The following is a 72089-nucleotide window of genomic DNA, read 5'->3' on the forward strand; positions in this document are numbered from 1 at the left end:
TTACAAAGTACTGTTTTTTTTCTGACTGTAAAGTCAATTTACATCTTATTGGAGGTGTCCCTGCTTTGTTTTGAATGAATACACAGCTTAAAATAAAAAGATAAAGGTCTCAGAAGAAATGATCTCAAATATATTGCAAAAGATAAAGGTCTGAACTTATCCAGTTTCAACTACACTATGTATATTTTTAAAGTCATACCTTCATTCTTCCAACATGAAAAAAGCTAAACAAAGTGAAAATCACCCGATGAGAAAATCAAGGCCAAAGGGTAAACTGCCACCATGAAGTCTGGAGAAAAAGGTGAATACCCAGAATCACAGCTAAGACAGTCTTGACTGCAGCAAAAGCTACTAGAGCCACAGACTTAGGGAACACTTAAATGGTAGTTCGACAAATTTCTGGAGGTTGGACACTGGGAAATTCCTATGGCCCAGTCATAGGTGGGTCCTCACACTTTTATGGACTTTACCTCCAGGAATCTAACCAGACTCTCAAAGAGCCAAAAACAAAAAAACAAAAAACAAACAAACAAAAAAAACCCTTCTATTTTTAGCAAGAGAAGGGGAAAGGTAACCCTTTATGCCTAGGGCATCATCCATAGCAAAGAGCTACTCTGTAGGGAGAAAAAATAATTGTAAGACCCATATCTTCCTGGAAGCATGCTCTAGCCTTCTTCTCTCACCTAGGAGGTGGGAAAAAAAAGGCTAAGAAACGTTTTGAAAGTAATAGTCCAGGTACTTAAATCCATTAAAAGTCCAAGATGTACTCAGAAGATTATACAACACTAAACAAACCTTTCCAACACATCAGTAAGACTCTAAAATCACAACAGTGGGTTACAATTTAAAAAGTTTCAAGAAACAGAACCTAGTGAGGAATAATTCCTTAGGAAAACCCAAAGACAATAAAGTGGGGAAAGAGGGCATTAACGAAATCTGACATTGCTAGTACCCGCAGCTACGGCAAACAGAAGTACGGTCTAGTTCCCAGCCATATTAACATTAAATCTCATACTAAAGACCTATTTACCTCAACTTCTATTACCTTATATATCATGTCCTGACCTCAGCAAAAAAAAAAAAAAAAAAAAAAAAAAAAAAAAAAAAAAACATAGTGTGTACTAGCAGCAAATTAAAAATGTAGTCTAAAAAGGCAAAGCCAGCAAAATTGGACTTAGATATGACAGAGATTTTTGAAATATCAGAGATTAAAGTAATGATGATTAACATGGTAAGGGCTAATATGAAAAGTAAACAACATACAAAAACAGAGAAGGTAAGCAGTGAAATAATTAAGAAAAAAAATTTAAATGCTAGAAATCAAGAACACTGTAACAGAAGTAATGTGTTTGTCCAGGTACCTGGGTGGCTCAGTCGGTTAAGGGTCCAACTTTGGCTCAGATCAGGATCTCCCGGTTTGAGTTCAAGACCGGCGTCAGGCTCAGAACCTGGAGCCTACTTCAGATTTCTTCTCCCTCTCTCTCTGTCCATCCCCCACTCACACTCTGTCTCTTGCTCTCTCTCAAAAATAAATAAACTTTAAATTTTTTTAAATAAATAAAAAAGAAATTAAAAAAAAGAAATAATGTATTTGATAGGCTCATCAGAAGACTAGACGCAGCATAAGAATCACTAAACTTAATAGAAATTTCCCAAACTGAAATGCACAGAAAAAGAAAGGGGAAAAAGAACAAAGTCCAACAACTACGGGATAATTACAAAAAAGTGTAACATACTTGCATTAGAATACCAGAGGAACCTAAACCCAAAGCACCATACACATTTAATGTAATCTCTATCAAAATACACCAGCATTTTTCAGAGCTAGAACAATCCTAAAATTTGTATGGAACCAAAGAAGACCCCAAAGAGCCAAAGCAATCCTGAAAAAGAAAAGCAAAGCCGGAGCATCACAATGCTGGACTTCAAGCTACATTACAAAGCTGTAGTCATGAAGACAGTATGGTACTGGCACAAAAATTAGACACATAGGTCAATGGAACAGAAGAGAAAACCCAGAAATGACCCCACAACTATATGTTCAACTATTCTTCAACAAAGCAGAAAAGAATATCAAATGGAAAAAGACAATCTCTTCAACAAATGGTGTTGTAAAAATTGGACAGCAACATGCAGAAGAATGAAATGAAACTGGACCACTTATACCATACACAAAATAAATTCAAAATGGATTCAAGATCTAAATGTGAGACAAGAAAGCATCAAAATCCTAGAGGAGAACAAAGGCAGCAACCTCTTTGACCTCGGCCACAGGAACTTCTTACTAGACACATCTCTGGAGGCAAGGGAAGCAAAAACAAAAATGAACTTTTGGGACTTCATCAAGGTAAAAAGCTTCTGCACAGCAAAGCAAACAATCAAAAAAGAAACTGAAAGGCTATGGAATGGGAGAAGATATTTGCAAATGACATATCTGATAAAGGGTTAGTATCCAAAATCTATAAAGAACTTATCAAACTCGACACCACCAAAACAAATAATCCAGTGAAGAAATGGGCAGAAGACATGAATACACATTTTTCCAAAGAAGACATCCAGATGGCTAACAGAAGGTGCCACACATCACTCATCATCAAGGAACTACAAATCAAAGCTATGATGAAATACTACCATACACCTGTCAGAATGGCTAAATGAACAACACAGGAAAAAACAGGTGTAGCAAGGATGGGGAAAAAGGGAAACCCTCTCACACTGCTGGTGGGAATGCAAACTGGTGTAGCCAATCTGGAAAATGGTATGGAAGCTCCTCAAAAAGTTAAAAATAGAACCACCTTACAAGCCAGAAATTGCACTAAGTATTTACCCAAAGGAGACAAAAATACTGATTCAAAGGGCAGCATTATCAACAACAGCCAAATTATGGAAAAAGCCCCAATGTCCATCTACTGATGAAGGAATAAAGAAGTACACACACGCACGCACACACACACACACACACACACACGAATACATAATGGAATATTACTCAGCCACCAAGAATGTAATCTTGTCATTTGCAACAAAATGGGCAGAGCTAGAGTGTATTATACTAAGTGAAATAAGTCAGAGAAAGACAAATACCATATGATTTCACTCATAAGTAGAATTTAAGAAATAAAATAGATGAGCATAAGGGAAGGGGAAAAAAAGACAGGGAGGCAAACCATAAGAGACTCTTAACTATAGAAAAACAGGATTGCTGGAAGGCAGGTGGGCCAGGGATGGGCTAAATGGGTGATGGGTATTGAGGAGGGCATTTGTTGTGATGAGCGCTGGGTGTTATATCTAAGTGATGAATCACTAAATTCTACTCCTAAAACCAATATTATATCACATGCTAACCATCTAGAATTTAAGTAAAAACTTGTAAAATAAAAAGGAAATACTTATACATTTGTGAATATACATGAGTTAATATACACAAGTATATTTCTTTGATCCGTTACCTGAGAGGGACTGAAAGAAACAACACCCAGTAGCAAATTTACTGCCTAGCTCCCAGATCTTGGTTTCTAGTACAATTCTCCAATAAAAGGATAAAGGGGTCTTTGGAGAAATGGCTGATTCTAACGCCTTGCAGGGAATATACAATATAAGCCTGGAACATCCTGAAATGCCAGAAGTTAATTAAGTGCTTAAACACACACACACACACACACACACACACACTGATGAGAGTATGTCAAAGGGCACAGGAACCAAGCACAAGAATTCCCAAAGGCCTAAACTGGAAAAATATGAACAACAAAATAATGAAACTAGTATTGGCTTAAAATTTAAAGTATAAAATACCCATGAGCCTATACTGATATAAATAAATGATTGATAAATTAGCAAATGGGGAAGTAGAGACAAATATCCTATGCAAAGGAATTCCAAAGAAATTAAATAGATACCCCCACCCTCATAGAAGAGAAGCATAACTTGTCACTCTTTTTAAATGTACTGCACATATGACTCCCTTCCAAAGAAAATTTCAGGGATTACATTAAGGCAGAAACTTTACAGTGGAGAAACCTGACAAACTCTAGTTAAACCAGGCAATCAACATCAACACCAACAGTCAGAAATCATGTTGATGGTAGGTACTCTTGGTATGATGTGATGAAAATGGCATTTCATCTCTATGATATTCCTCTTGAAAAACCCATAGCCCCAGTCTGAAGAAAGCATCAGGAAAATTTTAACAGAAAAACAGACACCTACAATATATCTGACTTGTACTCATTAAATTGTCAGGATCATCAAAAACAAGGAAACAAGGAATGTCTAAGAATCTCTTACAGCCAAGAGCTTAAGGAGACAAGACAATCACATGTAGTGTGGTATCTGGTATGGGACCCTGGAGGAGATAAGGGACATTAGGTAAAAATGAAAGAAACATCAATATTTGAGGAAGGAGTATATATATGAGACATTTTTACTCAATTTTCCTGTGATATACAACTCTTATAAAATTAAACTCTATTAACAAAACTAAAAGAGAAAAATATGAAAGAAATGATCACCAGTTTGGAAAAAAATCTGTTTAGTGTAGAATTCTATGGAAGACTGAGGGGTTAACAACTCAAAGAGCAGGGCACCTGGGTGGCTCAGTCAGTTAAGCATCTGACTTCAGCTCAGGTCATTATATCACGGTTTGTGGGTTGGAGCCCCAGGTCGAGCTCTGTGTTGACAACGTGGAGCCTAGAGCCTGCTTCGGATTCTGTATCTCCCTCTCTCTGTCCTTCCCCCCCCCACACACACACACACTCTGTCTGTCTTTCTCTCTCTAAAAAATAAATAACATTTAAAAAATTTTTTTTAAAACTCAGAGATCTATTATTTGACATAGCCAGAGAATGGGGGGTTCTGGATGGTCACATATGTTATATATACATGAAGTATCTATTTGTACTTTAAGTACTGGGGCACTTGGGTGGCTCCATCAGCTGAACATCTGACTCTTGATTTCAGCTATGGTCAGGATCCCCATGTCATGGAATTGAGCCCTGTGTCAGACTCCGTGCTGAGCATACAGCCTGCTTGGGATTCCCCCTCTCCCTCTCTCCCCTTCTCCTGTACCCTAGTCATGCCCCCCCTCTCTAAATTAAAAAAAAAAAGATATGAAGAAGAGCCATCATAGTTGCCACTATTATGTATAGTCTCTGTTATTCACAGCTAAACTCTACTGATTCCAGATACTGGATACCCTCTTGTAAAGTCCACCAATGCTGATGCTGAAAATTGGGTGTATCATCTGCTAAGCTTTCCAGTATAGACTCTGTGCAGAATCTGCCTCTTTCGGTCACCAGTTTCTGAATCAGATACTTGTGACTGGTAGAACCTACGTCATGTGATGATGCTTTAGCCACAGAGGAGGTTGAGAGATTTTTTTTTTTTTTTTTTTTGCTTTCGTAATGTGGAGCTGGGAATTGAATAAGGGGGGATTTTCCAAACACAGGAAGAACACTTGAAGATTTTCAAAAGCTATAAAAAGTGTTTGTTACAGTGATTACTATGAGGAAAATCCCTCACTGAACAAGAATAACCACCAGATGTCTTGAGTTTACTATTTAAAATACATTTTTATATTAATTTTGTAAAGCTTAGAACTGATCATTCAAGATGTTCTTTTCATAGTACATAGTGACGGGAATCACATCATCTGCCAAAAAGGCAGCCATAATATTGTGTTTTCTTTGTAATGTGAATTGATGTGAAATGACTTATTATAACAAGATGAATTGATAATCGTATTTTTGCCTCACCACACTGAAAGTGCTTAGCCTTCTGATTAAAAGAGGTCCTTAGTACACTTCCTCTACCCCAGACACCTAGTAACCCTATAACCTAACAACCCAGTCTAACACAAATCTATCCCTGTAGCCCTAGAAGAGAAAATTACTGGACAAAAAGCAAAGTAAGAAAGAAGTACATATTGTGCATTATTCTATATAGTACACGGATAATAATTAGAACACAGGTGATATAGGTAAAAGGGAATGCTCTGTTCATCTATTCTGTTTCTCTTTCTTTCACACACACACACACACACACACACACACACACTGCTTGACACTTTTAAGGGTCTGAGCTTGAAAAATGATATTGTATGATGTTGTATCTTCTTGCAGTCTAAGAAGTCACACCTGAGTCCTGGGGACAAAGGGCTTATCTGTTTCCCTTGGGCTCTTCCAGAAAGACAAAGTGGCCACTTCTACACAGGCTTCTTCCATTGTTTGGATTTCAACCAAGGCTTGGAACATGTCTGGCCTTAACCTAAGTTATTTCCATAAAAGGCAATGAAGAAATCCAGAAAATCAATTAAGTCCAGCTCCTCTCTACTTCTGTAGGACTTCAGTAACTGAAAATCCTGGGTTTTCTTGTTAGTAAAATTAGAAAGCCTTTTCCTCATAGGATCGCCATGTGAATTAAATGAGGTAATAGATGTAAAGAGCACAGTCCAGAATACAGTACTTTATGCTGTTGTTTCCAACTTGCTCTCCTCTCCCTCCTTGAGCCTCTTTTTTCTTGATCAAAACAAAGTGTCTGTTTCTAAAAGTTTTGTTTCTTTGTGCTTCATCAGTAAACACTATCTCTTAGAGGCTCACTGCTTTGAGTACTTTGGGATAATTTTTAAATACCATGAAGAGCTAAAGAACTTTTCTGTTATTGTTCTTTATCCTTAGTATGTTTGTTATTTTACAGACTAATAATTTTTCAAATGTGTGTAAAATGAATTCAGTTTCTCTACAATATGTCAATAGAACAGCTAATTCATATGGCCAGTGCTGAGAATCTATGGTCTGAGTCCTTGTAATTTATAGTAACAGTGACTCTGAAATATATGACAAGCACTTTACTAAGAGTTTTAGGAAATTATACTGACATATGCTAATCCTCTTAATAATCTAAATATTTGCTATTATCATCATCATGACTTTCTCAGTTATGCAATTTAAAACTTTAATGTAATGTGACCTCCCCAAGAATAATAATTAGAACAGGCATTCCAACCTACATATATCTGGAATCAAAGTCCAGCACACTATACAGACTCAATAATAAAGTCACAAAAGCTAAGCCTAAAGCTGTCTGTGCTTTCTGTGCAACTTTTCTCAAGAATGTACAACAATAACCCTGAGAATTCCAGAATCAATCTAAAAAGTAATGTCTCCCGTCTTCCCGAGTGGCTGCTTTCACAACATATAGCTAATGGTGCCCATTATAGCAGCAGAGACAGAGACAGCCAACAGTAAATCTCTTTTACAGCTGGCTCTGGTTTAGGAAGATTTACTTTTATAACAGCTGTGAAGACTTCTACCTTATCAACCTCTACTCCTTTAATACCTTTCTCCCAAACCTTTTTTTTACAGGCTCTCCTAGTAATGATAGGTCCTAAGGGTCAGAACTAAAAATACCTTCTCTGTAACTCTAAAAGTGTTTGATATTGACAAATTACTTTTATTGTCTTAGCTCAGTTTTGGAATACCCTTGATTTTACTTTGAAAAGTTTTTACAGTGTGGATTATGGCATGTGAAATTAGAATGATTTTTAACTTTGCTTGTGACAGTAAATCTCTCATTTCCTTTTTGGTTCTATTGTTTATATCAATGCAGATCTCTTTCCTTGTAGAGTCTAAATTCATGGGTCATATGTCATCTAAATCTCTTAATCTGGTTAAAGATTAATTCTAATTCCACAACTTGAGCTGGATCATATTCTTTTCCCTTCGCTAAGTGTCCCTTCATTGAGAGATAAAAGTCTATAAAAAAACACTCTGCAGGGATAAAAAGAGGCTCCTCAAAGTGGTGAGAGGACTTAAGGGTTTCAATTTCTTACACATCCAACTAGAGCTTACTGCAGCATAGAAGGAAGATAAGGAGGTGACAGAAAACCAGAAGAGAGGTCATGCTTTTTACTGCCTATAAAAGTATGTGTGCTATAGGTTTGGGACATGCCCTATTGGTCTAGTGTCCTGAAAATATAACTGCAACATCCTTCTCAGTGGACCAGTTGGGCAAAGACCTTATTTTTACTAACAATAGCCAGAATATAAAATAGCCTTATTTTGACTAGCAAGAGCCTAATCATGTTCACAGTAAGCAAGGGTTTAGCACACCAATGATTACCAGATATACAGGACTGAGCACCACAGAAAAAATAAACCATCAAGCCTATCCAAATATATGGCTTGAAGCCCACCACCCACATACATTTTGACCCATAGCAGCAGTAATAAATGAGAAAGGATATATTATAATCAATTGCTTTGTATCTATGGCCTATAGTCTTTAACTTACAGAATTTTAAGTCCTAGTCTACTACTTTATTCTAAGTATTTTAGTACTAAAGAACAAATTTCTTATTACAAAGTACTATTTTCTTGGAAGAGTATAATCCAAAGGAAGAAGATGATCCCAAGGATACCTTACCAAGACTTAAAGCATTAAAAACATGTGTCTAATTATTCGCCAGTATGCATTTATTTTCCACTCTCTTAAGAGGATAAAAACTTGTTTTTATTTTTTTTATCAACATTATAGAAGAAGAGATTAGAACAACCCAACAGAATGCAATTGGGGATTCTGAACAATGCTTAATGACAGCATTTATGCATTATGATGTTATTATGACCAAGATAAAATAATACCATAACCTCAAAATTTTTAATATTAAAAAAATAAATGCACATTAAAATACAGTAAATATAACATTTAAGTAGTAATATTATTCCAGCAGCCCATTTAATAATATAATTCGGGCACCTGGGTGGCTCAGTCGGTTGAGCGTCTGACTCTTGATTTCGGCTCAGCTCATGACATCATGGTTCTTGAGATTTGGCCCCATGTCAGGCTCTGTGTTGACAGCCTGGACCTTTCTTCAGCTTCTCTCTCTCTCTCCCTCTTTGTCTCTGCCCGTCCCCTACCTGCAAGCATGTACATGCTCTCTCTCTCTCTCTCATAATAAGTAAATAAACATTAAAAATGTGCTTTAAAAAATACTCAATTTAGAAATAGGTTGTAGGTGCTAAATGTAAGTTTGAAATGTTCTGGCTTTTTATTTTATTTATGTATTTATTTATTTATGAGAATGAGTGATGGAGCACAAGCGGGTTTGGGACAGAGGGGCAGTGAGAGAGAAAATCTTAAGCAGGCTCCACATCCAGTATGGACCCAGACACTAGACTGATCTCAGGACTGTGATATCATGACCTGAGTAGAAAACAAGAGTTGGACTCTCAACTGACTGAACTACCCAGGCACCCTGTATTGGCTTTTTTTTAATTTAAATAAATGACTTTGTGTTACGCTTTTTTTCAAAGTTCCCAACTGTAAAAGTTAATATAAATGTTTAACAATTTGGCCTGACACTTACATTAGTGGATTAGTTCTTGTTTATAAATCACTTTGAAGACCTAATTTGTTTAGTACTTCAGTTTATAATTATATATATAAGCCTGGAGGTTAGTGCCCATAAGAAATCTTCCATTCTCTTAATTCTAGAAACTACAGAGCACAGAGAAAATGAAAAGACACCATGTTTCAGGCAAATTTTGGGGGGAAATGACATTTACTGTTAACAACCTTTCTCAAAAGACCTCAGACTGCCCGGAGTTTACTTGGAAACAAACCACACACATATGTCTCTGAATGTACTACCCATTGTATCAAACGTCCTTCTAATACCGTATCTGTGCCAGTCAACCACTGTTTCCACAGCTTAGGATTCTCACATCATCCACATTCTTTACTTAGCAAACTCTGGTAAGTCCCTATTACTTCTACATATTCCTCTGAGCTTCGTTCACTGAGTTAAGCATTCTCTTCTCTACACTACCTCAATACTTTCTACCGAACCATTGTAAGATACTTCAGTATTTGTCAATTCAGTCTACCTTACTGTAACATCTGTTGTATTAGAACATGGATTTGGATGCTGAGACAGCATGGTCTGTGACTGGAAAAAAAAAAACACATCAGTTTTCTGTGAACCAAGCCAACCTAAGCATTTTACAGTCATTACTTCATTGAACCCCCACAACAAATATATGATGTTCATGATACGAATTGCACTTAAGAGATGAGGGAACAGCCTAAGCAAGGTGAAGCAAACTGTCTAACTTTACACAGTGTGAAACAGGGCTGATTTGGTACATCTATTTGCAGAGCCTGTACACCTCACCCTGTGGTGTCCGAGAAAACATTTGACTACTGGTTCCTGCCACCTCTGAGAAGAAGGAAAAAAGGAGAAGAGGGGGGAAAACCCTCTTCTGTATCATTTGCTTATTGTCACCATGTTTCCGCTACCACCAATTTTAAGATACCGGTAAGTTGTCATTGTACATGGCTTTCAGAAGACACAGTTGGCCACCATGAGCCAGTACAAGCTGGCTTTGGCACATCGTTATCAGAGCAGTATGTTCTTTGCTTCTAATTTGTATTTTCACTCTGCCTCAAGCTTTGTACTATGTCTACTATCAAATAGGTGCTCAAAAATCCGTGTTAATAAATAAATCCACTTACACTTATAAATTCGCTGGGACGTGGCTAATACACACAAACCTTGGTAAAATAACTTCCTGATGTTTGACATTTTTAATCTCTGAAAAGGGGTCGCTGATAGTTAATCATTTAGTGGAATCAACAAATAGAATTTTAAAATAAAATAGAGCAATATAGTCTAAGCAGTGATTAGTTTTTAAAATGGAAAACTTTTTCCTTTTAGTTCTTGCATCCTGACAAAACTAAATGGAGACTTTCATAATTAATCAGATAGTTCAATAAATGCTGACTAACAAGGTTCATATATTAGTTCAAACTTTCCTGTTCTTCTCATCTTTCTTCATATTATGGAAATTTAGCCAATATATCCAAATACAGTAAATCCATCAAATCTCCGTATTACTTTCATCATAATTAAAATGCTTTCCATAATACCTAAGTCATTTAAATAAATCTAAATGTCTAAAAGAGTGAGTGAGTTATAAAGACCAAGCCCCCACTTCTAAGAACAAATACATTTTTAAATTTTTTTTTCAACGTTTATTTATTTTTGGGACAGAGAGAGACAGAACATGAACGGGGGAAGGGGCAGAGAGAGAGGGAGACACAGAATCAGAAACAGGCTCCAGGCTCTGAGCCATCAGCCCAGAGCCTGACGCGGGGCTCGAACTCACGGACCGCGAGATCGTGACCTAGCTGAAGTCGGACGCTTAACCGACTGCACCACCCAGGCGCCCCAGAACAAATACATTTTTAGCAGCAATGTAGTTTCTATAATTACAAGTAAAAGCATCTGGAAATTACAGGAAATTTTATTTAAACTTGTGACATTTTTAGAAACTGTGTTTTCTATTCAGGTGTTTCAACATTTAGTTTATCCAAAACTAAGCCAAACAATAGTTTTTCGTTAAACTTAAAAATGTCATCATACTTTTCTGTTCCACTACCGTATATAAAATTAATTGTAGCTTGTGAATGTGAAGAACTACATATTTTCTTTTGTATTTTCTTTTCAAAAATTGGATGATGAGCTTTGAGACATATACTAAATGGAAAATGTTCAAGAAAAGCACTCTAAACATGAGAGGATTTTCAATGTCAAAGTAATTATTTTCTGAAGTTAAAATGATTAACGTTTTCAGCGCCTTTGTCTTTTATTCTTTATTTTCTGTGTATGTTCATTCGTTGGTGTAAAACTTTTATTTTGATCCTTTGAAGGCATTCCTCAACACTCATTAGTACAAGATCCTCAAGTGTTAGTGAGTAATAAAAGCAAACCCCAAAATACACCTTTGTCCTAATCCAAGGGAATACTCTAGTAGCACAAGAAAATTAGTTGTCTTTATTGAATCCTATGGGCTTTGATCTGACTGCACTATTAAGCGGAGTCACAATTTATGGTGTGATCAGGACACTGACATAAGGAAACAACCACAAGTAAAATGATGGATAAAATGACCTGGTAAATCTATTCCTCGACTAAACTGTAGGATCCCATGGAATGACACTATAATTACATGGAAAGTAATTGTCATATATTTGCCAAGAAATTACATGGTTGACAGTACTCTTTGAAAATTGTTCTGCATTTCTAGTGCCAACAGCTATGTTAGCAGAAAATGAAATTAGAAACAACCACAGGAGGTGTTTTCTTCTCATTTAGAAAACTATTTCATTTAGGAAGTAAAATTTAATTTACAAGTAAATATTATAAAACTAAAAATAAAATGGAATGACTTAGAAACGTTCCTAAAAGTTATTGTTATTTGGTATAATGTTGGCTTTATGGGGGAAAAAAAAGTCATTTACTACATGTCAAGCTAATTATATATTCTACTTTGCAAGTGCCAGTACTATAAAACCATCTTTCCCAGGTTATTCCTTACAAACAAATGAATGTGTTAGATTCCAAGAGGCCCAGATAGAAAAAAACTATGTTTTTTAAAGTCTGTAACATCTTTCCCAAAATAACATAAAACACTTCTTTTAAGAATTAGGAGTTAATACCTTAAGATAAGAACAGGTTTTAATCCAGAACTATTTTCAAATTAGCAAATGAGTGGTTTTATGTTCTCCCATGTTGTGGCATAAATGAGGACCTCTTAGAAACCAAAAGCACCAACTAAAACTAAGACAGTTTGCAAGTAATCATTTTCCCCCAAAATGCCATAACTGTTAGTTGGCAAAAATCTTGAGTTATTAGTTATACAAACCCAATGTAAATAAGGCACACTTAAAACCAATTTCTTACTACAGATATCTGGTCCCTTAAACTTTAGCACTACTTTAAATTCTCACCTACATGGCAAAATTCAAAACAAAGAGATATTTAAACATGCTCTCAACAATTTACTTCAGGTTATTTAATGAATTATATTCTCTAGCCAGGGCATTTAATTAATAAGTTATATACTACCCCCATATAAACATATTTCCTTTGTTGGTTAAGTCAAAATATATGGCAAGCAAGTGAAGTATTTAGTGTCAAAGAAATAAAGTTTCCTTCTCACTTTTGACTTTACATTTCACTCAAGACATTAATTTTATTGCCAAAAGTAAGATAAAATGTTCTCTATTATGCTGCAAATAAAGCAGTGTACAAAGTATTATTTTTAGGGACAGTTGGGTGGCTCACTTGGTTAGTTGTCTGACTCTTGATTTTGGCTCAGGTCATGATTTCATGGTCGTGAGATCAAGCCTCACATTGGACTCAGCTTTGGGCATGGAGCAAGCTTAAGATTCTCTCTCTCCTTCTCTCTCTGGCCCACCTTCTTGTGTATTAAATAAATAAATAAATAAATAAATAAATAAATAAATAAATAAATAAAACAGTGTATAATTTATAGTAGCTAGCATTTTTTTTAAAGAAAAGAGATATAAAGAGGATTATGTGTAGAAACATTTACCTCCATGTACATAACACATAAAAAGGTTTATATAAGAAATTAGAAATGCTGATTATGAGGAAGGATTACTGAATAATTGAGACACAGGAGTGAGGAAGAGCTTTAAATTTCATGAAGTTTTTTTTTTTTACAACTTTTTTTAAAGTTTATTTATTTTGAGATAGAGAGCGAGGATGGGAGGAACAGAGAGAGAGGGAGAGGGAGGGAGAGAGGGAGAGGGAGGGAGAGAGGAAGGGGGAAGGGGCGAGAGACAGAGACAGACAGAGAGAAAATATGAAGCAGACTACATACTGTCAGCACAGAACCCAGTTTGGGGCTTGAACTCACAAACCATGAGTCATGACCTGAGCCAAAATCAAGAGTCAAACGCTTAGCTGACTGAGCCACCCAGGTATCCCTACAACTTTTAAATTTTATACCATGCCCATAAATTATTTACTTCAAAATAAATTTTAAAAAGGAATCAAATATATGCGGCTTTCTCTTTAGTGAAGGGACTGCAGAAATGAGATCAAACTCTGAAATCAGAAGACTATAGGACTAAGGTGCCTGGGTGGCTCAGTCAGTTAAGCATCCCACTCTTGATTTTGCCTCAGGTCATGATCTCGCAGTTACTGAGTTTGAGCCCCACATAGGGCTTTGTGCGGAAGGTAGAAGCAAACTGCTTGGATTCTTTCTGTCCTCTCTCTCTGCCCCTCCCCCTGCTCATTCTCTCTCTGTCAAAATAGATGAAATTTATTTAAATTTTTTAAATGAAGTTTATTGTCAAATTGGTTTCCATACAACACCCAGTGCTCATCCCAACAGGTGCCCTCCTCAATGCTCATCACCCACTTTCCACTCCCCCATCAACCCTGAGTTTGTTCTCAGTTTTTAAGAGTCTCTTATGGTTTGCCTCCTTCCCCCTCTGTAACTTTTTTTATTCCCCTTTCCCCTCCCCACTGGTCTTCTGTTGAGTTTCTCAGAATCCACATACGAGTGAAAACATATGGTATCTTTCTCTGCCTGACTTATTTCACTTAGCATAACACTCTCCAGTTCCATCCATGTCGCTACAAATGGCCAAATTTCATTCTTTCTCATTGCCAAGTAGTATTCCGTTGTATATATAAACCACATCTTCTTTACCTATTTGTCAGTTGATGGACATTTAGGCTCTTTCCATAATTTGGCTATTGTTGAAAGTACTGCTATAAACAAGCAGGGGTACAAGTGCCCCTATGCATCAGCACTCCTATATCCCTTGGGTAAATTCCTAGCAGTGCTATTGCTGGGTCATAGGGTAGATCTATTTTTAATTTTTTTTAATTTTTTTAATGTTTATTTATTATTGAGAGAGTGAGACAGAGCATGGGCATAGGAGAGGCAGACAGAGGAGGAGACACAGAATTTCAAGCAGGCTCCAGGCTCTGAGCTGTCAGCACAGACCCCGACACAGGGTTCGAACCCACCAACTGGGAGATGGTGACCTGCGAGATCGTGAGAAGTCGGACGCCCAACTGACTGAGCCACCCAGGCGCCCCTTAAAGTTTTGAGGAACCTCCACACTGTTTTCCAGAGCAGCTGCACCAGTTTGCATTCCCACCAACAGTGCAAGAGGGTTCCCGTTTCTCCACATCCTCACCAACATCTATAGTCTCCTGTTTGTTCATTTTAGCTACTCTGACCAGCATGAGGTGGTATCTCAGTGTGGTTTTGATTTGTATTTCCCTGATGAGGAGTGACATTGAGCATTTTTTCATGTGTCTGTTGGCCATATGGATGTCTTTAGAAAAGTGTCTATTCATGTCTTCTGCCCATTTCATCACTGGATTATTTGTTTTTGGGGTGTGGAGTTTGGTGAGCTCTTTGTAGATTTTGGATACTATCCCTTTATCCCATATGTCATTTGCAAATATCTTTTCTCATTCCATCGGTTGCCTTTTAGTTTTGTTGATTGTTTCCTTTGCAGAGCAGAAGCTTTTTACCTTGATGAGGTCCCAATAGTTTTTGATTCTAATTTCCTTGCCTATGGAAATGTGTCAAGTAAGAAATTGCTGCGGCTCAGGTCGGAGAGGTTTTTTCCTGCTTTCTCCTCTAGGGTTTTGATGGTTTCCTGTCTCACATTTTGGTCCTTCATCCATTTTGAGTTTATCTTTGTGAATGGTGTGAGAAAGTGGTCTAGTTTCATTCTTCTATGTGTTGCTATCCAGTTCTCCCAGGACCATTTGTTAAAGAGATTGTCTTTTTTTCCATCGGATATTCTTTCCTGATTTGTACAAGATTAGTTAGCCATACATTTGTGGGTCCAATTCTGGAGTCTCCATTCTATTCCATTGGTCTATGTGTCTGTTTTTGTGCCAATACCATGCTGTCTTGATGATTACAGCTTTGTAGTAGAGGCTAAAGTCTGGGATTGTGATGCCTCCTGCTTTGGTCTTCTTCTTCAATGTTACTCTGGCTTTTCGGGGTCTTTTGTGGTTCCATACAAATTTTAGGATTGCTTGTTCTAGCTTCAAGAAGAATGCTGGTGCAATTTCGATTGGGATTGCATTGAATGTGTAGATTGCTTTGGCAAAATAAACTTTTTTTTTAATTTTAAAAAGATGACTGTAGGACTATTAAAAAGAAAAAAAAATCCTTCTTTGGATTATAAGGAAAATTGGCACTTCCCATTTTGCAGAGTATAATAAAAACAACAACAAATTTTCTAAGGGTGCATAAGCAATTTTAAAATCAAGTCCTTGAAAGAGAAAGTGTCATCTAAGTCCAGAACCACACAGAATAAAGATGAACTTGGAATATCAACAAAGAGGATGGGTAGCAAATGTTTAACTTAGGAAAAAAAAGAGATTGGGTTCACGACAACCATATAAGAAGATTCTGAGCTCACACCCTCCCATGGATACAAGAAGTATACAACTTCATATGGAATAATTTCCTCTGAAAAAGCCTCGAAAATTGAATGAACACAGTCTCCACAACAAAGGAAGAAAAGGAGAACATCACGACAGGTAAGAGAGGCAGTGACACTATCTCACCAAAATTCTCAACCCCAGGCATGGTAATCCACCATCAAGAGGGAATCTAAAAATAGAGAACTTTCCTCTGAGACATGAGGGGTTTGTGATCTACATCAGAAACTCTTCAGATACTACACAAGAGAGATGAGCCCCTAAACACTGGGCTTTAAAAACCAACAGGAATTATATCCAACAACCATGGAAATGTAATGAATGGAGAATCTGTTCAAGGTCTGACAAAAAAAAGCTCACTTATCCAGGAACCCAGTGAAAAACAAAAACAAGGAAACACCAGTTTGAAAGTACTTAGATCATATATGGAAGAGACTCACTTACTAATCTTAAAGCATCTACTGGGGAGACAGCAAACTGCTTGGATTTTCTCTGAGTGACAGAGACCCTGGCAGGTGCCATATTTGCAACTTCATTTTACCTTACTAAGATTGGTCTGGCAAGCACCATATTTAAACTATTCCTCTAAATTGCCTAAAGCATGTGGGCATACCAGCTGAGAAACTCCCGCACACATGCAGGGCAACAAACCCTTGTAACTGAGATTGGCAACAGTCCAGCCCACTTCCATGCACCAGCACAGCAATGTGTCACAGCTGGGCTGGGTATCAGTCTTGCCTACCCCCACACTGTATCACACCACAGCCAGTCTGGTGCAACCCCACTCAGTGCAGCTGCATGGTGCAGGAGCACCAACCCCAGTCCTGCCTACCACTGTGTCACAGACATGCCCCACCATAGTAGCCCACACAGAAGATGTCTCTTGATCATCTAGCTTTGGTGGTCAGATGGATGGGATTGGATTTCTGGGCTCCATGTGACATCTACATTGGTCTCTTCAAGACTGAGAGAACTTAGTTCGTTTGCCTAATACATAGAAACAGAGGGCCAGGCAAAATGAGGAGACAGAGGAATGTGTTCCAAATAGAAAAACAAAATATCAGAAAAAGACATTAATGAAATGGAAATAATCAATCTACTTGATAAAAAATTCAAAGTAATGGTCATAAAGATGCTCACCAAACTTGAAAGAAGATGCACATGAGAGATCCTCAACAAAGAGATAGAAAAAACATGGAAGATTCAAACAGCAGTTACAGAGCTGAAGAAAACAATAACTGAACAAAAAAATACACTATAGGGATTCAACAGCAGACTAGATGAAGCTATAGATTGGATCAGCAAGCTGGAAGACAAAGAAATAGAACTCACCTAGACAACGCAACAGAAAGAAAAGAAAATTTAAAACAACCACAACAAACAACAACTTGAAGGACCTTTGGGAAAACATCAAGCAGAACAGATTTGCATAATACGGGTCCCAGTAGGAGAAGAGAGAAAAAGTCCAGGAAAAGTACTTAAAGAAATATTAGCTGAAAACATCCCTAATGTGGAGAAGGAAACAGACATATAGAGTTAGGAATCCCAGAGAGTTCCAAAAAGATGAACCCAAAGAGATCCACACCAAAACACAAGATGATTAAGGTAGTAAAAGTTAAAAGTAGCAAGAGAAAAGCAACATAACACATACAAGGGAAAACCCATAAGGCTATGGGCAAATTTCTTAGCAGAAATTTTCCAACCCAGAAGAGAGTGGCATGACATATTCAAATTACTGAAAGGAAAAACTTCCAACCAAGAATTCTCTATACTACAAGGTTATCAGTTAGAATTGAAAAAGAGACTAAGAGTTTTCCAGATAAGTAAAAGCTAAAGGAGCTCTTCACCACTAAACTGTCCTACAAGAAATGTTAAAGGGACTTCTCTAAACTGAAAAGAAATGGCATTGATAACAGGAAAACATACACAAGTAAAAATTTCATTGGAAATGAAAAATAGTAAAGTAGTTGATCAGTAACTAATAAAGTAAGTATGAAGTTAAAAGACAAAGAAAGAAGAATTAACACAAACTACAATAATTAGGTAAGGGAAGCATAAAATAACAAGGTGAATATGTGACATCAAAACATAAAACACAGTAAGGGGAGAAAGAAAGTGAAGTTTTGTAATACGTACAAAATTAAGTTGCTATCACTCAAAATGTACTGGCATATACACAGGAAATTTTCTATGAACCCCACACTAATTACAAAGCAAAAGCTTACAGTAAAAACACACAAAAAATTAGAAAGGAATATAAACAGCACTATGGAAAACCATCAAACCAGAAGAGAAAGAGAGAGGAACTATGGAAACAACTGGAAAACAATTATCAAAATACCAGTGAGTACTTAATTCTCAAAAGTTACTTTAGATGAAAATGGACTAAATTCTCTAGTCAAAAGACAGAGTAGATAAATGGATTTAAAAAAATAACAAAAACAAAAACAAGACCCATCTATATGCATCCTACAAAGACTCACTTTAGAATTAAGGACACAGAGGGGCCCCTGAGTGTCTCCATTTGTTGAGCATCTAACTTCAGCTCAGGTCATGATCTCATGGTTCCTGAGTTCGAGCCTCACTTTGGGCTTGCCGCTATCAGCACAGAGCCCACTTCATATCGTCTTTCCCCCCACCCCTCTGTTCCTCCCCAACTTGTGCCCTCTCTCTCAAAAATAAATTGAAAAAAAAACATTTAAAAAATAAAAATTAAATTTGAGAAGGACACAGACTCAAAGTGAAGGGTTTGAAAAAGATATTTCATGCAAACAGATATTAAAAGAAAGCAAATGTTGGGGCAGCTGGGTGACTCAGTTGGTCAAGTGTCCAACTTCAGCTCAGATCATGATCTCATGGTTTGTGAGTTTGAGCCCTGCATCAGGCACTGTGCTGACAGTGCAGAGCCTGGAGCCTGCTTTGGATTCTGTGTCTCCCCCTGTCTCTCCACCTCCCGTGCTCATGCTCTGTCTCTGTTTCTCAATAATAAATAAACGTTAAAATTTTTTTAAATTTTTTTTAAATAAGAGAACATTGGCCTTAAATGACACATTAGACTAGATAGACTTAGTAGATATTATAGAACATTCCATCCAAAAGAAACAAAATAAGCATTCTTTTTTCCTAATGTTTATTTTGAGAGAGAGAGAGAGAGAGAGAGAGAGAGAGAGAGAGAGAAAGCACCTGTGAGGGAGAGGGGCAGAGGCAAAGAAAGAAAGAAAATCCCACACAGGCTCCATCCTTAGCATGTTGCCTAATGCTGGGCTTGCTCCCCCCATGTGAGATCATGACCTGAGCTGAAATCAAGAGTCAGATGCTTAACCGATTGAGCCACCCAGGTGCCCCCAAGTATGCACTCTCAAGTGCACATGGAACATCCTCCAGGGTAGAGCACATAGTAGGCCACAAAGCAAGTCTCAATAAACTCAAGATTAAAATTATATCAAATAGCCTCTCCCACCACAATGGTACAAAACTATAAATCAATTACAAGAAAACTTGAGAGACCACGAAAACACAGAGATTAAGCAACATGCTAGTAAGCAACCAATGACTCATCCAGAAATCAAAGAAGAAATCAAACTATACCTAGGAACAAATAAAACCGAAGTACAACATACAAAAATCTTTGGAATACAACAAAAGTAGTTTTACGAGGGAAGATCATGTGAGGCACCCGGGTGGCACTGACAGTGCAGAGCCTGCTTAGAACTCTCTCTCTGCCCCTCCCCCTGCTTGTGCACTGCTCTCTCTCAAGATAAAATAAAAATAATAAAATAAAATAAAAAGGAAAGGTCATAGCAATACAGGCCTACCTCAAAAGTAAATCTCAAATAAATAATCTAGACTAACACCTTAAGAAGCCAGAAAAAGAAGAAAAAATAAAGTTCAAAGTCAGTAGAAGAAAATAATAAAGATCACAGTGGAAGCAAATGAAATAGAAAAAGAGTAAGAAAATTTTTCTAAAATACAAAGTGTCAACTAAAGTATGAGATAGTTCTTTGAAAAGATAAACAAAATTGACAGACCTTTACCTAAACTAACCAAGAAAAAAAGAGAAATGGCTCTAATAAACAAATTCAGAAATAAAAGAGAAGTAACTGACAACCATAGAAATAAAATTATAAGTGACTACTACAATTATACACCAACAAATTGGACAACATAGAAGAAATGAATAAATGCCTAGAAACATACAGTCTTCCAGAACTGAATCAGAAACAAACAAAAAATATCAACATAAATTACTAGTAAAGATAAGGAACCAGTAATAAAAAACCTTCCAGAAAACAAAAGTCTAGAACAAGATGGCTTCACTGGTGCATTCTACCAAACATTCAAAGATTTATTATCTACCCTTCTCAAATTCTTCAAAAAAAACTGAAAAGGAAGGAATACTTCCAAACTGGTTTCATGAGGCCAGCATTACTCTGATGCCCAAACTTGACAAGGACACCACAAAAAAAAAAAAAAAAAGAAAGAAAGAAAGAAAGAAAGAAAATCACAAGCCAGCATTACTCCTAAACATTGATAAAAAAAAATCCTCAATAAAATATTAGCAAACCATATTTATCCATACAAAGTTTCAAACACTATGATCAAGTGGAACTTATTCCAGGGATGCAAGACTGATTCAACATCCATGAATCAATCGACATGATACACCACACTAACAAAATGAAGGGTAAAAATTATAGGATCATCTCAATAGCTGCAGAAACTTCTTTTGACAAAATTAATATCCACTTGAGATAAAAAATAAACTCTCAACAAAGTGGTTATGTAGGCAATGTACCTAAATATAATAAAGTCTTCATATAACAATCCAACAGCTGACATCATACTCAATGATAAAAACTTGAAAGCTTTTACCCTAAGATCAGGTACAAGACAAGGATGCCCACAGAGTATTGGAAGTCCTAGCCATAGCAATCAGGCAGTAAAAATAAATAAGACGCATCCAAGTCAGACAGGAAGAAGTAAATCTTCCTGTAAATTGCAAATAGCATGATACTGTATAAAGAAAACCCAAAGGAGTCAATCAAAAGAGTGTTAAAACTAAGAAAGAGTTTAATAAAGTAGCAGAATATAAAAGCCAACATACAGAAATCTATGTCACTTCTACACACAAATAAATTATCAGAAAGAGAAATCAAAAAAGCAATCCCATTTATGATTACATAAAAATAATAAAATACCTAAGAATAAAATTAGCCAAGAAGGTCAAAGACCTCTACACTATTAAGAATGATGCTGATTAAAGAAATTGAAGACACGAATGGATGGAAACATATTTTTTCATGCTCATAGAGTGGAAGAATATTGTTAAAATGTTCATACTACCCAAAGCAATTTATGGATTTGATGCAATTCCTATCAAAATTCCAAAAGGATTTTAATCAAAGATAAAACAAGTAATTCTAAATATTGTGTGGAACAATAAAAAATCCCAAATAGCCAAAGACATCTCGAGAAAGAAGAGCAAAGCTGAAGACAGCATGCTCCGTGACTTTAAACTATATTTTAGAGCTGTACTAATCAAAACAGTATGCTAATGGCATTAAAAAAGACACATAAATCACTGTAACAGAAATGAAAACCAATAACTAAATGTCCTATGCACATTTGGACAATTAATTTATGACAAGAGAGCCAAAAAACATACAATGGAGAAAGGAGAGTGTTGGAAAAATGAGAGAGTCCATACAAAACAATTAAACTGGACCATTATCTTATACCATACATGAAAATTAACCCAAAATAGGTTAAGACTTCAGATGAGAAACCATAAAATTCATAGAAGAAAAAAGGGGGTCAATTGTGAGAGATTGCAACTAGACCTTTAGGAGTGATCACTTTGTGGTACATTCAAATAGCAAATTAGGATGTTGTACACCTAAACTTTTTAAATGTTATATGCCAATTCTACATCATTTAAAAAAAGGAAGAGGAATAAATAAGACTAGCTCCCCAGCATCCTCAAATACACACATACACAGTACATGCACACACACACAGTTCTCATTTGACTTTCTGAGACAGCTCACAGTGATCTTACCAACAGTTTCTCTCACAAGTGAGTCCCTAGTAGGCAGTTTTTGCTACATGGCACTAATTCTTTGAAATAATCCTAGTTTAAAATTGGTTAATCTGATTCTTTTGTCAGGAAATGTCAGATTCCAAAAACCTGCCTATACTTTACCCTTGGTTTCTGTGAAGTTATCCTGTAAAAAAAAACTTTTGATTCACTCTAGAACATTCTCAACTGGGATTTCTTGAGGGAATTAAGTCCCAGTTAATGCACTCAGGCCTCCATTTTTATGTATGAATTAACTTCATTATCCTATGCATCTAGAATGGAGTTTGATGTGCATTACCCTTGGGAGGACTTGGGAAATAATCATGCAGATCATTTTCTGTTTATGATTCAAACAGGAAAAACGTCCCTTAGACTGAGTTCCACTAAAGCCGCATAGTTTAAATGTCAAAGGGTAAATTCAAAATGACAATTTTCTATTTCAATTTTTCATACACTTCACAAAGGGATATGGAGACCATACACTTCTTTGAAATATGCTATCTTCTTCCTTTGCTTTTTGTTTCACAACATAGATAGTTGCTTCATTTTTTTTTAACCTTGAAACTATTCTGAAACATTTTCCTTCCTTTCCTCATAATTCTATCCTGTCTCTCAATCTCCAAGGAGCTAGTGGGACACTACTTTCACTATAGTGCTGTACTTTAAGATTGTGGAATATGTACCCCCAAGTTCATAGAGTCCACAGGAATTGTAATTCTATTATTGTAAACTAGTCATGAGAACTTGCTGGTATGTTTTGTTCTTTCTATATCTATTTCTCCATCTTAATTTTGGTCCTATAACTACTGAATCATAAATGTAATTTTTTTTTGCCTAACTTCATTTAACTCAACTTTATTTTCATTACTGAGGACAGAAGGCTTCTAAATAATGTTGTGTCCATACCTACTGAAAGGCTTGCCTTGAAAAGAAAAATTCCAATATTTGCAATGCTTATCTTTAAGGTTTTCTATATACATTAAAAAAGCGGCAAGATGATGACAACAAGCAGCAGCTACAAAAGGACTTCAACAGCATGAAGAAGTACTGTCAGATCATCCACATCGTCCTTCACACCCAGATGTGTGTCTGTTCCAGAAGAAGGCCCGCCTCATGGAGATCCAGGTGAATGGAGGTACAGTGGCTGAGAAGCTGGACTGGGCCCATGAGGCTGGAGCAGCAGGCGCCTATGAAACAAGTGTCTGGACAAGATGAGATGATTGTTGTCACTAGCGTCACCAAGGGCAAAGGCTACAAAGGGGTCACCAGCTGCTAACACACCAAGAAGCTAGCCCATGAAACACCGGGGACTGCACAAGCTTGCCTGTATTGGGGCATGGCATCCTGCCCGTGGCCTTCTGCATGGCTCAGGCTGGGCAGAAAGGCTATCATCGCTGCCCTGTGATTAACAAGGAGATCAACAAGGCTATCTCATCACAGATGGCAAAGTGATCAAGAACAAGGCTTCCGCTGATTATTATCTAACGAGAAGACCAATCCTCTGGTGGCTTTGTCCACTATGGTGAAGTGACCCAAGACTTTATCGTGCCAAAAGGCTATGTGGTGGGAACCAAGAAGCATTTGGTTACTTTCCACAAGTCCTTCTGGTACAGACTAAACAGTGGGCCCTGAAGAAAAATGACCTCAAGTTCATTGACACCACCTCCAAGATTGGCTATGGCTGACTCCAGACTGTGGAGGAGAAGAAAGTATTCATAGGACTACTTAAGACCCAATTGCAAAGGAAGAAAGAGCTTAATGTGAAGAGCAGATTGTGCAGGTGGTGGGATCTCAATAAAAATTAGTTTCCAATGGACAAACAAAGCAAAAACAAATACATGCTTTGCAAATATTTCTTCCAGTCCATAGCTTTTCATTCTCTTCATAGTGTCTTTCAAATTGAAAGGTTTTTTAAGTTTGATGGTTTTTATTGATTGTGCTTTTGATTGTGGTATCTCAGAAATCTTTACCTAATATAAGATTACAAAGATTTTCTCCTATGATTTCCTATAGAACTTTTGTAACATTAGGATTTATATCTATGTCTTGATCTCTTTTGAGCTACTTTTTACATATGATGCAAAACATCAATTAAATATAGGGGTTTTTTTTGTATGTTTATATGCAATTTTCCCACAGCACTAATATTTTAAACTCTCATCTCCAACCCCCACCCCAGAATTCTTTTTCACTTCATGTTTGTGTAGGTCTCTTTTTGAACTCTCTATTCTGTCCCACTGATGCATTTCTCTATATTACCATACAGTCTTAATTACTGAGCTTTATAATAAGTCTTGAAATAAAGTAGTACATCTTGTCATTTGTTATCTCTCTGTAGCATCTGTTCTTTGTTTCAATTTATCTATTTTTCTGACAATATTTGAATTGTCTGAGTATTTTTAATTTCAGTAAAATTAATATAGAGTGTTATCTTGGTTTCAGATGTTCAATGTAGTAATTCAATGATTATATACATTACTCAGTGTTGTCTGAGTACTTTTTATGATTCAACTTTTCTCCTTTGTTAATATTATAAAAACCTTGCAATATATTTTTCCTAGTCTTTTTTGCTATTGTTCTCATTCATTATACATCCACACATTTTAAACTAATACATTATTTTCCATGTAAGCAATTATCTTTTAAACAATTTTACTGAGGTATAATTCAGATACTATCTGATTCACTCCTTTAAGGCCCCCCTTTCATGTATTCACAGGATTGTTCACTATCACTACAATAGAACTTTAGAACACTTTAGTCCCTCCCCAAAGCAACTCACACCCATATCCCTATTATGAGCCCTAAGCAAGTCATTTTCTGTCGCTATGGAGTCTCCTCATTATATTTCATATGAACGGAAACATACAATGAATGGTGTGTTGTGACTGGATTCTTTCACTAGTATATTGTCAAAGTTCAGACAGGTTGTAGCATGTCTCAGCACTTCATTTCTTTTTACTGCCAATGGAAATCAATTCCACCTTTCAACTATTATGAAAAATGTTGTGAGGAGCATAAGCTTTCCTAAGGATGAATGTTTTCATCTCTCCCAGGTAGAAAAGTAGTTGTTGTGCACTATGGTAACTCCATCTTTACTTTTTTGAGTGGTTGCCAAACTGTTTTCAAAGTAGCCAGCTTATATTCCCACCAGGAATGTGTAGGGGTTCCCAATTCGTCCACATCCTTAGCAGCATTTATTATACATCTTTTTGATTATTGCAATCCTAGTGGGTGTCAAGTGGGATCCCTTTCCAGTTTTGATTTTTATTTCTCTAATGACCAATGATTTTCAGCATCTTCTCATGTGCTTATTGGCCATTTGTATATTTTTTTTGGAAAAATGTCTATTCAAATTCTTTGTTTTTAAATTGTGTCTTCTTTGTATTGTTGAATTATAGTTCTTCGGGTATTCTAGATTTCATCCCTTATCATATTTGAAAGATTAACTTGTAAAAGAAATAAATAAATCCAGCTGGGCTTTTGATATGGATTGCATTGAATCTGTACTTCAGTTTGGGGAGTGTTGCTATCCAAACAGTTATGTCTTCTACTACATAAACAAGCGATGTCTTATGACTTATTTAGATCCTTAGTTTCCTGCAATGATGTTATGTAATTTTCAGTGTACAAGTTTTGCACTTAAGTTTGTATTTAAGTATTTTATTCTTTTTGATACTATTATACATGGAATTATTTTCTTAAATTTTATTTTCAGAACATTGTTATTTTATAAAAATACAATTGATTTTCAAGTATTGATCTGTATACTACAGCTTTGCTAACCTTATTCCAATAATGTGTGTGTACATATTCCTTAGGATATTCTATATATAGGACCGTGTCATCTGCAATAAAAATAGTCTTCCTTCTGGGGCGCCTGGGTGGCTCAGTTGGTTAAGCGACCAACTTCGGCTCAGGTCATGATCTCACAGTTTGTGGGTTCAAGTCTGCATTGGGCTCTGTGCTGATAGCTCAGAGCCTGGAGCCTATCTCAGATTCTATGTCTCCCCCTCTCTCTACCCCTCCTCTGCTCAAGCTCTGTGTCTGTCTCTCAATAATAAGCAAACATTAAAAAAAATTTTAAAAAGTAGTCTTCCTTCTTCCTTCATAATCTGTATGACTTTTATTTCTTGATCCTAATAACCCTAGCTAAGATGTCCAATACAATTTTAAATAGATATGGCAAGAGCAGACTTCTTGTCTTGTTTCTGATCTTAAGTATAACGTTGGCTGTGGACTTTTTGTAGATGGCCTATTTTTGTATATTGGTAAGGAAGGTCTCTTCTATATATGGTTTACTGAGTAGCTTTATCATGAAATTGTATTGAGTTTTTGCAAATGCTTTCTGCATATACTTAGATGGTAATATGAGTTTTATCCTTAATTAATAAGATGTATTATTTTTTTGATTTCTAGAAGTTAAACCATGCATTCCTGAGATCAATTGTACTTAGTCATGGTGTACAACTCTGTATGGTGCTGATAGCAGTTTGTTTAGAAGTTTTGTTTGTTGAGAAGTTTTGTTTGAGAAGTTTTGAGTGTATCTTAATATTCATAAGGGATATTGGCCTGTAGTTTTCTTTGTGAGGTCTTTGGTTTGGGTATTGTGATTAAAATGGCATTATATATGATGAGTTAGGAAATGTTCCCTCCTTTTTTATACTTTGGAAGAGTATGTTAAGTATTGGTATGAAATCTTCTTTGAATGTTTGGTAGATTTCACCAATGAAATATCGGGCCTGGACTTTTCTTTGTGGGAAGCTTTTATTTATTTATAATAAAAAATAAATTTATGTATTTTAAATTTATTAAATTTATTTAAATAAGTAAATAAATTGTATTTATTATTTTAAATTACTATGCTGATTTCTACCTATTTTAGATGTTTTCATATTTGTAATCAAGGCAAGAATGGGGAAGAAATATGCAATTACACTGTATTTTAAAATTACCTACATAATTCCCTCTTTAAAAGGACAATTATGTTCTTGCATGTGGATTCAAATTACTGCTTAGTGTCTTTTCCTTTCAGCCTGATAAGCATACTACTGTATTTTTGGGAGGTATAGCCTCTAGCAACAAACTAAATTCTCTGGGTTTTGGCTTCTTGGAATGTCTTTCTTTCACCTTCGTTTCTAAAAATAGTTTTTTCTGATATAAAATTCTTGGATGACAGTTGGTACACTTCAGCAATTTCTATCATCTCATTGTTTTATGAGATTCATTGCTTTGATGAAAAGTTGGCTGTTAATCTTATTGTGATTTTTTTTTCTTCTTGTGCATGATGTGCGATTTGTCTCTTAGAGCTTTTGAGATTTTCTATCGTTTGCTGTCAACATTTTGACTATGAGGTGTTTGGATCTGGATTTTTTTGGCATTTTTTTCTACTTGGAGTTTTTAACTTCTTAGGTAGGTACATTAGGATTTTCTCTACATTTGGGAAGTTTTCAGCCATTATTTCTTCTAATATATTTTTGTGTCCCTTTCTTGCTTTTCTAGTATTCCACACATATTTTGATATACTTAATGATGCCCCATACTTCTCAGAGTCTCTGTTAATAATTTCCAGTTTTCTCCATTATTCCCATTGTATAATCTCAGTTTATCTTCATATTTATTGATTATTTTCCTGTGTTGATCAAATCGACTCTTGAGCCCACCTACTGATATTTTTCATCACTGTTATTGTGCTTTCCAACTCAAAAATTGTTGACAGCTCAGAATTTTAGACAACATATTGTACCAATTCCAGACACTAATATCTCCCCCACAGGAGGTTGTTTTTGGTAGCCTGGTGATTTCTTTGTTAACCAAATCTAAATTAATTCTACTAAGTCTATTGTTCCCACACTGTGCACTTCTAGTACGTCCACTCAGATTATTTTCCCTGGCTATCTGGTCATCACCAAACAGTCAGCCCAAGTCACTTTCTAGTCGATGTTTGTGTTTAAGCTATTTTATCCAGTTTTACTTTTTTTCTTTTTACCGCTAGAAATATGTGTGGCTTTGAGACAGCTACCACAGTACAGACAGTTCACGTTCTTTTCGTCTCATGTTCAAGCAGATACTAACACCTCGGAGGTTTCCTCTGATCACTCCTAAAACGGAACAGACTTAGGCACGCACAAATATTTCTGATTGCCAGGAATGATTCTGATATTATTTTTAAGCCTGGATTACTAAGAATTGCCTTTGGGTCAGAGAAGATTATTGTGCAGTCAGCGTTTGGCAAGCCTACTGTTTTCAAAATATCTGCTTTAAAAATGGATTTCTTTTTTTTTTATTTAAAAAAAATTTAATTCCAGTAGACTTAACGTACAGTGTTATATTAGTTTCAGGTGTCCACTATAGTGATTCAACAATTCCATACATCACTTAGCGCTCACCATGACAAGTGCACTCCTTAAACCCTATCATTTATTTCACCTATCAACAACTTTATTGAGATGTATTTTACATGCCATACAATTCACCCATTTAAACTGTATAATTCAGTGGGCTTTTGTATATTCACAGACAAGTGCAACCATCACCGTAGTCAATTTTAGAACATTTTCATCACCCCAGAGTGAAACCCTTTACCCTTTACTTATTACTCTCCCATCTTATACTCTCCTAACCCAGTCCTAGGCAACAACTAACCTACATTCTGTCTCTATAGATTTGCGTATTCTGAATATTTCCTACAAGTGGAATCATGTAAGGTATGTCTTTGGTTACTGGCTTCCTGTGATACATTCATACCATGGAATATTTAGCCATAAAAAGGAATGAAGTGTTGATACATGCTACAACACAGGTGCACCTTGCAATCCTGCTTCTACTTCATTCCACAGATTTGAAATCTCTTTCCCCAAAAAGTATTCCTTGACAACCTCAAAATTTATTTAAATGATCCCCCCAAATCTTACTTACCTCTATTTTAATCCTTAATTAGCCAGTCCGTCCCCATGGGATTGAAACTCTTTTGACAACTGTAAAATCTTATACAAGTTTATGTGAACATACTATTTCATCTGCTTGTTTTTTTCCCCCCTCACGAAGACTCACTAGTTTAAAAACAAAACAGTCAAGACAGTGTTTCTCAATACTAACTTCACAAATAAAATGACATGAAGAGATTTTAAAAATTCAATACCTGGGCCCCACCGAGGGTCAATTATATCACAATCTCAGGAAGGAGGTTTGGGGACTGAGACATCAGTATTGTTTTAAAAATTCCCAGTCAATCCACAGCCAGAATACAAAAAGACTAATTTAGACACAAAGAAGTCTTAGTTACCTCGTACTACAATATGTTTTATGTATAAATTAATAGTACTGTACTAATTAGGTCATGATTTACAGCATTTATTTCTGTCATTATTTACTAAATACTGTAAAATAAAACACTTCTAAGATAGCAAATATACTATATGCAGAACTGTATAAAACATATCAATTTTTCTGAACACTTGTAAATTTTTTAACTTAAAGCAGAAATCTCTAACAAATACTTCAACCATTCTGTTGCCCCTCAAAATAGAACACTTGCATATATATTACCTATTAATATTAGTTATACCTTTTTGTACACCCATTAAAGTTTGTACACCTCCTTGCGTGCAAAAAGTCAAACTCTTTTCTTGAAAAACCCATGATGCCATTAGCCACTGTTTTCTTTGTGGGGTTTTTTTGGAATATTTTATTTATTTTTTATTTTTAAGTAAGCTCTATGCCCAGCATGAGGCTTGAACACACAACCCTGAGATCAAGAGTTGCCTGTTGTACTGCCTGAACCAGCCAGGCACCCCACAATTGTTATTCTTGGAATATTAAAGTTTCTTTCAAGTATGGTAATGAATACAGACTGCACTGGAAAGATTTTTCCCTAGTTCTTCCATGTTTAGAAAGGGACAAGCAGGAAATGTAAAACTGTAAAAGTTCCTTGGGTGTTTCTGATAGGTTTTATCTGGCTGATAGCTTTTTGCCAGGACTGTATCTTAAGTTTTCTAAACTGACTTGTATCTTTCCATTATGAAATTTGAGTATCTCATTCCAAGAAAAATCTTCATAGTGAAAGTCCAATCTCTTAATATAAAATATCTCTGACAAACACAGTTCAAGATTATAAGGGAGGTATGAGAGTGATAAAATGATATTTTATCCTTAGAATAATAGAGACTCCATAGGTTAAGAATTGGTTAAATACCCAGAGGCTGACAGCAAGAAGGGAGAGTAACATAAATGTACTCGATCTTGTTAATAAATTTAAGAAAGACTGAATAGCACAAAAAGGCAATTCTTAATAGTAGCATCTATAAGATTCAATCTTTAAAATGAATGATGCTTATGACCACACATTAAAATTCTCTTGTAATAAAAAGACATATTTATGATCATAGTAGAGATGTTTCGTTCCACCTTGAGAAAACATAAAATTACCCCCTAATGACATTCAGTATAATCTTTAGAGACCTGGGGCATATTCTGTCAAAAAGAATATTTTTCCGATGATTCAAATGATAAATATTCACAAGAGCCTATTCTTACTTGGTACTGGATACACGGAGTGCCCCTGGGCAGGAACGTTTTAATGTTGGAGTCTCTCTCCACCTTTCTTCATTTGCTTTAGCATTTGTTTAAAAACTTATATTAAGTTAATTTACACAGAATTTATCAATTTTAGGGAAATGAAAACTCCATCTACTTTGTCCTCCTGTCCTTGAAATGTCCTTTATGAAGCTTTCCAAATTCATTTCTGATGAAAGGCATGTATTCATGTTTACATGTGCTCTGGACTTATTTTGAGTCCTTAGTGTGCTTTCATGTATTTTTTGACCTCAACAGCTACAAAGGGGAATAAAAAAATGATCCAAAATTTGACATTTCTCCTTTTTCCTAACCTGTATACCTTTCCAAACAGCTAATGTTACAGACCTGAGTCACATTATGCATCCCAAGTGATGCAGAGCTGGGCTCTAAACAGGTGGACACATCTGTTCCAGTCCATCAGACTTGACTTACACTGACTGCGTTCTGTAATCATTATGGTTTTTATCCCAAATTACAGTGTCAATCTGTTCAGAATTAATATGTATTACTCCACCGCTTGTTACAAAATTTTCAGTTTATTTATTGGACCAAATCCTGCCCTAATCACTTAGGCACAATTCCCACTGAAAACCTAAAAGAGAAAATGTGTATCCAGAGGTTATGTTTTCATTGCATGTCAAAAGATATTTTTGCATAAGTGGATGTTATTGCAATTCCCAATGAATGCTCCTTCTGTGTCAATAGTGAAAACTATTTAAAATTTTAGTGGGCTGGTTTGGATCATTTTTAATCACTTCTTCCAACACATGTTATATCCCAGTGTGGATGTTCACATAATGAAGAGAGGGTTGACAAGTTATTTTCTTCACTTAGAGTGCAGCTTATGTTTTTAATACTTGGGAAATGATAGTTTTAATTCCCTCTTCCCTTTGTGTTGGGTAATATTTGAAGACTAGGAATCCTTGAAGCCACGGCTCTGTTTTATTACAACATGATACATCATTTCACTGTGATCTTATTTCTTTTTCCTGTTCTATTTTCCCCGAAGCTAACTAAAAACATGGATTTTTATTGAGGAGGAAAAAAAGTTATTAATTCATAATTATTATGTAAAGGTTAATCTGGCCAGCACCCTCCAAATGACTTTCCCACCAGCTGGTGATTTTATTCTGTTTTTTTCTCTCCTGTTCGATAATGGAGAAAGGTGAGGCTCAGAAGGTGATGAAAACTAACAGCAAAATCTTAAAAAATAAGTAGGTCACAAATCTGATGGAAGAAAAAGACTAAATGATACACTAAAATATTAATGTATATTTTAAATTTCCAAAGCCATGGAAAATAAAAAGAACAATAGCAACAACTAGTGGGTACAATTTTTTTTTTTTAAAAAGCAAAACGATGCTCTACTCTTCATCTCCAAGGTTAGGTTCAGCAGGCAGAGATGGTTGTATTACCATGTTTCTCATCAGCACCTCCACTTGCCTGCTGTAACATACGAAATGGCAACAGCGCCAATGGCAATACAAATCCTATTAACTTGATGCATCATACATGAGGAAGTTATAACCTAAGTTGCAACAAGATCAGAAAAGGATGATCAGAATTCAGCTAAAAAAAAGAAAAAAAAAAAAGCAAGAATGCCCTCATCTCTGTGTCTCCTTTGACTTCTCCTTAGTAAGGCAATACAAAGGGAAAGTTATCCCCAGGTGCTACCAGGTGAGTAGGAGCCACTGCCCAATAACCTGCCTCAGAGCCTATCATGGTAACTATGCAAGGCCTGCCCAAATTATTTGAACAAATCGCTCTGCAATTATTAGACATGTTATGAGAAAGTATGAACAGCTTGACCTGCAAAATTTCAATATATCTTACCCCTCAGGCAGGACTAAAACTTAAAAATAAAACTCCAGAGACACTGGCATTCTTCTCATCATATAACACATACCGGTAGAGAATGAAAAAGAAGAAAAAAAGGACATGAATATTTGAAAAGGCCTTTTGAATCTTGCAGGCATAAAGTAGAAGTATATATCATTCTCACAGACCCAGAGTCCATGCAGATACACATTGAAAGACACGCTTTGTACCATCATCCTCCGCTGATATGTCAAAGGAAAAGCATTCATTCTCACCTTTTCAGGGTGTCTGTCATTAGGTACATTAATATGGATGAACCACCACAAAATCAAAAGGCAGTGAGAGAGGTAAGCTTAAAGGGATAAAGGCTTTAAACTGCATTTAAGTTGGGCTCCAATTGAAGACTAAACTTTGGGTTTCTATAATTACTTTACCTTTCTACATACCCAGGAAGCGAAAAAAAAATACTAATTAGATATGCTCTCAAGTCCATTGTCAGCATTTCAGTAAACATTCCTCAAGTTCTTCTATAAATGAAGGCATTGACTGATGCTGACATGAGTTGAACAAGATTTCTTTTTTTTTCTGTCAAAACATCCCTTATTTTGATGTATCACACTCGAAAATAGAACACAAAAGTATTTGTTTTTCCAATTCATTCTATAACTAAAAATCATGTTAACTCAAAATCAGTTGAGAAGCAACCCAAATATATTTTATTTTATTAACATAAAAATGTTTATCACAAGTTCAATGATAATCACAGATATTTCTTTAATATCAAATATTCAAAAATAAATTTCAATTCATTCATATCCCATTTCTGCATACCGTTCAATATTTAAGTCATAACTGTACTAGATTATTCTATATATAGTATCACTTGGGAGAAAATTTAGTCATTAAAACACTAACATTTTCTTTAATATCTAGGCAATGAATTTGATACATATTTTAAAGGCAAAGGAAACATGAGAGAATAATATAATGTTATTGAGAGGGCAATGGAGAATAACTTGAGATTTTATCCTAAATTTTCCTTTCATGTCAACCAATTTACTTTTGGAATTGGTAAGGCCACATTGTTTTATCAAAATTTAAAAGAATAACTTAAATTTTGCTGACCTTATTTACTTAAAAAAGATAAAAATCAAAAATAAGTAATTTATGTTTGTTTATTCTTGCTGATTGCTGAATCTATGGACTAGATTGTCAAAAGGATTGTATTTCGTAGTTAATATAATGCTCCAGTATTTATTTTGAAGTTTCAGTCTAAAAAGAAATGAGGTTATTTTAAAGTCTGATCTCAATAGCTAATTTTAAGAATTATGGCATTACCCAGAAATGTCTAGTAAATTATAGTATTTATATACTTGTATCTGACACACTGCAAATTGAACAGATGTAAGATGTTAAATCCCTCTCTCGTGGATTAGTGGTTTTAGAGTATCTTGTCTGGATCAAATGCAAAATTTTAAATCAGATAGTTTGAGACCATATTTCTTTTAATTTTTTTATGAAGATAATTCATTATTAACTCAAAGCAGGGAATCCCTTCACCATGTATACATATACCAAATTATCAAGTTGTGAACCTTAAACAGTTTACAATTTCATTGGTCAATTATACTTCAGTAAAACTGGGGAAAAACTGGTTCATTAATAATGACCTTTGCTTTACCAAAAATTATTTTTAATTTCCCAAAAACCCTCAAGGAACAAAAGTGGCAATAGTGCAGTAAATAAATAGCACATGCAGTTAATAAGTCTCATTAAAAAAAAAAAAACACTTGAACTTGTAGCTGGTAGATTACAACACTCATTCAAAAAATGACTGTAAAAAAATAAATAAATAAAAGTGGGTGTGTCTTGCCTTTACCCTCACTCGCCCACTACCTATCCTCCACAGAGCATACATCAACGACCCTTTCAGACCAAAGTCCTATCACAACATACGCCACTCAGAACCCTGGAATGACACTCAAACCCCTCATCTCTCTCAGAGTAAAAGCCAAAGGCTCTTACAATGATGACCTACTGTGTCCTATGTCATTCCCCCACCCCACATTCATCTCCAACACTCTTCTCCCCTCACTGGCTACAGACGCCCCGGTCACTTTACTGTTTCTTAAACATGTACCTAGGATGTCCCCAACCTGGAGCCTTCATACTGCCTGTCTCTGTACCTGGAATTCTCTTCTGCCAGGTATGGCTAGAGTTAATTGCCTTGCATTTTTTAAGGCTTTGCTTTTAAGCATCACCTTTCAATTAGAATGGCCTTTATAAACTCCACTCTGCTTACCACAAAGCTTCCATTTTCCTGCTTTATCATTTTTGGTAGTATTCATCAGCTTCTAACATATTATAAAATTCACATATTTGCAACTTTTGTTGTTTATTGTCTGCCTCTCTTCATTGCACTCTAAGCACCATAAAAACAGTAATTATTTTTCCTCCAAGTGTTAAATTCTAGCTAGTTAACATACAGTGCAATACTAGTTTCAGATACAGAATTTAGTGATTCATCACTTACATACAAGACCCAGTGTTCATCACAACAAACGCACTCCTTAATACCCATTACCCATTTAACCCAGACCCCTGCCCACCTCCCCTCCAGTAACCCTTTTGTTCTCTATAGTTAAGAGTCTGTGTCATGGTTTACCTCTCCTTTTTTTTCCTCACATTACTTTTTTTTCTTAAATTCCACATGAGTGAAATCATATCTTATTTGTCTATGACTCACTTCTCTTAGCATAATACTCTCTAGCTCCATCCACATTGCAAATGGCAAGATTTCATTCTTTTCTATAGCTGAGTAATATTCCATTGTGTGTGTGTGTGTGTGTGTGTGTGTGTGTGTGTGTGTGTATCTTCTTTATCCATTCATCAGTGTCAGTGGATGGACATTTGGGCTCTTTCCATAATGTGGCTATTGTTGATCATGTTGCTATAAACATTAGGGTTCATGTGTCCCTTAAAATCATTAATTTTCTGTTCTTTGGGTAAATACCTCATAGTGTGATTGCTGGATTGTAGAGCAGTTCTAGTTTTAAATTTTTGAGGAACCTCCATACTGTTTTCCAGAGTTTGCATTCCTACCAACAGTGCAAAAGGGCTCCCCTTTCTCTGTATCCTCACCAACACCTGTTGCTTCCTGTGTTATCAATTTTAGCCATTTTGACTGGTATGAGGGGTAGTTTTAATTTGTATTTTCCTGATGATGAGTGATATTGAGCATCTTTTTGTATGTCTGTTGGCCATCTGGATGTCTTCTTTGGAAAAATGTCTGTTCATGTCTTCTGTCCATTTTTTAACTCGGTTATTTATTTTGAGGGTGTTAAGCTTTAAAAGTTTATAAAACTTTTAAGTTCTTAAGTTTATAAAACTTTTGTTTCCCTTGCCTGAGGAGACACATCTAGTAACAAGTTGCTATGGCCAATGTCAAACTACTTCTAGGCAGTAGTTTTTGTCTTTTTTTTTCACTCACTTGTCACAGGCCTATAGTAGTCACTCGATTGATATTTGAATTTTTGCATTAAAATTGTCTTACTAAAGTAAATCTAAAGCAGTTTATACTAAGTAATGTAAACCTTTAACTTTTTAAACAAATTTTTTAATTGGGAATAATTTTAGTTCATTATTTTAGATAGGATAAAGAGCTCTCATATATACTTTACCCAGTTTTCTTTAATGTTAACATTTTACATAACCACAGTACATCAAAGCTAAGAAATTAACAGAGGCTAAATGTCACTAAACTGTACAGACTCTACTCAGATTTCACCAGTTTTTTTTTTTTCCACTCATTTGTCTCTTCTCTTCCAAGATCTCATCCAGAATACCCTATCATATCAAATTGTCTCCTTTAGTCTGTGATGTTTTTTTTTCTCAGTCTTCCCTCATCTTTTACAACCTTCATACTTTTAAACAGAACTGGCCAGACATTTTGTGTACTGACGTTCAAGTTGAGTGTGTCTGAGGTTTTCTCATTATCAGACTGGGCTTTTTGGTTTTGGGGGAAAAGATCACAGAGGGGAGGCACCCTTCTTACTGCATCATATCAACATGATTCATCAGTGATGTTAACTTTCATCACTTGGTTAAGATGATGTCTGCCAAGTTTATATATTGCATAGTTCCTGTTTTTCCCTTCTCATATTCTATGCTGTGTAAGCCATTTATTAAGTCCAGCCCACACTCAAAAGGAAGGAAATTAAGCTCCACTTACAGATGTCGGAGTGCCTACGTAGATTATTTGGAATGCTTCTCTAAGGAAGATGGATTCTCTCTTTATTTTTTTTGTTTATTTATTTACTTATTATGTGTCAACTCAGGGATATGTTTATATTCCTTGGGTTATGATAGAATACAATCAACATTTATTTCGTTGGTCGTCAAATCATTCCAGCTTTGGCCTTTGGAGAGGTCTTCAAGTTTTGCCTCTGTCCTTTAAAATATTAATAAAATATTTTCACATTTTCCACAGTATTTCTGAAAATTTCTGTGGGCTTAAATTATGAGGGCCACCTTTTAGTCGGCACTCCCCCACAAGTCTCACACAAAGCATTACATTTAGTAGATCTCTCCTTCAGTTCAGTTAGAAGAGGCTCTATGGCACAGAGAATAACTTAGGACGAAATGTTACACACTCTTGGTCTCAAAACAAAATCCTCTCAGCCATGTGGATATTTTTTCACAAGTCTGCTTCCCTCCCGATGTTGTCCAATCTCCTGTGGCCTTTCTATCCCTCAAGAGTGTCCTAACATTTGTTCTCCTCTTGTAAACCTTGCAATCCTGAAATATCCACTTTGTTTTTTAGGCAGTCAATTTAGCTTTGTCATTGTTTGCAGTGACCTCACAGATAATTCCCTGGGACCTTATCTTTTGCAACAAACACAAGCCATCAAGGTATTTTGCTACAGAATTCAATCTTCTTCCTTAAAGGCAGAATATATTGTGGTCACTTGTAGTTTGAAATAATTTTTCTCTACTGTTTATATTTTGAAATATTCAGAGGAAAAATGAAAACATTTAAGGAGACTCCAGCAAGAAGCTATAGACCTGAGATTTCCTACAATGATTTTTTGGAAATAAAAAAACACCCTCTTTAATTTTCTCTTAGTGAAGTGCTAAAAAGATAGCAGAAGACAGTAGGAAAATTCCTTGGAAATTAGTTGTCAGAGTAATTTTTTGGATATTAAAAAAAATATTGCCATTGTTTTAATACATCTATGACCTTTCGCTAATTTTCTGTTCCTAGCACTGTAGCCAAATAGCATGGAGAAGGGAACTTGCATATACCTCTGAGAGGCCTAAATCCTTGCAAATGACATTTCCTATTTAATTCAATAGGCTGTTCCCCTAAGATGGACCGAAAGCACAGCCTGGTGGGAATATGCAATGGAGGAGGCTTGGGAAAAAGTGCAGACTGGGCAAATTTCAAAGACTGATGAAATCATTCTTGGAGTGGATTATAAAAGTAAAGATCTATGGCAAGCCAAGCTGGCAAAAGGAAAATAGGTCTGGGAGAGATGCCAAGCAGAGTGAGTATTAAGGTGAAGATAGGGTCAACTCACAAATAAGGAAAATACAGTCTGGAACTTAAAGACTTTATGTTTTCAATGTTTTTGGCAAGACTGCAGGAAATGAAGTTGAACTTAGATTTCCTCTATCAACTATTTTGGCTACATTGTAGGAAGAAGCATCCATAATCAAAATTACTTAGCAGAACCATGGAATCCATAGCAACATCTGGCCAGCAGTAAGTACCTAAAGCAGCCTACCCAACTTCCCACCAAAATGCCTACAAAGATTCAGGAAATTACAAAAACTCATATCCAGCTTAACAAGTAAGATCAGAAACAGTCTGACAGAATATGGAAGAAATCTTCACTGAACCTCAAGCAGATTATGTGGGCTAAAAAAATATTCATCCATCTTCTCTTTGATTAAACAGTGTTGACAACCTGGAAAAAGGAAGACGGCAAGTTCACACCCCTTCAACGGACATCACGTAACTGGAGTCTAGACCACAATGCTGCATATGTGACCTTAAATTTTTGGCATATTGGAGAAAAGAATAAAAACAGAAGGAAGAGCTTGGGAAATTTTATGGAGACTTATTGACAAAATGATAGTTGGGGAATAAGAAGGAAACTAACAAGCCTAATGTCAAAATACAGAAAATGCATAACTCTAAGTACAACATAGAAAACTCAAGAAGGAGCTTAAAATATGACCTAGAATTTTAAAAATTAGTCAGTTAATGAAAGCAGAGAAAGGAGTATGGATAATTACACAGAAAGAATGATCAACATACAGACAGAAGTATGCACGCAAATGCACTGATTAAGTAAATGGGTTGCGCTCTCAGGAGTGAAGAATTTAAGACATATTTTAGGACTAGAAAAATAGATTGGCGTTAAAGTAAAGATGATTTGAGTGTCCTCATAAAAGTTTTAAGAAAACTAATTGCCTATGACATACAGAACAATCCTCCCGAGAGGTAAGAATACAAATTAAGATTGTATTCTTTTTTTAAGTTTATTTTTTGAGAGAGAGAGCAAGCGGGGAGGGACAGGGAGAGATGAAGAGAGACAATCTCAAGCAGGCTCTGCACAGAGCCTGAAATGGGGTTGAACTCACAAACTCCAAGATTGTGACCTAAGCCAAAATCAAGAGTCAGATGCCTAACTGGCTGGGCCACCCAGCCACCCCTAAGATTGTTTTTGCTAACCAGGAACAAGGTAAGTGAATAAGAGAATAAAAGAAATAGATGTCACAGGAATTAATGGAGTCAAATGTGAATCTGAGGTTTGAGTCTAAGTGGATACAATGGTGAAATTTAAAAAATTAGAAATGAGAGATTTTGGTTGGAAAAATGAATTCTATTTATAAATGTTTAATTTTATGTCCATAAAATATAAACCTGAAATGTAGAACAAGTATAGGAAGAATGGTTTCAAGATGTAGACTTGGAAATCACCTGAATAGAGGTGATACTAGATGTTAAGGGAAATTATAAAGAGATTTGAGAACAGAAGCACTTCAGCTAAGGTTCAAAGACAACACCCAGCAAAAGCACCAAGAAAGAATCTAGAAGAAAGTAAAGGAGGGGCACCTGGCTGGCTCAGTTGGTAGAGCCTATGACTTTTCATCTCAGGATTGTGAGTTCATCTCAGGATTTTGAGTTCATCTCAGGATTGTGAGCTCATCTCAGGATTGTGAGTTCATTTTAGGATTGTGAGCCCCGGGTTGGGTGTAGAGATTATTTGTTTGTCTGTTTGTTTTGGGTATAGAGATTACTCTAAAACTATATTTTAAAAAAGAAGAAGAAAGGAAAGGCATCCTTAATTCTCACTGTCAGTTGTACTGATGCATGTTTCCAAGCCTGGGAAAAATAGAAATGAGCAGCTGGCAATCAGAAACCCAAACAAAAATAAAATTGCTTATTTTCTCTAAAATGTCTAGTTAACAGTTGTCTGTTTTTATTGACCTGATCTTTAGAGATTCTCGGTGATTCTCACACTCTAGGTATGTGTTTTGTTTTGGTGAAGTCTAAAGACATGAAATATGGACGACTGTAAGCCAAGGACTTTCTGTGGCATACAATTGTTTGCTCGACACAAATTAAAATAAAACTAAACAAATTATTAAATGCCTTTATTTTAATTAAAGAAGATTCTCCTTCTGTGAGTACCCACTAAGTACACTGTGAATTCATTGGAAAAACTTCAAACACCGAGCTCACCAATTTTAGACTGATGCCTGGTTACCATGTGAATACAATGAATTTTCACCTATTTCTTGCCTGCTGGCCTGCCCTATTCCTTTCCTCTTTTCTCTCTTCCTTCATACTCCCTTTCTGCTCACCCACCCCCTTTTCTGTATCAGGCCAAGTCTCTCTCCTCAGGTCAGAGTAATTGTCAGCAACATTTACCATCACTTTCAATCTGTCCCTTTGACTATTTGAGTAGAATCATTTAGGTCAGTTTAAATGCAATCATTAATAGAATGTGTATTCAGAATTTACTCCCTATGACAGGAACTATACTGTTACAGAAATACAAGTTACTATGAGGAGCTCAGCCTACTTCAGGATATCCCATTTTTCGTGAATACTGTTTCAATTATCAGATAGATATGGTTTATGCAAACAGCGCAAGCAACGGATAAAGCAGCTAGGTCAACAGGATGCCATCTGAAGGATTACAGTTGGACCAACTTCATACTGTAAAAATGTATGGCTAAATTTTGTTTCCAAATGTTATGGACATCGAGGGAAACCTTTCATTATGAATCCAGTCATTTTAAGCCGTATGTCAACAGTTTACCATTTCGAAGACAAAATTGGTTGTTTCAAATTGCATTAACATAAAAAAATTTTCTGGCCTTGCTAAGTATTTCCAAATTTCTTATTTTCTGTTGAATGCAAATAAAGGATAATACGGGACCAGTATATTCAATTCTTAAAAAAGCATAATGCACTGTCTTCTTTTGCTGCCAGTGGCCATTTTAAAATGTAGGTTTTAGGTAGGTCATAGAAACGTTGTAGGTCCTATCAATATTTCAAATAAGTTATTTTTCCCATTGCTAAAGTAAAGTCCACCTGAGGAATTAAGTTTCTGATAGATTTCCTCTTTGTCCATACTGAATTGTATCATTCATATATAACTAATACTTTTCTGTAAAGTAAAAATTTTGGTAATTCCCAGTTCTTATTTATTACTGTTTTACATAAACTAGGGGTATTTTTATCTGAAAATTTTAATCCTATTTTTACTACTAAATGTTTACCCAGTTGATAATGCATATATAGTGGGTGTAATTGGTGTGGTTTATAATTATGCATATCCAGATTAAACAAGACAAATGGCAGGGCTGGTAATGGCATCATATTAAGAATATAAATGTATTAAAAAAATCTATTTAAAAGTATAATTGTAAAAAAGGGAATGAGAGCTATTTTAAACTCTTTTCTAGGTATAAATAATCACATTTACCAATGGGTATTACAGAAATCACATAAGCAAAAGATATTACAAAGTATTATTTAGAGAAACAATTGGAATTCAGACTTCTTAATAACTACTTGCTACTGTTGGCCAAATACAAAATGAGTGTAATCTACCATGATTAATTGCTTGTGTTTTTTTCCCCACTCTGTATAATTGAGAAACAGTGTAATCAATGATATAAATGTAACTCTAATGTATCTTTCATACACAGCCTTAATGGCTTTTATTCTCTCCAACTTTTCCTATACATAAGAGCAAACTGTATTTGCAAAAGATTGGTTTCTATTATTGTTCTTATCCCAGGTGACTTGTAAGTGAATTTTTTTAATCACATCAAGCATAGAAATGTATTTTAAGATGAAAATACACTTTATTTTGATATTCTTAGTGATTAATGTGGCAAATGGGCTTTAAAACATAATGTGCTATACAAATCTAAGAACTTACTATATCTTAATAAAAGCCTAAGTTAAATAAATGATCTGACTTCCTATACTTTGTACCGTTTCTCAACTGCTACAGCTCAAGATTGGCTAGGGAGTTGACGTCTGCGCCACTGACTGACACTCCTCCCCCATCCTTCTACAGAATCCTAGCAGCCCACCAGGAGCACTGCTCAAGAGTCTCTGACATCGGTTGAATGACCCCTTCCTCACCTCCAGTCCTCTCTTAAAACTTCCATTAAAAGAGGTCAAACGCTGACTCCCAGGCTGTTAGTAGCTCCCACCTGAAAGTCACCCAACTTTCATTTACAATCTGTTAGTCATTTGTGATGTATTTTTCAACAGTGCTCTTATTTCAGCTTCCAATTCTTTCAGTGCCTTTTCTCTACCTGCTCGGAGAACTCCCTCTGATTGGAAAAGTTAAGGTGATAGTGAGGAAAGTGTAATTTACTTCCACTTTTAGCCTCTCAGATTTCTTCACTTTCTGGCTGAGAGGTGATGAAACAGCATTCCCAGCGACTATAAAGCTTCTCCTTTCTGCGATTAATAAATTCAGTATCATCCCAGAATACCTGTTTAATATTAAAGAGTTGATAGCAATATGTGCTATCAGGGAAGATCTCTCAAGTAAATACTCTTTCTTTTCCAAAATAAACCTGCATGATTTTATCTCCTGAAATACGCCAGTATGCCATAAATACAGAATATGACACATAAGGAATTATTTCAAAATATTTGTGTTTTCTTATTCCAGGGCAAGTAGGAAAAGCTATAAGAGCATTCAAATAGTGATTGGTATATATGTTATTATTGCAACCAATTTTTCTCCTGATCTAAGATTCATTACTGAAGCACCTAGCTTAAAGTGTTTCCAAAATGAAAGAGCCACCTCTCTGTATAAAAATAATCTCTGTAGTTAGGCCAGCAAAGATAAAATTGATGATGACTCTCAATTGTAAGGCTCCAAAGCCTACACTCGCAGTCAATTGCACTTTGCAACCCATGATCTCCAAGTGCTTTACCAATAAGGGTTATTGAAAGTGTTTCACACAAGAGCAAATACAAGTGACTTATCAAAATCATGGAGCAAATTTCAAACCAGCTCATGAACTCAACTCTCTGTCTCTGCCTCTATTCTTTATATTTATGTTTACGTATGTATTTTAATGTTCACATCTTGATGGCCACCCCATTTTTTTTCCAATAAGGCCTATTTATATCAGCAAGTATTATAAAATTATAGCACGTGGTTATTTATCCATTGTAAAAACCACAGATGCGTGTGTGTGTGTGTGTGTGTGTGTGTATACATTACTCTTTACTTATTTACCACCTCATTAAAATGCCTAGGATTCTGTTTCAGAAATATGGGAAGTAAAATCAGGTGCAAGATAGAGTAAATCCTCACATACCTGCCTGGATGGGAAAAGAAAAAGTACGTGGGTAGTCTAAACCTACAAACGTTTTAAATATTGATGTTTCCCTACGTTTCAATACATTTTGGTGTTTGGATGTCAAAGTATTTGCCTTCTGGACATTAGCCAAACTGAATTTTTATGAGCACACTGCACTGGCCGGCCTCTCCATAGCCTCTGCTGGCAGTTCCTTCCTCTCTCCTATGCTGGCCAGAAGTGGAATCATCTCATGGACAAAGACACCCGTCCCCTTTCTTTCTAAGTTTGTACTTTTCCTGGCTGATAACCTTTTCTGTAAAGGAAATGGCTTTATGAATTTTGGTAGCAAGTCTATCTTTAATTCAAGTCCTCTGGGCTAATAAGTATATTCAAAGTAAGCACCTTTGTCCCAGTTCTACTACAATATATATCCTATTGCACTATTATTACTAATAGTCACGTCTGTATCTCTGTGAGAAGAAACCACATTTATTCCCTGTTGTGATCCTCAGTACCCTGTACTGTCCCCAGCGTAAGGCACTTGGAGAGAATTTGGAAATGGAGCAAAGAGTAAGTCGAATAATGAATAATCAAGATTTACCTGTGCTCTTGTCTACTTTAGGTCTATTTTCCCCCATAACACCTCCAAGGATGACAAAGAGAAAAGCACGCTTTCAATCCATCGCTGATGCCTACTCCACACGTTTGAAGCAGCAGCTTAATATACTACAAATATGACATTCTGTCTATAACAAAATAAAAACCAAAAGCAAATACTAAAGCCAGTATAGATATTTTACCAAGTGTAACGTCGGAGGGGAGATTCCTTACATTTATCTATAGAGAGATCTAGTATATATTTGGTTCGTGACTTCAGTTCGTTATAATGGCAGCAAATGCATGTCTTGCGTTTCCTTTTTTCTTTCTCTTTTCTTTTTTTAATCCTGCAACTGAGGGAACTCTTCTTCTAACCTTCTACAGCGCGACCAGTCAGCAGACGACTCCAGACTCACATTTCACAATACAAATCCAGGAGCCCAGTGGCCACAGAAAAGCCTTCATTGTTATTAGTTTCAGGACCTCTGGGATATTAATTCATCATGCACCCTCTCATCACTCCATCCATTATGCTTGTCTATACAGCTCACACGGAGCAAAGACCGATGCAAACTCCCGCTAAAGCAATAGCGTGAGATTACCAACACAATTACTTTCAGTGCGGGGAGGGAATTTTCTATACCAGCAGAAATGACTACAATCTCCTTTAGAAATATCCTTGTTGCTGTGGCCTTTTAAAGCTGCTACATAAGTGAGATTAGTAATATTAATGTATTCTTTAGCGAGGTAAGATATTGTGTGTGGAAAATTAAATAGGACCATCCATTTCAGAATTGAAATGCTAAGCTAAAACCTTCTTTTGCAGCCTCATCCTTTTGCTAGAGTGTGGTACACGTCAGTATTATAGGAAAGCATCCTGGCTCTTTTCCTTTGTTTGGATCCGATTTTACAAACAACCGTAGTATCCATTTCCTCGGCTTACAAAATCTGTGAACAGGCAAGGCAGAGAGAATCAGCCATTTTATTCTTCCTTCAAAATGCATGAAAATATCAGCTGCCTTTTCCATGCTTTCATATACAACATGAGTGCACTGATATAAAGCAAATGAGTGTGCCTAGTTAACCAATTAACACAGGGGGTTTCTTCATACTCCCTCCCATGAGTTAACTTGCAAAATTCACTTGTAAAATTCAGAGATTACCAACTAGTCTTTGAATGAACTAGAAATGTAATTTTGTCTCTCACCAATACAGAGGCTTTGTGCTAACAAAGATTTTTCTCTCAACACTGTTTTTCACCCCTTAAAATGAATGGTAATAAACAGAGGCTGAAGAACAAGCAACTCACTTCTTTTTTGAGACAGAAGCCGAGCGCCATCTGCTGGTTGCAGGTCTCCATGACCGTCTGGGCATCGTGTAATTCAGAGAAAAAGAAAGATTTTAAGGGTTCTCGGGTTGCTTTCAGCAGTAAAAACCAGTCTTGACTTATGCGAGAAAACCAATGAGCACTGACTTCATTATGGAGTAAGATAATACCCTAAGGGCAATGATCCCCACAAAAGCACATTTCTACATCACTGAATGTATTCTCATTCTGCTTGGCTGTTTGCAAGTTGCATTGTTAAATTACAGTTCTCTGCATTTCCTTTGGAGAGTAGGCAGTAGGGGTAGAGAAGGAAGGAACATTTTACTGGACCTTCTCCCTATGTAAGTGGTATTAATCACCCTAACTCGAGAATCCGTTTTTCACAAATTCTTTAATCTATTTAACTACTCACATAATCAAAATATTAGAATGTCACTACTTTCTACAGAAAAAAAAAATTCAGAATGCTATCTTACTGGCACTATTACATCTTTTTTTTTGTGGCTGTTTTATTTTGTCTATATAGTCATTGTCAACCATGGACTAAGAGTCCTGCTACGGTTTTGTGTACTGAATTTACATTTTCATTATATTTCATACCAAAGAATTCTGTTCTTCATCTTTAGCAAAACAGCTATACAACTATATAAACAAAACACTTTATCCCACATCCCTCACATAGAAGCATGGTTAAAACAAACTGTGTAAAATGAGATTTATTTGTTGGCTCATTCCTTATGTTAGCCTAAAAGGAAAAAAAAAAGTCCTAGATACATCAACACATTAAGAAACAGAAATTAGGCAGAAAAACGATTTTTAAATAAATGTTTTAAAATAAAAGTTATAATTTGTTTTTCGGTTGCTTTTCCAAAGGAAACTTCTACAGATAGGGGTGGGGGCAAGGAAGCCATAGAAAGCTTTATATCTCAACAAGAAAAATCATTCTTGCAATGGCTTTACCTTGCTATCATTTCAGAGTCCAAACCTGTCATAATAAATGCAACCATAAATCCACAGCCAGTGACTGAACCTATCAGCTTCACAAGGAAGCATTTCCAAACCATAAATATCGGTTGATTGAAAGCCAAGGTCAGGTCTTCATGAGGATTTATAGAGCTATTTAAGGAAACTGTCTAAGACTTAATCCCAATGAACAAGAACCATTTCCACAAATGTGAGTACATCTTACATGGAAATATGTGAATAAATAGAAAAGCACATAATAGAGTTTTTAAGCTTTATTATCTCCATTTTGTGGACAAAAGGCAATGGAGAGGAATATAAACAACAACTTAAAATACCAGAAGTAAAGATAGAAGAAATAGGACGATAGGACTGCTCAAGGAGAGAACCAGAGTCTTTTCCTGGGAAGTCATACTGTGAGGGTCCACTCATCCCTGCCCTCTTCAGTCATGAATTCCTTGTCTTACCAGGTCAATCTTCACTTCTTCATGAAAGTCTTGACTGACCTCCCTGACTAGGTCAAATTGCCCTATTATATGCTCCACAGCACTTGTAACTCAACTTAAGAGCCCTTATCATAAATGCAGTTTTAGGCGATTATTTGATTAATTTCTGTCTCTCAGATTGAACAGGAGGCTTCATAAAGGTAGAATTCTATCCTGAATGGCAACATTGTGTCTAGAATTTTTTCTGAAAAAAAAAAAAAAAAAAGAATCTCAAAGGATAGGTGCTTACTGAGTGAATTAACGAGTAAGTGGGGGAAATCAGAATTTGTTTGACAGTGGTAGCAAGTTTATATGGTATTTGGATTCTTGTCTTAGTGTATTCTATGCTAAGTTCTTGCTCCCAAACTACAAATGAAAAATTTGACAATAACAAGTGGAATTGAGCCAAATTCTCAGGAATGTACGATGCCCATTTGAAATTAATTAAGTTCTTGAGGAAGCCTTGTAAACAATCTCAGGTCATTAAGTTGGTAGCATCCTCATGTTCCCACACATTGCACGGTGCTCCTTTTCAATCTTTCCCCGACCGTAGCACGTCAAGTGGCTGGCTTCATTTTTTTCTTTTACTTGCTAATTCTATCCATAATGAAATTTCTGTTTTAGGTTAAATGTTTGCTCATCTCAACTCAATGCTCTAAACAGATGAGTGACAAGGGTATTTGCAGGAAATACTGCTTGCACAGTCCTAAGTATGAGGGTTGGATAGTGGTAAACAATGAAGATTCAGACAGCATTTTTAAAGCTGAAAGAGAAGGGGATTACATAGGAGGGAAAAAGTATATCATACAACAATTATTGCAGGAAATATTTTCCCAGATACATTTTTTGTCTGTGTGGGCTCCTGTACATTGGTGAGAGGTAAAATAGAGTTATTCCCTTAGGAACCAATCAAAAAAAGTATGAAAGCCACGGGGCTTACGCGAGGGTCAGCAAACTTTTTCTGTAAAAATCCAGATAGTAAAAAATGTTACATTTTGTGAGCCATACAATCTCCATTGCAACAACTAGACTCTGCTTTTCTAGTGTGACAACAGCCATAGACAATACATAAACAGGTGTAGCTGTGTTCCAATAAAACATTTTTTACAAAAACAGGCAGTCAGTGGATTTGGCCCACAGGCTAGAAGATCAAAAGAAATGAGGCTCTTTCCACTTAGACTCTCTGCAAATGAGAAACAACAGGTATAACTTGATACCAAGAAACTGCTCCATCAGTCATAAAGTGATTCACATTTGAACAAATGGGGACAGAATGGGACAATATCCTAATATGCTCTCTACCCTTTTAATGCCCTTTTAACAATGTCCTAATATGCTCTCTACTTCTCATCTTCCATTTTACCTTTTCTGACTCAACATTCTACACCAGCCTCCAAAGATTTTCCTAAATAATTCCAACTTTTCCCTACTGAAAATCCTTTATATTTCTTATTTCCAATTCAGTTCTTTAGTCTACTTCATATGCTTTTTTTCACCCATTTAATATGCCTGCCCTCTTTCTCTTCCAACTGATCCTCATCAGCATTTCACAACTAATGATATTACCTCAACTGGGCCCTCAGTGCTTCCCAGATTCATTTACCAGACTTTACTCATTCTCTGGTATATAGCCTATGACTTTGAGGCTGCTCAACACACTGTGAAAATGAATAATACTAAAACAAACCTACAAATATGCAACCCTAGCTTTTCTGTGTCTCTATTTCTCTGGAGGTCTTGGTTGTTGAGAACTCCATGTTGAAAAAATTCAACTGGCTCAAGATAATTACTTATAAGGCAAATAACCAGCAAGATGCTCTGTAAGATTACAGTCACACATCAAGGATAATAAATGACACAATTTCATGGATCTTGGAAGGCTCACATGAAAATGTGTCAATGTCTGTTCTGTGGTGTTAGTCACAAGGCCTTAGAAAGGATCCTAGAAAGACCACATGAGAGAGACAAGAAATGGTTCCTTCTGCAAAGCCTTTAGAAAGTAGCTGTTTTGGACAAGTGTTCAAGGAACTAATTAAGGTTATCTCATAAAGAATAGAAGTGCTGTGAAAAGATAAATATGGCTTTCCTTAACTCAAAAGAGCTAAGGACCTCAGTACAATTCTTTCCTCGTATACAAAGAGCCAACAATAAAGAACCAGTTTTAAGAGTAAGGAAACTTTTATGTATCTCAGGTTGAGTCTCCCAAAGCCAATTTCAAAAAGACTTGATCAGAAAATCTTTTCAGAAAAGATTTAATTTGTATTAAATTAATTTCTACTAATTTTGGCTGAATTTCTACTACTAAAAAGCTTCATTTCTAATGATTCATTTCTACTAACTTAAATTCTATTGATAATTGTAATATATACCTCCCCCCAAATCCCAAGATTATCTTGATATTTAACTATAGGTTCCCAGATTATCCAACACATAAAACAAAGCTATTATAACCACGATCAAACTCTTCCTCAAAACATTTAGTTCAAAGCTCAATAGGTAGGAGGAAACCAAACCTCAGAGTTATAAAAAGTTTGGTTTTTCTTTAATAGTTGTACATTAACCAGCTATTTCTATGATGATAATGCATAACAACCTCAAAATCTCCACTAGAGATTTTAAGCAACTATGTATAGCCTGCTCATGAATCTCAGGTTTCCTGGGGCAGCTCTGCTCCTGGAAGTCCACTTCAGGTCTACTCCAAGTGACTCTTACTCCAGGAACCTGGCCAAAGGAACACAACGACACAGTGCTCTTCTCATGGTACATGACAGGACCATGAGATAAAGGACAGAGACACACAATGCTTCTGCAAGTCCACTCAGCACAAGCACACTGAATTTTCCCCCATCTCATTGGACAAAGTAAGTCACATGGGCAAACTTCAAGTCAATGGGCTGAGGAAATACGCTCCACCCACAAGGAAACCTCAACAAGGCTGTGGAATGATGATAGACCAGGGATACCACCAACCAGAGGTTGCACAGAAAATCTATCAAAATAGATTTTATGTAAGACCATGATGTGAATACCCCATTTTTATGAAAGACTTTTGTGAAAAAAGAATATAAAAACACGTGTCAGGAAGGCACCAACATGACAAATTGCCATGAAAGCCAAAGGATTGTGTATTTGATAATGACAACTCCCAGGAGCACGAAAAGCAGACAGTTGTTGTAGCATGTAATGCCTTCAGCCTGAACTAGTGTATAGAGAAAGGAGAAGAAATGTAATTTCCATTTTACTGGGAAACTTCATGACAGATTTGTTTTTTAAAAAAAGGAAGAAAGAAATAAAAATGGTTTCAAGATATATACACTAATGACTAGTTAAGAGAGCCATTTGGGCACATAAAGAGATGTCACGTTCAATTTGAAACACACAGAATTTGAGGTGTCAGATCATTTACATGGATTTTTCCTGAAAACATTTGGAAAAAAAGTGGATTTGAAGTATGGGCCAGAGCTGAAGATGTAAAGGTAGGAATCAGGAATCCGAATGTGCTAATTAAAGCTGTGAGCATAGATGATGCCATTAAAGAAGTAAAAAGGGGGGAAGAGAATAAACCCAGACAGAGGTCTCAATGACATCCAGCCTTGGAAGTGGAAGCAAAGAAATCTAACACAAACGAAAAAGGGAAGGAATTATCTGTTGCAGAATGAATGTGCCACCTCAAATTCGTATGTTGTAACCCTACGTCACAATGTGCTGGTATGAGAAAGTGGAGCTTTTGAGAGTAATTAGGATTAGATAAGGCTGTAAAAATGCAAAGCCCGGCAACGGGATTAGTGCCTTTACAGAATTCATGAGAAAGTTTGCTTCCCTTTTCCCCTGTATCCACCAGGTGAGGATGTACATATGGATGTATGTGCAACGCAGAAGATGTCTCTCCCCAGAACTTGACCATGTTGGCGCCCTGAGGTTGGATTTCTAGCCTCCAGAACTGTGAGGACTCCATTTCTGCCTTTTTATAAACCACACAACCAATAGTGTTTTGTTATGGAAGCCCCAACTAAGACACCAGTCGAATGAGTGTCTCGTGAGACACATGGGAAACAGACTCAAGGTCCAGCTGTGTCATCAGACACACCTGGATGTTGAATCCTAACACCGCCGAGTTCCGGGACACCGCAGAAGGGACTTCCATGAGCTTCAGTCTCCACACAAAATGGACCACAGCATCTATTTCACATTGACATTTATACATGTAATTCCTTTTCATTAAACAATGGTTTTACTACTGTATTCATTTGCAAACAAACAAACACACACAAAGCAGAAGCAGACCTATAAATACAGAGAACAAACTGATGGTTGCCAGAGGGAAGGAGGTGGGGAGACGGGCAAAATGTGGGAAAGGGCGTGGGAGATACAGGCTTCCAGGTGTAGAATGAGTAAGTCATGGGGATAAAATGCACAGTGTACAGAATACAGTGTTGTAATGATACTGTAATAGTGTTGTATGGTGACAGATGGTAGCTACACTTGTGAGCAAAGCATAGTGTATAGAGAAGTTAAAACACTATGTTGTACACCTGAAACTAATGTAACACTGGCTCTCAACTATACTCAAATATTTTTTTTTTAATCTAGTGGTTTTAGACTCTGAAGGTGAAAAAACAACTAAGACTTTGTCCCAACTGTTCGTTCCACCACAAGCACTCACTGTAGAAAACAGTGAACACCAGTACAATAGTTAACAAGTGTCCAGGTACCTTGTACTGATGTGACATGTTCCCCTTCTCATTTTTCTCCTTAATTTCAGCTTATCCTTTAGATATCAGTTGAATTGAAAGCCTTCCCCAACTCTCAATCTGAATTACACAATTTACAAATCTCTTTCAAAGTACCCCATTCTTTTTCTTAATAGCACCGATCTTCATTTATTTATTATATGCTTCTATCATGTCTGTCTCCCCTACTAGCCAGCCAAAAATAAAATTCATACCATTTGTGACACTACCTCCTTGTCATGATAGGATCATGTTATGACAGTGCTATCAGATGTAAATCCTCTCGACTTCCCACTTTATTATATTATTTACATTTTCACTTTCTTCCCTCCTAGAGTAGTATTTTTACTTTTAATTAAGGTTGATTCTTCACATTCCTCCCATGTGTTCTTTAAGTTATCTAAGACTTTATCATCTCTCTTCTCCCTCTTTCTCTCATTTTCAACCTCTCTATTCCTGGGTCCTTCTACAGAGATTAATAACAAGCCACATCTTTCTCATCTCAAAATAATTTCTCCTCTCACCTTTCTGCTGTCCAGGTATATGTGCTTCTTTTGGTTATGAGCACAGAACCACTCTTCTTGAGATCGCTCCAGGATTCCCAAACCCTGTTGCTAATTACTGATTACCCGTCACTCCCCAGTCCAGTCCAGAGACGTTCTATCCAGAATCATTTAATGGAATTGTTTTGGTAACAATCACCAATAATTTTGATTAAAATGGAAATACAAACCTTTCATTTAGCTTTCTTAATCTTACGGTGAGTTTTGATATTCAAGTATACTATTCTTAAAACTTTATTTCACTTGTCTTCTATGATGTCCCTCTCTCCTGCTTCTCCTCCCATATGTCAGATAGTTCCTATCCAGCTCCTTTTCCTGATTTATCTAGATCTACATATGTGTTCTTTCATATTGCTAAATACCAGAGCTCTGTTTCTTTTTAATTTCAAAGGTTCTTTCTGAACTACACACTGGTGTCCCAGACACAAAGATGTGCCATGGGTGTTTTCAAATAAGGAATGAAGTTAGAGCTGCAGTCCAGAAATTGCACATAAATCTACAACCTGTTCTATCTACATGTTCTTAACAATTATCAAGCACATAGCATCGAATTATCGTGTGAAAACAAACCCATATTCATACTTCTTAACTTCATTACTATACTCTACATCTAATCTCTAGACCCATATGTTCAATGTCTATTACATACATGTACCATAGTTGCCTCAAAAATCTATATTCAAACTGAAATCAAATTTTCTACCAAAATTTTTCTTTCTCCTGTATGCTCTAGCTCAGTAAATGGACCACCAGTACCCCAGGAAGCAAAATTAAAAAGCTGGGAGTCCATCTAAGGTCCTACTTCTTTCTCTCTATACTTCTGACCAGTCACAAATCTAGTTTATTAGACTTCCTTACTATCTCTTATACTGACTATGCTAGCCACGGGCTATTTTTGCTTTCCCACCCAAAATATAACAATCATCATCTTCGATACCAAGAAAGCCATGGGTCTAAAGTATTCAACATTGGGTTTGGCAGAAAAGGGGTCAACTAGAGAAAATCTTCAGTTGATTGATGGAGTCAGAATCCAGATCATAATGAATGCAATAGGCAAAAACCACACTTGTGGGACATTGTGTGTCAATGTAAATGAAGGAATTTGGTAGCCCCTGAAGTTATGTAAAATAAGGAAACTTGATTATATGTCATTTTGTATATAAGAGGTAAATATTAGTGCCTAACCTGTTTTAGATTTTTAAAGATCTTATTCCAGATACATTTTTCCAATTAGATGTGTATATACATAAATCTGCAAATACTAACTTATTCAGGTCTAAAATGCTATGATAATTGTGGCAAAATATAAACTACAAAGCTTAAATTCATACTCCCTCTGAGACTTTATTAGAGTTTACTAGTAAGTGAATCTGGTCATTGCTATTATTGTCCTAGTACCTACTATGTTCCAGGCACATTGCTACATAAGGGATTATTCTGCTTAATCCCTACAAAACCTTATCAGCTATTGTTTTAGTACTATTATTGTCTCATGAAGAGGAGAAAACTTAGAAAGCTATAACTTTCCTCGATACAGAGTCAATGTGAAGTTCTAACAACTCAACCTCTGAAACACCGCTCACATCTATTTTGATATTTTAATTTACCTTATTTGTTTTATATCAGCATTTCCATTTTAGTATAATAAAGCAGCATTAATCTTAAACTATTTATAATTACTATTTTGATTAAAGCAGACTAATCTTTATCGTAATTGTCTCCATCTCTTCCTCCCTGTTAAAATTAGTCCAATATTACTATATACATTATCATGCTACTCATTTTTCTGTATCCACTACTCAAACTTCATAAAATATAGGCTCCAAATAAGCAGACACATTTTCTTTCTCAATATACTGTAACGAAGATCCAGGCATGACCCCTGAAGGTACTCATATTTGTATATTTTTAAATTATCAATTAATTATCAGCTCTAATAATATCAGAAATATAGACTGAGGTCAATTAGATAAACACATAAGTAGGTAGGTAAATGGATAAGCCATGATATTCTAAAAAACTGGTGGTATTAATTTATCTGAATAAATTAGCATAATTCTATTATATAAACCTCTTACTCATCCTTACTTCAGATGTGATGGATGGTAGGTTCCCTACAGACCTTTAAACAATGGAACAAAAATATTAGCTATAATATTCTCTCACAGGTTAAAAAAAAAGCATGATATTTCCACATGGCTTAATTTCAGAACCACCTTCTTACCCATTTTGAGAATCACCCATATTTCCAAATAGCACCAGCCCCCACCATCACATCACTCTTCCCTGTTAAGAAAGTCATCAGCTCCTGAACATTTTAACTGGTTTTCTTCTGGAAGGACCAGGACTCCTGGAGGGGAATCAACACAACCAAAGTAGCACAGAGTGAAACATAATTTCTCTTGCAGGTGTCAGACTCAGAGAGATTTGGGGCACTTGCCTAGCTGGAGCTGAGTTGTCTATGACAGTAAATAGCCTGGCACAGCAGTGACTACACAGTGCTATCTGTTTTTACTCTGTGCCTTGTGTGGGTTAGGAGTTTTCATTTCATACTGCATTTGTACCTGCTGAGTGATGCCACAGAATGGCAATACTCTCCATCTCCTAACATGTAGGAAGCAGCTCATTATGTGTAGCAGTGGCACCCATGCCACTCATCAAGGCCCAGCCTAATCCTTGTTTTGGGAGGTGTAGCTATCTTCCTTTTACAGTCTTGGATAGGTGATAAAAGGAAAAAGGAACTACAATTTGATTAATAAGAGTACAAAACAAAAAGAAACATGCAATTCAATCTCTGTTTTTAAATTACATACTCACTCAAGCTATAGTTTTCATCAATGCTCTTTTGGAAAAAAAATATCCTCTAAACATGGAGAGTAATTAACAGATACTCAAGAGAGGGAGAGATGAGAATCACACTTTTAAAAGTTTGGGAACACCCAGGTTTTGACCTGTATGATAGATATTTTTAAGTTAAATATTTACCAAACATGTAAACATGATTTAAAAACATGAGCACATTAATGTTCACAACAACCTAACTATATTTAGAAGTCCCACCTTTTACTCAGGATATTCTCAGATTCACTGGTGGAAAAGCACGCCTGGAATATTAAACACTGCTTTATATGTAGGCTTGGTGGAAAATATGTATCACATTAAAATTAAGTAAATTCTGGGGGCGCCTGGGTGGCGCAGTCGGTTAAGCGTCCGACTTCAGCCAGGTCACGATCTCGCGGTCCGTGAGTTCGAGCCCCGCATCGGGCTCTGGGCTGATGGCTCAGAGCCTGGAGCCTGTTTCCGATTCTCTGTCTCCCTCTCTCTCTCTGCCCCTCCCCCGTTCATGCTCTGTCTCTCTCTGTCCCAAAAATAAATAAACATTGAAAAAAAAATTAAGTAAATTCTGGGGAAAAAAATCAGGAATGAAACAGAGAACCCAGATTTATAAGTCATGCCCTCAAAGAGACAAAAAGACATCTCGGTCTCTTGAATGAGTCAAGTTAACCCATCATTTTAAAGCTACATATTTAATAACCTTAAGGGAAACAAGACAAACACCTAAAAATTAACAGACACACGTAAAGCACATGTGTTCTGTTCAGAGAATCAATTTAAAAGCATGTTAACACAATCTACAAGTAATTGAGTCCAATCCATTATATGACTAATAGTATAAAGAAAGGTATTGATAGAGTATATAAAATATATGACTGTGTAACAGATAATAATTAAAAGATGATTTGGGGAACAATGGCATAGAGTAGATTTAGACCTTGTGCAAAAAGTTCTGGGAAGGAGACAGGGGTGTTAATAAATACCATGCTGAATTTCTTTCTTCTTGTAAAGATGATCTTTCTTTAGAGACTTGAACAATCTGTAAAATGTACCTATTTTGATGTTTAGTGATTATGTAGAAGCCAATTCACTGCTAATCACAAGATTTAAATTAAACTTTTAAAAAATCAACACAAAATAGCTGCTGTACATGCAAATGTCTCTTCACCAATGCATTTTCTTTTTTTCAATCCTACGGAGAGTGAATCTCAAACATTTGTAGATTCAAGTCTTATAAGAAGAGTATAGTTAGGTAATAGGAACATTCTAGTTAATGAAATATTAACTGAATGTTCTGGCAGAATTTCATAAAACTCCACCAAATGTCAATTATCGATATTAAGGAGTTAGAATTAAATAGAGTGTAAATATAGTTTATGACAAACTGCTTATAATTGAAACTGTCTTTGATGATTCAGAAGATGCCTCATCACCTTGAAGTCCTTGGGAGTATCATTATAGGTTGTTCTGTACTGAAAATGAGTTTTAGTATGTTATCATATTTAGCTCCATTGACTCGTTCATTCTTTCAACAAGGGTTTACTGAAGGCCTGGTCTATCTCAGGCATTGAGCTGGTCTGTGCAACAAATAGCTATGCTGACTTTTCCCTGACCCTACCTTCAAGGACTTGACACTCTAACACTGACAACAAATGGAAACTTGAATTCATTAATGTAGTTTTATAGGCTTCAAGGAATGTTAAATCATATACCCTCTTCAAGAAGACTCACACCAACACATCACAACCATCACCACTTGTGGTAAAATTCTGGCTGTGTTTCACGAACAAGTTGATTAGGGAATTTCACTGAATATTCTGAAACATCCCAGATACAGTTATAGCAGGTTTATTAAAGTATTAAATCATTTTTGCTATGCCTAATATAATTCTTTCACCCTTTTCAATGAAGTTGTTCTTTTTTGCTTAGGGACTTTTGCTGAGCTGAAAGCAAAAGCTTTTTTGAGAATAAACATTTGTCACTGCCTTTTGTAAAAGTTTAAACTCTTTGAAGAGATTAATGCAAGTGTTCTAGACAGGAAAGGGACAAAATGGATTCTTCTGAGAGTCACAAGAGAGAAAAAAAGATGGCCCTGAAATTAGGAAATGTTAAGGAAGTCTGTACCAGTGTTAAGGCGGTGGGGGGGGGGGGGGGGGGGGAATGTGTGTGTGACAGTTTTCAGGACATGAAAGCTGTGTGGTGCACAAGATCCACCTGTGGCACCAAAACCTAAGACTGGGAAACCTGGGGAGCCATAGAAGCTGCCCACCACTGGTGTCTCCGAAGTAATCAGTGGGGACCTGCAACTAGAGGAGAAGCTACCATGTTTCAGTATTTGACAGAAACCAGGGAATTTGTACAATTTTGCATGGAAGAGGAAATCTCAGTAACTGAAGTTAAACTGCCCTCAGGAAATATTTAAGTTGATTTAAAGAAAATGATGTAATATAGCTCATGCTCATCTGAGTTCGTAGGCTAAAATTTATTCTTTCTGGAGTCATAACTTATTTCTTCTGCTTTCAGTCAGTCCTTAAAAAGAATAATGTATTAACCATGTGGTGCTTATTGTTTTGTTTTTATTTTTTTAGTAGTCAGTGCTTGCTGACTTCTAGCAGTCATGCAAGCACATGGTACAAAATTAAGACTTGGAAACATTAAAATAATGTTTTCCCAGAACAAACCCATAGTTAATGATGAGGACATTAAATCCAGAGAGAAATTAAGTCTTTCTTTCCTGTGATGCCAGTTGTGGAATCACTAGTTGAATACTTTGGTCACAGTCTTACCATCTATTGTGTGGGTATATTTACTTGCTCATGGTATTCTTAAATTCTTTTTACATATGCTTAAATTAGGGTACCTATTTATTATTTTGTGTATGATCATGTTGGAAATATGACTTTCCAGACAGCTTTTCCTGTTGACAACACAGTTGCTAAATCTAGGAAGCTTGAAATGAGCTATAACTCTGTGTTGTAGTAAACAGAATATTATTAAAGAACTCTGTTCATGGCATACGTTTCAATAGTCCTCTGTTTTAGACAGTTCCTGTAGTAAGCATATAAGTAACATATTTGGAAATAGATCTAAACCTTAAGTATACTTACTAACAGCTACAAAAGTCAAGAAATAAGTTTATTGTAAAGGCAATAGGGACTCATTGTTTACATGCAGAGAGGAAGGGCAAACAAAATTCTCAACTATCCATAAGCTCTAACTATTGGTTGCAATACACCTAACAACAATCCCAAGAGGGTTGAGAAGGAAATGACCACTTTAGGGTGTGGTTTAGAGACAACTCTGACTGGTGTTGCCACAGAACTGTAGTGGTATTACCAAAGTAAACAGCAGGAGTGTCCAATGCTCCCCAAAAGGAAAAGGAGGTAGAATGGCTGCCCTGAATTGTGATAGCCCAAAGTCTACACACGAGGAGAAATACTTATGGGAAGCTTGTATATATAGTTCATCTTCCCAGACCATATTAGTAATTCTAATTGCTGCCCCTATTAAATGAATACAAAGTTAGAAATAAAACAGATTAGGGAATGAATGAATTTGCAATTTAAAGCAATGTGGTCAAAAATTATTATGAACCCTCCAACCTTGTGTTGTGAGAGAAAGGTGGTTATGTTACCATATGTTCCATATTTTAATATCTAAGAAAGTCAAATGCAGGAACCAGAACCCTTCTCTTGGAAACAGGATTTGGACAAAGGGGTCTGAAAAATGACTTTGGACCAAAATTATGGTGTTTTAGTGAATGATTACATTTGAGACATACTTATGACGCTGACTTTCTACACATAGGCTTGAGGAGAATGGGAGTTGTTTCCATGTGTTTCTTTTTAGACCCTCAAGAGGAAAGACATATCCACCATGAACAAGCGGATTTTGATATGTATGGGTTGTAAACATTACACCAGTAGGTGAACTGGAAAATTCTGCAAATAAATGTCCTGCACCACTGTGGAAGTGAACATACAGAAGCAAATTTGTTTCCGCAGTAAGCATTACATTTACCTTCACCCTGGTGATTATTAATAAACCTGAAAAGGACTATTTAGTCATGATATCATCATTAATGTATAAATTACAAGGGAATTCTTACACTTAATGATACAGTGAAGTTAGCACATTGTAAATAGATTCTAACTAGTCTCAAGAATATCAATACAGGTTGCCATCAGTTCAGCTTTCTAGTATTTTTCACTAAGATGTAAAATGTTTACATAGAATACCTAACTTAATATATCAGAAGTCTCATAAAATAATTAAAATCAAGCATTCCTTTAAAGACTTTGAATCTAGATAAAGTAACTGATAATAAAACCTTTTGTTAAGCCCTTGGTACACATATAAGAAAAGAAATATCGTATTTATAATAGAGGTTCAGTAAATTATTCTAAGGAATAAGAAAGCATTTGCAGCAAAAATTGTAGCTTCAGGAATAGAGCTAATCTTCACAAAGGGTCCTAGCTGAATTACAATCAGCTCTATCCTTTAAAAAATATATAAAGATAGGTTTTTACTACATGGCTTTTTTGTTCAATACATGGATTTTTAAAATCTACATTAGAGAAGTCACTGAGGAAAAAATAATGGACCTGGCAATAAGGAGAAATTTTTAAATTGCAGAGCAGTCCTTTGTGTTCTTAGTCATATGTCATTTTATGTTTATATTTATATAGTATTTAATTTAAAGAGTTATGAAAGGATGATTTGTAGCATTTCCCCTAAGCATCACAGCAATAATTTTTGAGATATGCAAGCATTAGATGGGTATTTGAAAATCCCTACTTGAGCTGAATAGGGACAGAGGAGAAAGAGAAAGAAGAAGACCCAACAGAAATGCAATCTAAATATGCTATTTGTGGAGAATTTTGAAATTTTTAATAAATAAAAACTCTGTAATCATAGTGTTCATCAACTCACAGCTCATTCTCTTTCTTACTGTATCTCTCCTTTTCTCTGTCTATACGCAAACACACATACACACACACATATACACACACAGGGTCCAACACCTGTAGCCGGTGCTTTGATTCAATTAGACTTATTAGTACCGAATTTTCCATTACAAAGGCAGTTGGCATTCAGGAGTCTGGGCATTTGTCTTGCCCTAGAAATTTAATTTTATCTTAATTTGGCATATGATATATAGTTATTAAAAATAAGCACCATTCAAAATGGCTGGATATACTTTGCTACATATCATTGTCAATACATTAGATGTTTAACTTCAGACAAAACCACATAATAATAAGTTACATAATAATAGTAACTTATTATGGTTATAATCAGCATTTTCTTGTTTATTAATGAAGTTTCAGATCATTTCATGTATTTACTGACCAGTGAGATATCATTTCTTGCTTCTCACTTTTTTTCCATTCCCATTGGAGTGTTTGACTACATTTGTATTGATTCATAGAAAGGATTGACATATTCCTGGTAGTAATCCTTGTCAACTTTATGAACTACATGTGTCTTCATCTAGTCCATTCACTTGCCTTTTTCTTTTTTTAAATTTTTTATAAACACATGTGTTTAGTTTTCCCATAGTTCATCTTACCAACATATCCCGTATGTTCTAGATGTTCCCGTTTTGTTCCTTGTTCAAAAAATTCTTCACTACTACAAACTTTTGATGAATATGGTGGAGGAGGAGGACCCTAAGCTCACCTTGTCCCATGGATACAACTAGGTAACACTGACATCAGTGTAAGTAAACCAGAAAATGAGCCAAAGACTGGCAGAACAGACTCTCCACAGCTAAATGTATAGAAGACCCACAATGAAGAAGGGAGGAAGAACAGAGATACAGTCATTAGCTAAATGGACCTGTGGGACTATCCTCAGGAAGGAGGAACATGGTGGACACAGAAAATGGACAGCGACAAACCATTTACCCAAGAACTCCAGGCACAAGGAACCACATGAAAACCAGAGAGGCATAAAAGTCACAAGTTCTCACAATCATCGGGGCTTAACACCTGGAATTTTTTAAATCAACAGTCTAGGCTCTAGGAGAGCCAAGAGGACCAGAAGAAACTGAGTCGCCATCCCTAAAGAGACAGTACAGCAAACAGCCACAAAAAGATACAGCAAAGTAGCAGCAGTTTGAAAAGTGCCTAGAGTATACAGGAGGGAGATTTGTTTACTAACCCCAGAGCCTGTACTGGAGGGGCAGGGATCTTTGGGAGGATTCTCTAGGAACAAAGTAATTGGTGGATGCCATATCCTCCCCCAACCCTCAACCTAGACATGCACATAACTGTAGGAGCCAGCACAATATCAACACTCACTACCAATCATGCTAACAGCGCACTGTGCCTCTATGTTCTCCTGCAAACACACCCCCTCCAACACACCCCTGGTCAGAGACCATCCAAAGTGGGGCCACAAGCCTGGGAGAGTACAAGCAGCTCCAACAGGGATCATCCCCCTTGTAAAGTGACTCCTTCCTGGTAAAGAAGGGAAAGTAACCACACACAGTCCAACTGCACTCTCAGCAGTGGGATGGGAAAAGACATCTGGTCTGGATGCAGGCCCTGCCCACCAGGGAACAACACAGGGAAAGCACCCAGCAATTTGTGCTACTGCATCTCTGGCAAACTCCTGGTCTAACTCAACTGAAAGCCAAGGTGGCTCCAGCCTGGTCCACTAAACTCAGGGACCAAACAGTGCCCACAACAGGCAAAAAGAGCCACTTCAGACAACTGCACTAAAGGTAAAAGTGGTTCAGCCACAATAGTAGAGCACATGCAACACACAAAGGAGACAACTCTGAAAAGCCAGGTTCTGGTGAACAGGGGACATTGCTCTGCAGGGCACTTCATGAATTCTTCATAAGGCTACTGTTTTCAATAGCAGATTTAGTTAACTTCCTTATCATGTAGAAACAGATACAGAGTTAGACAAAATTAAGAGACAGAAGATTATGTTGCAAATGTAAGAACAGGACAAAAACCACAGCAATAGAGCTAAATGGAATGGAGATAAGTAATATTCCTAATAGGGAATTTAAAGTAATGATTATGAAGATACTCACTGGACATGAAGACAGAGTGGAAGACCTAAGTGTGACCCTTAACAAAGAGACAGCAAACATAAAAAGGAACCTATCAGAGATGAAGAACATAGTAAATGAAATTAAAAATATACTAGATGGAATAAATAGTAGACTAAACAAAGAAAGAGAATAGATCAGCAATCTGGAGGATAGAATAGTGAAAAGCAATCAAACTGGGCATGTGAGAGAAATAATAATAATAAATGAAAATAGACTTAAGGAACTCAGCCACACCATCAAGCATAGTAACATTAACATCATAGGGATCGAAGAAGAAGAAGAAGAAGAAGAAGGGCGAAAAGGATGCAGCAAAGTTATTTGAAGAAATAATAACTGAAAATTTCCATATCTGGATAAGGAAACAGAAATCCAGATCCAGGATGCACAGAAAGCCCCCAACAAAATCAACCCAAGGAGGTCCACATCAAGACACACAGTAATTAAAATTGCAAAAAGTAGTGATAAAGAATTGTAAAACCAACAAGAGAAATAAAACAGTTATATAAAAGGGAAATCCCATGTTTATCAGCTGATTCTTTGGCACAAACTTTACAGACTAGAAGGGAGTGCCATGATATAGTCAAAATATGAAAAGAAAAAAAAGGCAACCAGGAATACACTATCCAGCAAGCCTACCGTTCAAAATAGAGAGAGGGATAAAGAGCATTTGTCATTTATGGAAGTGAAAAAACAGGGTAGCAATATTTATATCAGACAAAATATACTTTCAAAGTAAGATTGTAACAAGAGACAAAGAAGGACACTATATAATGATAAAGGGATCAAACAAGAACATGTAACAATTGTAAATATGCACACAACTTAAGAGAAACCAAATACATAAAACAGTAAGTAACAAACATAAAGGAAGTAATAGATAGTATACAATAGTTAAGGACTCTAATACCCACATATGTCAATGAACAGATCATCCAAACAAAAAATAAAGAAACAGTGACCTTGAAAGACACATTGCACGAGATGGCCTAACATATATTCAGAACTTTCACTCTAAAACATTAGAATACACATTCTTTTCAGGTGCATGGACCATTCTCCAGAATAGATCACATATTATGCCATAAAACAAGTCTCAACGAATTCAAAAGATCAAATCATACCATGCATCATTTCTGAACCCAGTGCTATTATGAAACTAGAAATCAACCACAATAAAAAAAAATGGAAAGAGCACAAATGCATGGAGGTTAAATAACTTGTTACTAACCAATGAATGGGTAAACCAAGAAATCAAAGAAGAAATAAAAAATTACATAGAAACAAATGAAAATGAAAACACAATGGTCCAAAGTCTTGGGATAAAGCAAAAGCAGTTCTAAGAGGGAAGTATATAGCAATAGCAGCCTACCTCAAGAATCAAGAAAAAGCTCATATAAAGAACCTAACCTTACACCTAAAGAGGCAAGAAAAAGAAGAATGAACAAACCCCAAGGCAGAAAAAGAAATAATAACAATTAAAAAAGAAATAAATGATACAGAAACTACAAACAAACAAGAAAGAATAGATCAATAAAACCAGAAGCTACTTCTTTGAAAAGATCAGCAAAATTAATAAACTTCTAACCAGATTCATTAAAAAAAAGAGAGAGAGAGAGAGAGAACTCAAATCAGAAATGAAAGAGAAGAAATAACAACCAACAACACAGAAATACAATCATAAGAGAACATTATGAAAAATTATATGCCAACAAAGTGAACCTAGAAGAAGTGGATAAATTCCTAGAAATATAGAACATCCTAAAACAAATCATGAAGAAAGAGAAAATTTGACCAGACTGATTTCCAGCAATGTCCAGAACCAAATGGCTTTACAGGTGAATGCTACTAATATCTACTCTTTTCAAACTATCCAAAAAAAAATAGAAGAAGAAGAAGGAAAGCTTGCAAATTCTTTCTATGAGGCCAGTTTACCCTGATATCAAAAATGAGATAAAGACACTACAATGAAATGACAACTACAGGCCAATATCTCTGATGACCACAGATGCAAAAATACTCAAAAAATATTGACAAACTAAATCCAACAATACATTAAAAAAAGCATCCACTACAATCAAATAGATTTATTCTTGGAATCCAAGAGTGATTCAACACTCACAAATTAATCAATAGGATTAATCACATCAGGAAGAGAAAGGATAAAAACCGTACAATCATTTCAACAGATGCAGAAAAAGCATTTGACAAAGTACAACCAACATCCGTTCATGATCAAACCCTCAACAAAGTAGGTTTAGAGGGAACATACCTCAACATAATAAAGTCTGAATATGAAAAGCCCACAGCTGACACCATACACAATTGTGAAAAAAATGAGAGCTTCTCCCCTAAGATCAGGAACAAGACAAATGTCCACTCTCACAACTTTTATTCAGCATTAACACTGAAAGTCCTAGCCACAGCAATCAGACAAGAAAAAGAAATAAAAGGCATAGAATTGGTAAGGAAGAAATAAAACTTCCATTATTTGCAGAGAACATGACACTATATAGAGAAAACCCCAAATACTGCACCAAGAAACTTCTAGAATTGATAAATGAATTCAGTAAGGGCACATGACACAAAATTGATGTACAGAAATTTGTTGCATTTCTATACACTAATAATGAAGCAGCAGCAGGAGAAACTAAGAAAACAACCACATTTATAATTGTACCAAAAATAATAAAATATCTAGGAATAAACTTAATCAGGGAAGTAGATGACCTGTACTCTGAAAATTATAAAACACTGATCAAAGAAATTCAAGATGATGCAAATAAATGGAAAGATATCTCATGCACATGGGATTGGAAGAGTATTGTTAATATATCCATTCTACCCAAAACAATCTACACATTTAATGCAATTTCTATCAAAAAACCATCAGCATTTTTCACAGAACTAGAATAATCCTAAAATTTGTATTGAACTATAAAAGACCCTGGATAGCCAAAGCAATCTTTAAAAAGAGTAAAAAAACTGAACGTATCACAATCCCAGATTTCAACATATACCACAAATTTGTAGTAATCAAAACAGTATAGTACTGGCACAAAAAAGGACATACAGATTGATGGAACAGAAAAGAGAGCCTAGAAATAAACCCACAATCATATGGCCAATTAATCTTTGACACAGAAGGAAAGATCATGCAATGGGAAAAAGTCTTTTCAACAAAAGGTGTTGGGAAAACTGGACAGCTACATGCAGAAGAATGAAACTGGACCACTTTCTTATACCATAAACAAAAATAAACTCAAAATGGATTAAGGATCTAAACGTGAGACCCAAAATCATAAAAATCGTAGAAGAGAGCACAGGCAGTAATTTCTTGGACATTGGTTATAGGAACATTTTTTCCAAATGTCTTCTGAGGCAAGGGAAAACAAAAACAAACTATTGGAACTACATCAAAATAAAAAACTTCTGCACGGCAAAGGAAACAACAGACTAAAAGAATGGGAGAAGATATTTGCAAATGAAATATCCAAAAAGGGCTAGTATTTAAAATGTATGAATAACTTATATAACTTAACACCCCAAAACTGAAGAATTCAATTAAAGATGGGCAGAAGGCATGAAAAGATAGTTCTCCAAAGACGACCTACGGATGGCCAACAGACACATGAAAAGATGCTCAGCATCACTCATCATCAGGGAAATGCAAATAAAAACCACAATGAGATATCACCTCACATTTTTCAGAACGACTAAAATCAAAAACACAAAAAACATCAAGTGTTGGAGAGGAGGTGGAGAAAAAGAAACCCACATGCACTGTTGGTGGGGATGCAAACTGGTGCAGTCACTGTGGTAAACAGTATGGAAGTTCCTTAATAAATTAAAAATCAAACTGCTATATAATCCAGTAATTTCACTACTGAATATTTACCCAAAGAATATGAAAGCACTAACTCAAAAAGATATGTGCACCTGTATGTTTATTGCAGCATTATTTCCAATAGCCAAACTATGTAAGCAGCCCAAGTGTCTAACAACAGTTGAATGGATAAAGAAGTGTTATAGACACACACACACACACACACACACACACACACACACACACTAGAATATGATGCAACAATAAAAATGAGTGAAATCTTACCATTTGCAATAACATTGCTGTATCTAGTGGGTATAATTGTAAGTGAAATAAGCCCATCAGAGAAAGACAAACATGATTTCACTCATATGTGAAATTTAAGAAACAAATGAACAAAGAAAAAAAGAGATAAGCTAAAAAAAACCGGGCTAACTATAGAGAACAAATTGATGGTTGCCAGAGTGGAAGTGGGTAGGGGAATGGGTGAAATAGTTGAAGGAGATTAAAAGTATACTTACTGTGATGAGCACTAACTAATGTATAGAATTGTTGAATCGCTGTACTGTACATCTGAAACTAATATAACAGTATCTGTTACCCATACTGCTATTTTTAAAAATTAGAAAATTAAAACCAAGAAATTCCTTATTACCACAAAATAGAGTTATCTTTCTTCATTTGCCTCACAAAGTCTTGAAGTTTTGTTTTCTTAGGTCTTCATTCAACACTGAAGTTTTGTTGTTTTTGTTATTATTTGTAATGAAAGATAAAGATCCTATTTTTTTCCATACGGGTAATTTATAAAAAGTGCATTCTCCAGTGATTTGCAGAAACTTGTCTCTCACATATCAACTACACCAACAAACACACACACGCACACACACACACACACACACACACACACACACACACACAGTTTTGCATCTGGGCTTTCCATCTGTCTCCATTAGTCCATTACTCTATTCCCATGTCAACTTTGCCTCTTCTTGATTGCTATGAGTTTACAATGACTTCATATATTGGAAGGATACTTCCTCAAAACGTTCTCTTTCATAGCTGCCTCAGCTTCTTTCCCCTTTGCTCTACTAAGTGAACATTAGAAACATCTTCCCAAGTTCCATAAAAACACGAGTGAGATTTTTATTGGAATAATGCTTTGAATTTATATATAAATTTAGAGATAATTTACATCTTTAGTATCTTGAGTCTTTCTATCACATACAATATCTCTCACCATTGATCTAGCTTTTCTTTAATGACTGTCAATAAAGTTTTATAATTATCTCCATAAAAGCCTTGCACATCTTTTGTTAGATTTATTCCTACTGTTTTACATTTTAGTTGCTATTAAATGCTATCCTTTTAAAATTACATTTTCAACTATTTTTTCCAGGATTTGATATGTAATAAAACTGTGAAAATCTCTTCTTTAGCAACTTAGTTGTAAAGTCTTATGGGCTGCTTAGTACCCTCAAATATAGAGTACAGTTTCTTCCTTTTCAATCCGTATATGTTCTTACTCTAATTTCTAGGCTTCCTGGTCTGGCCAGCACAATGCAAAATAAGACATGCTTTTCTCATGCCCGGTTTTAAGGGGACTGTTTTTAATAGTTCACTACTATGAGTGAGATTTCAGGAGTTAAGGAAGTTTTCCTCTATTTCTACTCTTCTAGGAAGTTTTATCATAAAAGAACATTGATTCTGTTGACTTTTTTGTTGTTGTTGAGATAACCCTGTGATTTCTCTACATTCATCTGTTAAAGTAATCAATTTCATTAATGGTTTTCCAATAGTATATCACCCCCATGTTCCTGGGATAAAACACATATGAGCATGATGCAATTTTTTTAGGCATTTTGGGTTCTGGTCATTAATTGGTTTGAGGTTTTTTGCTTGTAAGTTCATCCAATAGTCTAGCTTGTAACTTTTCATTTACAAGTTTGACATTGGTTAAACAGTTCTATTTAAAAAGTGAGACGATCTTCTTACTTCTTCCAGTCTCTGAAACTGTCTGTTGATGACAACAGTGTTAAAAGCTACCTTTTACTTGAATATTTGATATAATTTGCCTATAAACCCAGTTTGTTTTGTAGATATGCGAAGGTTGGAATGGGAGGTAGGTAGATTTACTTAGTGGTAGGTGTTTTAAATACTGTTTCAATTTATTAAGTACAGATCTTTTCATGTTTCCTATTGTTTAAGTTAGACTTTGACAAGTTATATATTCCTAATAAATTGTACCTTTCATCCAACTTTTCAAAATTATTGGCCATAAGATCACCATATTTTCTTAATGTCTGCTTTGTGTGTGATTATGTTGCTTTGTTTGTTTATTTATGCCCTCTCTGTCAGTCTTGCTTCTTTATATTTACTTTGGATTTATTCTGTTGCTCTCTTTGTAGCTTCTTAAGCTGGACACTGCGCTCATATTTTTTAGCCTTTTTGTGCAATAAATTACTTTCTGAGCATTGTGTTAGCCATATCCCATAATATGTGATATATCATGTTCTATTTCAGTTATATTGTCTAATTTCCATTATGATTTCTTCTTTGAGTTATATAGTGGTGTGTGATTTTCAAACATAAAAAAGATTTCTTTTCCCGTAAGATTATTTTTTTCGTATAGGTTCTTTTGTTGAGAATTTAGCACTGTTTTATTTAAGAAGGTTGATCCAAGTGTCACCTTATTCAATTTAAAGTCCTTGGCTCCGTTTTTAGCGTAGCTACCGAATTCCAATCACCTTGGGCTTGGCAATACCCACAAGACAATCTTTGTACTAGGAATAGCTTATAATTTTGGTTTTCAGTTCTTTCTCTACTCTGAGCCCTTGTGGTCCTCAACTATCTTGCAAGCTAAATTAAACATTCTTAATTGTTTTTAAGCAAGAAAATTTTAAACTATCTAGTCAACCACATTCCCAGAAATAGTCTGAGGATGGACTTTCAATCACATGCTGCAGTATGGGAAGATTACAGAGGCAGGAAATTTTTCTAAAACTAGCACTGTTTGCTTAGTAAGTACAATTCTCAGGGGATTATTATCAATGGGGGTCTGTGTATGATAATATTCAGCCACTATCTTATACCATACACAAAAATAAACTAAAAATGGATTAAAGACTTGAATGTAAGGCCAGAAACCATCAAAACCCTAAATAAAAACATAGATGGAGATCTTGACTTTGGTCTTGATGAATTTTTAGAGTTGACACCAAAAGCCAAGGAAATAAAAGCAAAAATAAACAAGAGGGCCTACATCAACCTGAAAGCTTTTGTACAACAAAGGACAGCATCAACAAAATAAAAAGGCAATCTACTTAATGACAGAAGATATTTGCAAATTATATATCTGATAAGAGATTAATATCCAAAATATAGAGAGATCTCACACAACTCAATAGCAAAAACAAAACAAAACAAAACTTATTTAAAAAATGGACAAAGGATCTGAGTAGGCATTTTCCCAAATAAGATATATTGATGTCAAACAGGCACATGAAAATTTACTCAACATCACTCATCAGGGAAATACAAATCCCAACCACAATGAAATATCATCTCACACGTTTTCCACTATTTAGTATCAAAAAGACAAGAAATACCAAGTGTTGGAAAGGATTTGGAAAAAAGAGAACCCTCATGCCTTATTAAGGGAATAAAAATTGGTGAGGCCACTATAGAAAACAGTATGGAGGTTTCTCAAAAATAAATAAATAAATCAACTACTACATGATTCAGCAATTCCATCTCTTGGTATTTAGCCAAAGAAAATGAAAACACTATTTTGAAAAGATATCTACATCTCCATGTTGAATGTAGGAAGATTTACAATAGCCAACATATGGAAACAACTTAAGTGTCCATTGGTGGAGCAATGAATAAATAAATTCTAACACATAGATAGATAGATAAAGAGAGAGACAGAGAGAAATAGAGATTGAGTGAGAGATACATATACATACACACACAATGGAATATTTTTCAGTCATAAAAAAGAATGCAATCTCACCATTGGCAACATGGATGGAACTGGAGTCATGTGGTCTTGAGTCAAGCTAAGCTAAGTGAAATCAGTCTGACAGAGTAAAACAAGTACCACATTATCTTACTTTTATATGGAATCTAACAACAACAACAACAACCATAATAACAACAACAAAACCAGAACTCACAAAGAACAGACTGGTAGTTGCCAGAGCCAGGGTGTGAAAGGACTGAAGGTGGTCAAACAGAACAAACTTCCAGTTATAGAATAAATCAGGGTAATGTAATAGACAGCATGACGACTCTAGTTAACAAAACTGTATTATATAATTGAAAGTTGCTAAGCGAGTATATCTTCAAAATTCTCATCATAAGGAAAACAAAATTTAACTATGTGTGGTGACGGATATCAACTAAACTTATTGTGGTGATTATTTTGCAATAAATAAAAATATCGAATCATTATATTACAGGTTTGAAGCCAGGATGCATTTATGTATCAATCACATCAATAAAAATTAACAGCAAAATATTCCAGTAAAGCAAAGAAAAGGTACATATGGGGAAGGGAACAGTAAAATAAATAAATAATTGAACAAGCTTAGGGACAGGAAGACTGGAAGAATTGGGGAAAAAATAATAAATCCAAGGATAAAATTATCATGCCAAAGCATATATTGTGTTGTACAGTTCCTAGTGGTGTACCAAATTTGCTGTTGCAAAAGGAGAAAAAGAGGGAAACATTATCCATCACAAACATCAAAATGTCCCTAGGATTAAAAAAGGCCAGTTGTCAAGGTATTGGATCAAATATGATATTATAATAAAGCAAAGCCACATCTAGCCTTGGGTAAATTCAAACACACTATTATATAAGCCGAAATATCTGCCCTGGGCAAAAACAAAGAACATCTAGCTAGTGATGTGTCGAGGGCTGTAACAGACATAATAGCTGAAGGATATTACAGATTTTTTTCTCTGTTCTCTATAGAGATTAGATGAAGGTGTATCTTTTGTGGAGACTCTGGGTATGATTTTCCTTCATGGACTCATTAGGTTAATTTTTCAAAGTTCTATGTATCTCTAGGATACTAATGCACTGACTCATATCAAATATCTACAGGTCACATTATAAAAGTGTAATTAGTTTGGTTTTATGGCAAAAGTTGGTATCAGGATTATATTCATGCCTGCATACACAGAAAGTCAAAGTCAGGTAATAAAAATTCTATTTAATCTTTAACCACTGAGATGTTGGGATGATATTCAAAGCTTACTGTGTTCTATTATGATACATATAAATAGGTTAAAGTAAGTCTTGAGTAACTTACATTGTACACTATAGATGATATCAGAGAACAAATTAAGTGGAAGTCAATAGAAATTTTAAACTCCGTTCCCTAGCAGGTTGTTCCTCCAAAGACTGAAATCATATTAATTTTAAAATATGAAAAAAAAATTAAAGGAAGTTTTCACAAAAGCAGAAATTATGTACATCTGTATGTAGTTTATTTGGCAAGTAGACTAGTTCTAGGAAGGTGGGCACAAGAGAGTAAGGTGACACTGAATTATTGCGTCCCCTTCACAGTGTCCCCTGTGAAAAGGTACACTTTCAACAAGAGGCAAGTTTTCAATAAACTTTTAAGAACGAGATGAAATGGCAAAGAGGTGGTAGAAACGCGTGGTCCACTAAAACGTACATGGAAGTAAATGAGCTGCGTGGTGGTAACAGCAGTAAGACTTACCTTAATTGAGATGGAGAGAATGAGTTGAGAATAATACTTGGAGAAATGCTGCAGAAAAACAAAAGGATCTAAGGCCTTGATTTTAGAGACAATAAGGGGTTGAATCAAGGCAGTGCTACCATCATAGTTTTTAATCCCTACGTCAGGAATTTCCTAGTTGCATTTGAATGTATTTGGGTGCCTATAAACCACGTAATTTCTGTATTAACCAAGTAATCATGAGAGCTCAGTTAAAAGCAATTTCTATGAAAGGGACAGAGGAGAGAAAGAGGCTGATTGGTTTGGCATTAAAAACAAAAAACAAAGAACTCGCCTGATAGTAAGGGTTAAAGATAAATCC

This window comes from Acinonyx jubatus, chromosome B3 (assembly GCF_027475565.1).
Source record: "Acinonyx jubatus isolate Ajub_Pintada_27869175 chromosome B3, VMU_Ajub_asm_v1.0, whole genome shotgun sequence".
Lineage (NCBI taxonomy): Eukaryota > Metazoa > Chordata > Mammalia > Carnivora > Felidae > Acinonyx > Acinonyx jubatus.